The sequence below is a fragment of the Drosophila ananassae genome (assembly GCF_017639315.1).
Source record: "Drosophila ananassae strain 14024-0371.13 chromosome 4 unlocalized genomic scaffold, ASM1763931v2 tig00000078, whole genome shotgun sequence".
NCBI lineage: Eukaryota > Metazoa > Arthropoda > Insecta > Diptera > Drosophilidae > Drosophila > Drosophila ananassae.
The window spans coordinates 98,653-170,741 of record NW_025319044.1 but is presented as its reverse complement, the minus strand read 5'-3'; the positions used below and the strand labels follow the sequence as shown (position 1 = coordinate 170,741).

General features: G+C 35.2%; 4 protein-coding genes, 1 long non-coding RNA gene and 2 other non-coding genes across 7 annotated transcripts in view; 5 read left to right on the top strand and 2 right to left on the bottom strand.

Annotated features, from left to right (window-relative positions):
• Nucleotides 1–1,651, top strand: part of LOC123257984 (ATP synthase subunit beta) — a 1,656-nt gene extending 5 nt beyond the window's left edge. The window contains exon 1 of the mRNA XM_044717912.1: nt 1–1,651. This exon is cut by the window's left edge and continues 5 nt beyond it. Within this exon, the coding sequence (XP_044573847.1) occupies nt 224–1,651 (1,428 nt within the window). The 5' untranslated portion in view covers nt 1–223.
• A 2,673-nt stretch (nt 1,652–4,324) lies between these two features.
• On the bottom strand, nt 4,325–5,408 carry LOC123257985 (cytochrome b-like). The gene has a single exon (XM_044717913.1). The coding sequence runs from the start codon at nt 5,083–5,085 to the stop codon at nt 4,390–4,392; it is 696 nt and encodes a 231-aa protein (XP_044573848.1). The 5' UTR covers nt 5,086–5,408; the 3' UTR covers nt 4,325–4,389.
• Nucleotides 5,409–20,863: 15,455 nt separating this feature from the next.
• On the bottom strand, nt 20,864–25,189 carry LOC123257974 (beta sliding clamp-like). The gene is made up of 2 exons (XM_044717904.1): nt 23,246–25,189; nt 20,864–23,162 (listed from the first exon to the last, which is right to left on the bottom strand). The coding sequence occupies exon 2, from the start codon at nt 22,579–22,581 to the stop codon at nt 21,424–21,426; it is 1,158 nt and encodes a 385-aa protein (XP_044573839.1). The 5' UTR covers nt 22,582–23,162; nt 23,246–25,189; the 3' UTR covers nt 20,864–21,423.
• A 12,408-nt stretch (nt 25,190–37,597) lies between these two features.
• On the top strand, nt 37,598–40,303 carry LOC123257980 (uncharacterized zinc protease-like protein y4wB; the record flags this gene model as incomplete). Its single annotated transcript, XM_044717910.1, has 1 exon — nt 37,598–40,303. A coding segment is annotated over exon 1 (1,110 nt), but the record flags the coding sequence as incomplete, so codon positions are not given.
• Nucleotides 40,304–52,765: 12,462 nt separating this feature from the next.
• Nucleotides 52,766–52,839, top strand: Trnar-ccg. The gene has a single exon. It is a non-coding gene; the product is annotated as a tRNA-Arg (tRNA).
• A 12,288-nt stretch (nt 52,840–65,127) lies between these two features.
• Nucleotides 65,128–65,200, top strand: Trnam-cau. Its single transcript has one exon. It is a non-coding gene; the product is annotated as a tRNA-Met (tRNA).
• A 6,789-nt stretch (nt 65,201–71,989) lies between these two features.
• Nucleotides 71,990–72,089, top strand: part of LOC116655716 — a 667-nt gene continuing 567 nt past the window's right edge. The window contains exon 1 of the long non-coding RNA XR_004310766.2: nt 71,990–72,089. This exon is cut by the window's right edge and continues 297 nt beyond it. This is a non-coding gene — a long non-coding RNA (uncharacterized LOC116655716).

Here is a 72,089-nt window from a genome sequence, read left to right as displayed (position 1 = left end):
TTACCGGAGATCAGGATTTCAATAGTGTACAAACTCTTGCTGCTTATGCGCTTAGTTTAGTATTGTTTATTATTACTTGGCTATTAAATGCGTTTGCATTGTTTGTAATGAAGCGTAACTAGTAAGCGTTTTAATGTTGCAAAATTTCTATTAATAATATAAAATTTATTTTCTTTAGAAGTTCTTTTATGGAATTATAGTGTTAGGTGATAAAAATAAAGAGATGAATATAGGTAGAGCGATTAAGGTAACTCAAGCAGTTGTTGATATAAAATTTGAAGGTGAATTGCCTAAAATATTTAATGCTTTAAAAAGCAAACTAAAATATAAGGATAAGGAGCTGGTTTTAGAAGTTTCGCAGCATATAGGTGACAATATAGTTCGTTGTATTGCTATGGATAGCACAGATGGCATGTCAAGGGGGGATGAATTTGTTGATACAGGTGCACCAATATCGGTGCCAATTGGGCGTTCAACTTTAGGAAGGATTTTTAATGTTGTTGGAGAGCTTATAGATGAGTGTGGTCCACTGAAGGGAAAATATAACTTAGAGCCTATACACAGAGCACCTCCAAGTTTTACTGAACAGAGAATACAGGAAGAAGTTTTAGTTACGGGAATAAAAGTTATAGATCTTCTTGCACCTTATCTTAAAGGAGGAAAAATTGGCTTATTTGGTGGAGCCGGTGTTGGTAAAACAGTCCTAATAATGGAATTAATTAATAATATAGCAAAAGCTCATAAAGGATTTTCTGTGTTTGCCGGGGTAGGGGAGAGAACGCGTGAAGGTAACGATCTTTATCACGAGATGATCACTTCAAATGTAATAAATATAAATGAGCATGAAAAATCTCAAGCTGTTTTGGTTTATGGTCAGATGAATGAGCCTCCTGGAGCAAGGGCTAGAGTTGCTTTAACAGCACTTACTATGGCAGAGTATTTTCGTGACCGTGAAAACCAAGATGTTCTATTTTTTGTGGATAATATCTTTAGATTTACACAAGCTGGTTCTGAAATTTCTGCTTTACTTGGAAGAATACCGTCAGCTGTTGGTTATCAGCCAACCCTTGCAACTGATATGGGTGCAATGCAAGAAAGAATAGCTTCAACAACTTCTGGCTCTATTACTTCTGTGCAAGCTATATATGTTCCTGCGGACGATTTAACTGATCCAGCTCCAGCAACTACGTTCTCTCACCTTGATGCCACCACAGTGTTGTCAAGGCAAATAGCTGAAATGGGAATATACCCTGCTGTTGATCCACTTGATTCAACTTCTCAGTCTTTATCTGCTGAAATCATTGGTGAAGAACATTATAAGGTAGCTTCTGAGGTGAAACGTATATTGCAAACTTATAAATCACTGCAAGATATTATCGCAATACTTGGTATGGATGAGCTATCTGATGAAGATAAAATTATTGTTGATAGGGCTCGTAAGATTCAGAAATTTCTTTCTCAACCTTTTCACGTTGCAGAAATATTTACTGGCATGCCTGGTAAATTTGTTTCACTTTCTGATACTGTTTCCAGTTTTAAAGGGATTGTTGAAGGCAAATATGATCACTTACCAGAGGCCGCTTTTTATATGGTGGGGAATATAGATGAAGCAATAAAAAAGGCTGAATTAATACAAGCTGAAGCTAAGTAAAAGTTAAAGATTATGAATACTTTTAAAGTGCAATTTTTCTCTCCTGATGATCAAATTTCATTCAGTGGAGTGGTTTCTCTTTCAGTAACTGGGCTCGAAGGGGAGCTTATGATTTTAGCTCACCATGCTTCTTACTTAATTTATTTATTGCCTGGTATGATTACTGTTAAAATGAGTAACCAAACAGAAAAGAAGGTTGTAATTGATAGTGGCGTATTAGAAGTTGCAAGTAATAATTGTAGCATTATAACAAGTCAAATTCAGGTTTTTGATCGTGCAATTCATGATGAGAAATCTTTTAAAAATAAGAGAATTAGTATATATTTAAGTTATCTTGATGAGAAGTTTCTTTCTTAGTTATTTTAGGCAAAAAGTCAATTATCATTCAAGTGGCTATAAGATTTTTGCTCAGGGGGCTCTTTTTTGTCACCCCAGAAACCCCGGGGTGTCATCCCAGATACTGTCTCTGCTGTCAAACAAATTATCCAACAAAATTACAATTAAATGGTTGATTCTTTTTAAGAATACCAAAAAAGACATGCATTAATTTTCGCATTAACGCAAGAACTATGACTTTTGGACATTTGCCTTTACTTGCTAGACGCTGACAAAACTTTTGAAAATGATTATTATGGTTTTTGACTACTATAGCTGGCATATAAAGAGCTTTTCGAATACGCTCAGATCCTATTTTGCATATGCAACTTCTCTTACTTACTGACGATCCCGATTGATAATGTCCTGGCAGCAAAAGCTGTAAATTGTTTAGCATTGTCAAAGTTATCAACTGATGGCATTTCTGCGACAACAGCAACAGCAGTAAGATATCCTATACCTTTTATAGTCTTAAGGTTTTCCACCATATTTTTTAGATGTGGATAGTTATTTATATGCTCATTAATTTCTTTTTCGAGAACAATAATTTGCTCCTCTATTGCCAAAATTACTTTAGATATAGCTTCTTTGCAACTGGAATGCATATTTTTGTTTTCCAAGCGATTTGTCTGTTGCACCTTATCATCTTTTAGCGATTGCATGCAACGCCCTCAAATGCCTCATTTCAGGTGCAATGGGCTTCCAAAGAGCAGGTTTGTTGGCGATACAAAATCTAGCTATCATAGCTGCATCTGATTTATCTGTCTTATTTCTGAGCAGCTCACTTTTGCCAAAAGCTTTCTGGGTTTACTATACTGACATTATGTCCTAAATCGTGCATAAAAGTAGCCAAATCTTCTCCATACCAACTAGTTGCTTCAAGACATAAATGAGTAAGATTTGCTCCATGGCCATTGCACCAAACTACAAGTTTTGCAAAACCATCTTGATTATTTTGAAAGACTTTGTGTCGTTTTTTACTGTCCACTAACAAACAAACATCAAATTTCTTTTTTGAAATATCCACACCCAAAATAGCATTTACTTGCATAAAATTGCCTCCAAGACTATAAATAAACTGAGAGTTTAGACTAACCTTGTAATACGGGATATAATTCCAAAAGATACTGTTCAGTCTTTAACTCTATGGGAGGGAAGCAAAATCTGGCTTAATGGCATTAGTGTCGCATCAGCTTCACCCTCCCTGTGAGGTATTTTAGCTCTAATGCCTCACATCATAAAGATACAAGTGTCGGAGTACTTTAGGTGTATGATCCCAGAGTGTGATGGTATGGGACCATACACCTAATCAAATAAAAATTAAAGAAGGGTATCCGTTCAGCGGAGTGGCAGAATAAGGTAGACAAGGTGATCTAAAAAGATAATCATAGAGCAAAAGTGAAATAATATGGTAAACCTTTTAGAACTTTGCAAAAATTTACAGCAAAAAATAGAAAGGTTAGAAGCAAAAATAGAAAGATTGGAAAAAGAGAATGAAAGTTTAAAAGCAGAAAATAAGGCTTTAAAGATAGAAAATGCTGAGTTAAGAGAAAGACTCGGTTTAAGCTCAAAAAATTCATCAATACCAAGTTCCAAAGAGTTGTATAAAATAAAAAAGAATAAGCCGAAAAGCGAAAGGAATATTGGCGGTCAGGTTGGTCATAAAGGAAGTTTTCGCGCCAACATGGATGCAGATAAAGTAGTAAAGATAGAGTTGCCTAATACTTGCGAATGCGGAGGAGAAATTGCAATATGTGAAAAACCATATATTCATCAGAAAGTTGATCTTCCAGAAATCAAGCCTTATGTAGTGGAATATCAGTTAGAACATGGCCGTTGTCGGAGATGCGGAAAGAGAAGAAGTAGCAAGTTACCGGAAGGTGTTACGCCAGATACATTTGGTCCAAGGGTTAAGTCAATAATTGCAGCGTTCAGCGGATTCTACAAAAATTCAAAACGCGAAATAGCGAGTGTCGTAAATGATATCTTCAATTTGAACATAAGCGTCGGTAGCATATCAAATAGTGAACATAGAGTTGCTTCAAAATGCAAAAAAATGTATGAGCAGATCGAACAAGAGATAAGTAGGAGTAAAGTTCTACATATTGATGAAACGAGCCATTATAACAAAGGTAAACTCGCTTGGTGTTGGATGTTTGCAAGCAATACGGCAAGTTTTGTAAAATTTACAGAGTCAAGAGGAATGAAAGTTTTACAAAATAGTAAATTCTGCAATCGCAATAGCTTGGTAATAACTGACAGGTATGCAGCATACAATTATTTTGCCGATAAAAACAGGCAAATCTGTTGGGCACATTTATCAAGAGATTTTGAAAGATTAGCACATAGTTGGAATATTGAAGTTAAAGTTCTGGGTTGTTACTCTGGCTATGCGAGCCAAACCTATGCAGAGCTATCACATGAAGCATAGCTAAAGCAATAATAACAAAAGGCAGAAGATAATGCAGAGCGAAAAAACGGTTAAGGGTTGGGTTATCCACTGAAAAACCACCCCATAACCATATAACTATTTTATTGCCAATTAAAGGTATAGCAGAAAATAAGTTGGTTATAACTGTTGCACCCCAGAAACTCATTTGTCCCCAAGGCAATACATATCCCATAAAGGCAGTTGCCATCATTGCAAAAAATATAAATATTCCAATAAACCACACCATCTCTCTCGGTCTTTTATAAGATCCGTAATATAATCCACGCATTATATGAACATAGACTACCATAAAGAAGAGCGATGCTCCAACAGCGTGAGTGTAGCGTATTAACCACCCGTAATTCACATCTCGCATTATGCGCTCTACACTATTAAACGCATAATCAACATGCGGAGTGTAGTGCATAGCAAGAAATATACCTGTTATTATTTGTAAAATCAGCGCTATACCAGCCAAAGAGCCAAAGTTCCAAGCATAATTTAAGTTTTTTGGCACTTGGTAAGAAGCAGTGTGTCTTAGAAAAGAAAATATAGGCAATCTATATTCTATCCATCCTAATATGCCTTTTTCTTCTTTTATTGTTTCTTTTTTGTTATCTTCCTGCATAACTTAAACCTTTCTGAACACATGTCCATTGCTACTTTTATCTTATTTTTTTATTGTAGCAACTTATCCTTTACGCACAAATAAAAACTTTAAAGCAATATTAATTACCTCTTCAGCAACCTGTCACGTGCTGCGTTTAATTTTTGTGCAAAATATTCCGAGCCTCCTTTATCTGGGTGAACTAATTTCATTAAATTTTGATATGCTTTATTGATTTCATTTTGGTTCGCTCCAGAATCTATTCCTAGCACTTTAAATGCTCCATCTCTGAACATGTTACTACTACCAGACTAGTATGATTTTGTCTTGTAAATTTATTCAACAACCCTATTCTAACTATATAATGAAAAATTATCTACAAAGTGTTTATGAAGATGGTATGAAAATCCAACTATCTAAAGTCAACAAATATTTATTAGTTTTACTGATTACTGTCTCAGCATTTCTCATATCTGGGCAAGTATCCAGTTCAAGCAATATCGAGAATGATTTTCAAGATTTACAAGAAAAATTACCATTATTGAAAGATCAGGATTTGTTATTTTTAGATCCAGCTTCAGCTTTAAATTATGGTGATAGGGCAGGTAAAAAAGTGTTAATGGTTATAGTTCACCATACTGAAACATCAACACTAAAAGGTACAAAAGATACGCTGAATGCTAGAGGATTGTCAGTTCATTTTATTGTCGATAGGGATGGCAACATCACCTTAATGGTTCCATTAGAGAAAGAAGCATGGCATGCTGGTATTAGTTATGCAAGAGTTAAGGTAGATAGTAAGCTTGAAGAGTTACGGAAGCTTAACAACTATTCTGTAGGTATTGAAATTGTAAACACAGGACTTGAGCCTTTTCCGGAAGAGCAAATGAGATCTGTTAAAGAGCTGATTTTATACCTTATGGAGCGTTTTAAAATTAAAAGGGATATGATATTTAGTCATTCTGAAATAGGAACTATAGTGTATGATCCAGAGCTTGGCTATACAATGCGTAAACCAGATCCACACAAATTGTTTGATTGGGAGTTATTAGAGAAAAATGAAATTGGATTGCACATAAGTGACAGAATAAACCCTAAAGATGCTAAACACAAAATGGGCAAAACATTGTATAAAGCAGGTGATAGAAATGAAGGTATTTTGAAATTAAAACAAAGGCTGAACAGATTTTTCTATAAGATAGAACCTTGGAATGATAAGAAAGGTAATGTAATTTTTCCTGATAATAATGCTGATTACTCAGATGAGTTTGATGAGAATTTTGTATGGGTTATTTATCAGTTTTCAATACATAATTTACCAAGAGAAATTAGAAAAGATCTACCTCTTAAACTAGAACAAGCAGATATATTTCCTGAATTCTTTAGTGAATATAGTCATGGCATTTCTTCTAGTTATCTAACCTTTAGTGAAAAAATTAAATCGACTCTACAACCATGTTTAAGCAAAGTAGATTATGAGAATTTATTATCTTCTCTTGCACAATATGAGAATAACATTTCTCCTGATGCATCTACCACTTTAATGTACAAAATTAAGTTATACTATGATTCTTATTTAAGATATCGCATATGGTCTTCACTCTATAAACCATTTAAGCTTAATGCATTGGAAGAGTTAGAGATTTTAAAGAGTGGAGTGTTATCTTTAAAATCACTAGATAGCTCTAAAGCTGCAGAAGTTTCCAGTTTAATTGATAGCTTTAAAGTAGATATTTCTTTAGAATTTCAGGGTTTTGAAAAACAGTGGTTTCAGGAGTTTAAGAATGCTTGGAGACAAGAATTTATACCTTCCCTGGAAGAACAGATAACATGGACTGCACTACATGAAGCAATATTGGAGTATTTAGAAAAAGCAAAGGAAGAAATTCGTTAAACGAAAACTTTTTTTAAGATCACTTTTTTAACAATTTATCACGTGCCGCATTTAGCTTTTGCGCAAAATATTCCGAGCCTCCCTTATCTGGGTGAACTAATTTCATTAAATTTTGATATGCTTTATTGATTTCATTTTGACTTGCCTCAGGATTCAGCCCCAGTATCTTTAATGCTTCATCCTTGGACATGTTATCACCAGTGTAATTTTCAGTATAACTTCTACTGCTACTAAATTCGTTCAAAAACTTACTCAATATAGAGTTCATCATGAAACTCATATTATTTTTTTTTGTCAGGAAAAGAAAAAATATAACAACGCTAGGCAAGACAAATGTAATTACTATGAATACTAAAAAAAGAAAAAAGATGAATGACATGTATATTTTTTTATCATTTTATGATTAAATAGTAACAATTATAATTGTCATGGTAAATAACATGTTCATCCAGATTGAAGAAACACCAAACCCAAATACGCTAAAATTCCTTCCTGGATTTGAAATTTTAAACGAAGGAGAAACGACTGATTTTTCAAATGCAAATGAGATAAAAAATTCTAAACTAGCAGCAAATCTTTTTCAAATAGAACATGTGGTAAGAGTGTTTTTTGGTCATGATTTTATTTCAGTAACAAAATTGGGTGGAATTAATTGGGATACATTAAAAGTAGAAATTTTAACTACAATCATGGATCACTTTACTTCAGGTGGAAAAGCACTAGATAAAGAAGGAGTAAATGATAATAATATACCGGATGAAGAATTTTTTGATAAAAATGATATAGAAATTGTAAATAGAATAAAAGAATTAATGGAAAGTTATATCAAACCTGCAGTTGCTCAAGATGGTGGCGATATCAAATTTCGTGGCTATAAAGACGGGATAGTTTATGTTGAGTTACAAGGAGCTTGCTCTGGATGCCCAAGTGCTGCAATTACTTTAAAGCAAGGAGTGCAAAATATGCTGAGCTACCACATACCAGAGATTGCAGGTATAGAGACCACACTATGACTAATCAAACGGTTAGAGGAACAAAAGATTTCCTGTTTGATGAATGGTACAAGTTTAAACACATAGAGCAAACAGCAAGCAGAATCTCAAATCTATATGGCTTTTTGCCTGCTCAAACTCCGATATTTGAATACACGGAGGTTTTTACAAAAACCTTAGGTGATAGCTCAGATATCATCACTAAAGAGATGTATAGCTTCAATGATAAAGGGGGAAAGAGCATAACTTTACGTCCTGAGTTCACTGCAGCGATTGTCAGGCTACTCATTGAAAAAAAACTGCAAACACCGATAAAATTATTCTCAACAGGACCTGCATTTCGCTATGAAAGACCGCAAAAGGGAAGACAAAGGCAATTTCATCAGATAAATTTTGAGGTTTTTGGCATAGAAGATCCAAAAGCTGATATTGAATTGATATCACTCGTTCAGCACTTACTAACTGAATTTGGCATCAATAAAAATGTAAAGCTGGAAATCAACTCTTTAGGTGATGGTGAAACAATAACTAAGTATAGAGAAGCTTTGATCTTATACTTTACAAAGTATCAAAATGATCTATCAGAAGATAGCAAAAATAGGTTGATCAAAAACCCACTCAGAATACTGGATTCCAAGGATGAGAAAGATAAATCAATAATTTCTGATGCGCCTAAAATCAGCAATTATTATACGAAAGGGTCCTCAGATTTCTTTGAACAAATACTAAATGGATTAACAATTCTTGATATACCTTATACCGTAAACAATAAACTAGTTCGAGGTTTGGATTATTATTGCCACACAGTGTTTGAGTTTGTTACAGAGGATTTAGGTGCACAAGGGGCAGTTTTTGCCGGTGGAAGATACGATAATTTAGTATCTTCAGTAGGTGGAAAACACACTCCAGCAATAGGATTTGCAGGGGGTATTGAGCGCATAATGGAGTTAATCAATTATTCTCCGAAAGAAGAGCGACCTATTTACCTAATTCCAATCGGTAGAGAGGCTGAAAAACATGCTTTAACACTTGCGAATGAATTGCGCAGAAATGGTTTATATGTAATCTATGAATATAGCGGAACGCTCAGAACCCGAATGAAAAAAGCAAATCAAGCAAATGCTAAAGCTGCTTTAATCTTTGGCGATGAAGAATTGAGTAGTAAAACTTTAAAGATTAAAAACATGAATACAGGTGAAGAAAAAATAATTGCTCGCGATAACACAATAGAAAATATCTATTAGGAGCAATGCAAATGTTTTTCTCAGTCAGCTATAGAAGAAAATTCGTCTGCACAAGAATTTTTCATAGTATTCAATGTATCATAATCTGTAAAATCTAATTTTACCGGTGTAATAGTAATAAATCCTTCTTTTATTTTATTTATACTACCACTGCCTGAGTGCTCTCGAGACCAATTTAAGCTAAAAGAGCCATTCGAATTTTCAGTAAAAGTTAAATCCCCATCAATGTTATATTCACCTTGTTCAGCAAATTCTACTCCTTTTACTTTTTCCGTAGCAGGAAAATTTACACTCATCACTATGTTTTTAGGCCAACCAACCTTAACTAGCTTGGCAATAACCTTTGGTGCAAAAACCTTTGTATTGTGCCAGTCTCTTTGAAATTAATGCCTGGAGCGTTTTTAAGCAACTCAAAAGCGCCGCGCACTGAGTCATTACCTTTAACTTCTTCTGTGCCGATATTTAGCAAAGCAACTTCAGGATTGTCAATTTTTAATGCTATTTTTGCAAATATACTACCCATTAACGCAAATTGAAATAATGAGTCGGCATTACAATCAACATTTGCACCAAGGTCAAGCAAAGCGAAGCTTTTTGTCTTAGTGGGACAGATAGAGGCAATAGCAGGACGATAAATATTTGGTAATGTTCCTAAAACAAATCTGGAAATTGCCATCAACGCTCCGGTGTTGCCTGAAGATACCACTCCGAAAGCTTTACCTTCTTTCACTGCAACAATTGCAGCTTTCATACTTGAGTCTTTACGATGTCTCAGCGCAAAAGATGGCTTATCATTTGCAAGGACATTGTCAGAACAATGAGTAAATTCAGAATTGTTACTTACTTTTTTATATTTCAAAAGCAAAGGAGATACTTCTTCCTTATCTCCATAAATATGAAAAAAAACTTTAATGCCTGGGTCAACAAGGTTGTCTAAAAAAAAACCAGCACCATGAATTACGGAAAGAGGCGCAAAATCTCCCCCCTATCTTTGGAGCCATGCAAGCATTATACTTGTTTGCTTTGGAACCGATAGCTGAAACGATCAGTGATCGTCACTCTTATGGTTTTAGACCAAAAAGATCCTGCGCAGACGCTACTGTGGCTTGTCACTTGTTACTGGCAAGCCGTAACCAACTACAATGGATACTCGAAGGTGATATTAAAGGGTGTTTTGATAACATTAACCATGAATGGCTCATGAAGCATATTCCTATGGAGAAGAAAATTCTTCATAGCTGGTTAAAAGCTGGCTTCCTAGAATCAAAAACTCTGTATTCCACAACTGCAGGTACCCCACAAGGTAGTATCATCTCTCCAATACTAGCAAATCTAGCCCTAAATGGACTTGAAAAATCATTGGAAAGTCAATTTGGTAAACTTGGCAGTAAAAGAAGAAGCAAAATCAGAAGTGGAGTAAATGTAATCAGGTACGCAGATGACTTTATCATTTCAGGAATCACACGTGAAGTACTGGAAAATGAAGTAAAACCTCTAGTATCGTCCTTTCTTCAGGAGAGAGGTCTTATCCTTTCCGAAGAGAAAACAAAAATTACATCTATTACAACAGGGTTTGACTTTCTTGGTTGTAATGTACGCAGGTATAATAAGAAGTTAATTATAAAACCTTCAAAAGAAAGTATTAAGAAACTTCTTAATAAAGCACGTACATTGATAAAGGCAAACATAGCGAACACTCAGGCCGTACTAATCAAGTTGCTCAATTCCCTATTAAGGGGATGGGGAAATTACTACAGCCATGTGTGTGCGAAAAGAGCTTTTAACAAAATAGACCATGAAATTATGTGTGCTCTATGAAAATGGGCAAAGAAAAGACATCCTCGTAAAGGATTACGTTGGATAAAGAATCGTTACTTCAAGGTAATGAAACAACGCCAATGGGTCTTTGCTGCACCCATATGCAAGAACAAACCGAAAGAGATAAGGTATTTGGATTAGCTTCGAAGCTGTTACTCTGGCCATTTTAATAGGAATTGCTCTCAATCAATTGGTTCAAAATATCTTGATCCATAAAAAATTTGCCTTCCCCATGAGCAATAGGGAGATATAGTTCACTCAGACCCCGTAGCCAAACAGAATTACTCTGCGGATTAACTCTCACTCTAATCCAGCGGCATTGGTAATCGCCTATATCATTATGGATTAAAGCTAGATTAGAGAACTCTGGAATTAATTTTACTAATATCTGACAACCATTACATATTCCTATAATCAGCTTGTCCTGAGATAAAAACTCTTGAAACTCATCCAACAAGTTGTTTTTAATACGTAAAGCAAACGCATTACCAGCACCAGTGTCATCACCATAGGAAAAACCCCCTGGAATTGCAAGTATATTGCTTAATTTCAGTTCACCTGGATTATCTATGATATCGTTAATGTGAACGATTTTTACTTCAATATTACCAATACCAAGTTTTCTGCTGCATTCCATAAATGCAAATGCAGTTTCTTTTTCGCAATTTAAGCCATAACCAGATAGGACTGTGATTTTCATGAATTGCTAAAAATTAAAAAATTCGAATTTCCTTTTTACAAAATTTGCTACTAAATTTAACGCAAATAACACCAATAATAAAGCTATAATTGCGATAGCAGCAAGTTCAACAAATGCAATTTCAGGATTGCTTGACCATATGTATATTTGCACAGGTAGAACAGTCGCCGGATCGAAAAAGGACGTAGGTGTATCAGCAATAAATGCCACCATACCCATCATAAGTAAAGGAGAAGATTCACCTAAAATCCTTGCAATTGCAAGCACAGTACCATGTATTATTCTTGGTAACGCAATCGGTAAAGAGTGATCTAATATCACCTTGATGTGAGGTGCACCGAGCGCAAACGCTGCATCTTTTATCGTAATAGGAACATTCGCAAAGGCATTTTTTGTTGCAATTATAATATTAGGTAACATCATAAATGAAAGAGTCATTCCACCAACAAGTGGTGAAGAGCGTGGTAGCCCAAATATGCCAAGATAGAGAGTTAAGCCCACTACACCAAATATTATTGAAGGCACTGCAGCAAGATTATTTATGCTAATTTCTACAATATTAGTCATTAGCCTATTTTTAGGCATAAATTCGTAAAGACAGATGCCCGACATAATTCCTATTGGTAATGCTAATGCTAGGCACACTATAATTGTCATTAATGAACCGATAAACGCTCCTAAAATCCCTGCATTTTCAGGTTCACGAGAGTCAGATTTAAGGAATAAAGACTTATTAAAAAATTTTTTCACTCTCCTCTTTTCTTTTAGCCAATCAAGTAATTTAGCATAACGATCATTCAAATATTTATCTTTATTTATTGAATTAATTATACTTGACGCGGTAAACCAGATCTCATATTCACCACTATCTTTTACTTTCTTACGAAAAAATTTCTCTAGTTCTTTGTAAGAATTACGACTTAAAATTTCGTCACCGTCTTTAAAATCAGTTCCTCCAAACACCTTACGTAAAGAATCGTTGAGTAAGCCAATGGACTTATACCGCAAGTCACTAGGATTACTCGCCAAAGCAAGATCAGCATTTATTTCAACTGGCAATAAAATTTTCGTTACTGTTAAGGCACTGTAAGAGTTAACTAATATACTCAACAATATACACACAGGACAGCCAAGTGAGATAACTAGTGCCGTGAAAGAACAAAAGCGTAGCGCTCTGTTCTTTTTATTTTTCCTTTTTATACGAGCATGTACACGCCTTGACTGAAGTAATTTAAGGAATTTTTTCTTTATACTCATTTACTTTTCTTTACACGAGGATTTGAAAAAACTTTCCCCTTTTTTGTCATGCAAGTAGCTGACACTGGGATCCAGCAGGCTTTGCCTGCAAATAATTTTTACATTTTCCATGAAAGCACAAACCAAAAGGAGAATAATGAATGCTGGATCCCAGTGTCGGAGCATTGGGATGACACCACAGCGGGAGGCAAACACAATGTTCGTACAGTTGTGTGTCACGCACTGAGATGACAAGAGAGAGTTCTGAGATGACACAATTGACATCACTCCCTATTGTATCTACTTAGATTTCTTTTTAACATAAGTAGTACGCTCTTTGATCCTTGCAGCTTTTCCAAATAGTTTGCACAGATAATACAGTTTTGCTCTACGAACCTTTCCTTTTCTTGTCACTTGCACTGAAACCAGTGCAGGAGAATAAACAAAAAACTGAGACACTATACTTTCTCCATGGCTCACTTTTCTGACTGCAAAAGAAGAATGTAACCCGCGGTTCCTTTTTGATATACATACACCTTCAAATATCTGTATACGTTCACTTGTACCGTCAACTACTTTAAAAGTGACCTTCAAATCATCGCCAGGACGAAATTCTGGTATTTCTTTAGCTAACACTTGCATTTGCTGTTCGTTAAATTTTTTAAGTAAATTTGTCATTTATCTCTCCACTCAATAATTCAGGCCTACGCTTTTTTGTTATAACATGAGACTGCTTCTGCCTCCAATCACTTATCATTTGATTGGAACAACTAACAATATTGTTACTTAAAAGTGGTGCTTATCGCCCGGTGTTTAAGAAATTTTTTTGGGTTTTTGCAATAAATTTTGTACTTCTTGCCTGGCTTGGAGGACAAGAGGTAAAAGAGCCTTACATCACTATGAGTAGGCTATCTACTCTTTATTACTTTGCATACTTTGTGATAGTTTTACCACTGCTTAGTAAGTATGAAAAGCCAAAAGAACCACCAAAAACCTTAAGTGATTCTGTGCCGGAGATGAGGTGATGTCAATTCAAAGCAGATCTCTTACAAAATTCTCTGTCATCCCAGAGCTCTCTTCTGTCATCCCAGAGCCCTCTTTTGTCATCCCAGTGCTTGACACTGGGATCCAGAAAAAAAATAAATGGATTCCAGCATCATGTACACAATTGTATGAACGTTGTATACAACACACAGTGTCATTCCACTATCTTCCGTTGTCATCCCAGTGCTTGACACTGGGATCCAGGTATAAAAATACTTACAAATCATGCAATGGACAACAGATTCTAGGAGTGCATGATAACCATAATGTCAGTGATGAAATAAGCTGGATTCCAGTGTCAGCTACTTGCATGACATCAATTCGAAATTTACTAAAACAGTGGTTATGCATGGGATCTAATGTATTTGCAATCTTCTGCATGTTATTTCTATCTAGTCTTATATCTGCAGAAGAATTTAAATCATTACCAAATAAGAAAATAGACTGGAAATTTGATGGAATTGTCGGATCTTTCGATAGAGAGTCAATTCAGCGTGGCTATAAAGTGTATAAAGAAGTCTGTGCTGCTTGTCATTCAATGAATAGGGTAGCATTTCGTAATTTGCAAGATGTCGGTTTTTCTGAAGAAGATGTAAAACAAATAGCAGCTTCTTATCAAGTTAAAGATGGTCCGAATGATTTGGGTGAAATGTTTGACAGACCTGGAGTACCTTCGGATTATTTTATTGCGCCTTTTGATACAAAAGAAGCAGCTGCAGCAAGCAACAATGGTGCAGTCCCACCAGACTTATCATTAATTATTAAAGCAAGGCATGATGGTGCAAATTATGTCTATTCATTGTTAACAGGCTATCAAAACGGCGAACACGATGAAAATGATTTATATTTTAATTCGTATTTTCCAACAGGCAGATTAGCTATGGCGCCACCACTTTCTGAAGGAATGGTGGAATATGATGGTGCAAGGCAAGCCACAGTTGAAAATATGGCGTATGATGTGATAAATTTTTTACAATGGGCAGCAGAGCCAGAATTAGAGCGCCGGCATAAACTTGGATTAAAAGTAGTGGCGTATTTTATAATTTTAACAGTGTTTTTTGTATTAACTAACAACAAAGTTTGGAGCAAGCTCTATAAAAAGAAGTGATAGTCAATTTTGCCTCAAGCACAATGGTTGTCATCCAAGTAGCTAACACTGGTTCCTTTATGACGGTGTCATCCGAGTAGCTGACACTGGGATGGCTTTGTCGCATCGTACCTTATACGGTAATAATTTACGATAAATTCATGTAGCCATTTCGAATTTAGCCATACCAATGTCAGTAAATTTATTAAGCAAATAGCACTTAATGAGCAGTTCTTTTTCACGATTTATAGCTCTTTTCATAGAAGTCCGGATGTGATAAGGATAAGGAGGTTGAATGCCAGCAGCATATAGTTATGATTTAAGAAAAAAAGCAATGGAGGCGCTAGACGAAGGAGAAAGCAGAGAAGCAGTGGCAGCAAGATTTAAGATTGGACGAACTACTTTATGGGAGTGGCAGCACTGTGGGCTTGACCATAAATTATGTTAAGATAGAAAATGACTATTTTAGATAGAGCTTGATGTAATGCAGTGCGATACAAAATAACGGTAGAATATAATGGTAGTAGTTTCTCTGGTTGGCAAAAACAGCAACACTCTGCTAACTCAATCCAGGAGAAGATAGAAAATGCTATATTTAATTTTAGTGGTGAGAAAATTGCCTTGTACTGTGGTGGAAGGACCGATGCTGGGGTTCATGCTTTAGGACAAGTTGCTCATTTTGATATGGAAAAGGAATGTGAGCTTTATAGAATAAGAAACGCAATAAATTATCATTTAAAATCAATTCCTATAGTTTGTGACGAACACGGTGTAGTGGATACCGACTGGTAGCATACTCTGCCTACGGGAACGGCCTAGCTCAGGGAAGAGGCAAGGGGGTCGGTTACTTCCTAATCAGCATCACCGCCACACAATAAAAATTTGTAGACAGAGTTAGGAAAGGGGATACAGTCATCTGGAAGGATATGAAGTCGAGACAGGAAACCATGCTGTTTGAAGAACTAAGGTGGTGAGGTTCTTCTGCTTTGCCCGCCCTACCTGTAAAGAAACAACACCGAATTGCTGCTGCCCTTACCCATATTGAAATCGATCAGCTCAGGTGCCCATATAAATTCTAAATTTACTTCATTTCAAAATCAAACTTCAATACAAAATCATAATAGCTTCTTCTTCAGACTCATGCTTAACCTAAACCCTTACTCCTAATTGGTCCTAATCCTACAAAATGAGTTTACTCTAGCTTAATTAACAAATTGGAATATAATGTAAAAATGTGTGGATAAAGAATTATATGTATGAATGTGAAGTAGGAGTTAAGTTATAACGTCTACCCAATCATTTTGATACGGACTGACTATTCATATGTTGTCCTCTAGAGGCACTGTTACATGATCAAGTTTGTTACATGACAATGTTTACTCACGAAACCATCCCTCGAAGTCCGCAGGCCTGTAGACGAGAACGCTGGATGTTTTGGGGTGATCAGGTTAAATGCGAATTATATTATGGAGTTTTGATGTACATGTGCCTCTTATCAATGCTCTACAGAAAACAAAAGATGAGTCTATGTACGATCCAAAATGACTTACAAAACAAAAATAATGAAAATTAAATTCTACTCAATAATACACTAATCCTGGCACAGCTTGTCGCGCCTCTCTCCTGGTTGTTGTTGTTCTCGTTGAATCGTCACTATGGACGAGATGTCTGCCTCAGCGATCGTCGGCTAGCCCATCAGGTTAAATGCGGTCGGCTCAAACGAACATGCGGTTCTGCTCCGGAAAGTGAGGTTATGTCCTCCACGCTCCTGGGTTGGCCAGGTTCCAGCCCGCTCCTGATCTTCTGCGGCCCCAATCACGCACACGTCGCCGGTCACAGACCTCGCCGATCGCGGTTCGAGTCTGGACCGGGTTCGCGCACGTTTAGGGGCTGATCGAGGAAAGCTTTTCCTGGATCCCTGGCCGATGATCCACGCGGTGTCTCCGCCGTAGACCTCTGGGTCGAAACTCGATCGGTGGCTTGACGTAGGCTTTTGGCGAGCGCTACGTAAACGATCGGGGGGTTTCCTAACACTTCCTAGAACACCTTATATTATTACTCTACTTAGCGACATATTAGCCGGCTCACCTGGAGTCTTTTCGCCACAACCACAACACACGTGCAGCGGCGAACGGCTGGGCTCATCCACAGCCAACGTTCGGCTTCTGATCTCAGTCTCCTGGTGTACCGTGTTCGGTACTATCCCAGTTTCCACGTTGGCGATATTCACTATTTCTTTTGGTTGTAGACAACTTCTAACTTTGGCGTTTTGATTGCAAAAGAACCAGCCAAGCAAGCGGAAATTCAGTTGTCAAAATTGCCAGATGGATGGGGTTGCCAGATTGTTTGCCTTAACAGCTTTAAAGGGCTGTAACAGCGATCTGTTATCGACTTATTTTTATTCGACTACTAACTATCGTCTACTAACTATCGACTATGGTTTGTTTACCTTTAGAGTTTAACTTTTCTGTTTATTTTTCATAAAAATCATATTCGTACCCTCACACCACAGGTTTTATCGACCTGATAATAAAAGGAGATGAAAGCTGAAAAAGGGTACTTCACCAAAGGTCTTTTGCATGAAAACTCCTAACTCCTTTCCATTGATGTCTTCGAGCAGATATAACGACTGCCCTCTCTTCTCCTTTACTCTGGCCTTGATTCCCACCGGTGACAATTTTGCGTTGATATGCTTAGCCTGGTTGCTTAGAACGAAATTTCTCTTTTTACGGTTGACGCGCTCCGCCGCGTTGGATTGCGGAGAGTAAGCACCAGTGAAATTATGTTGGATTCCATGCTTGGATGTAAAGGCTGCGAAGTCCTGGCTTTTAAACTGAGTGCCATTATCGCTAACCAAAACCTCAGGAAGTCCAAAACATACAAAAATCTCATCTTCTAAATAATCCCTCACTACCTTGGACGTGAACTACTTTTAGCTCTGAGATTGTTGAAGAACTCTTCATGACAGTGGCAGTTCTGGTATTGGGGCGAGTTCTAGGAACGGCACCTGTTCGCGAGTTTAAATTGGATCCATTTTGACCCCTCGGAACTTCTAAGGTAGAGTCTTGTGATCCTCGCGTGCTGTTATTTAGCTGCGAAGATAAGCATGGTTGTCGACAATTTGGACACGTTTCATTTTGCAGTAACCAGGAAGTTACGCACGTTCGATGAAAGCGGTGTTGACAGGGGGTTTCGACAAAGTCTATCTCGGCGTTGGTATCATTGCATATGGAGCATTGCACCGACTCAATGGCCAATCTTGAACTATTTTCGGGACTACGCCGAACTGACATTGTTTCGTTTTCGACATACAACAACAACAACAAAATATAACGAAATTTGATAGATATTAAGTCTATTATTTCCACAATTTAATTTCGAAAACCTGAATTTTTATGGGATATCTTGGGTCTTATCCTTTGCTGTATCGATTTCATTTAGTACATTACAAGGGTTTCTGTCTGTATTTTCATATCTGTATTGAATCTAAAACAAACTGATGTGTTCATTGCGCTAAATGAAAGAGTATACTGCTGAAATACTCCAACCAATATAAATCTCAATTTCTTTTAGGCAACTTTTGACAATAATAGAGGCCAAAATTGAAGCCAAAATATTCAAAAATGAGGTATTGCTGAATGTTCCAACAACTACAAATCTCGAACTTATGATTATTTTGTGGTTTGGTGAGTTGATCAAGGGCTAAGAAGGAGTTATTGCTGAAACATTCCAGCCAATACAGTCTCGACTTCTTGTTCCTTAAATACATGTATAAACAAAGGGATATTTCAAGAGAAACATCTTTCCTAATCCTTAATTTGTTCCCTGGTCTGGTTCTGAGGATTTCCCAAAACACAGCAATCCTAGTGGAATCAAAAGAAGGGTTTTCTGAAACTAAAGAAACTTGTTTGGAAGGCTGACTGTTAGGATAGGTTGGAGGTTAGCTCGTGAGAGCAGGGGCTGCGATTTGGTGTTTTGTTTGTTGCTTAGCTAGATGTTTTGCTAGCCCCACGTTGGGCGCCATTTTATTCTGTGACGAACACGGTGTAGTGGATACCGACTGGTAGCATACTCTGCCTACGGGAACGGCCTAGCTCAGGGAAGAGGCAAGGGGGTCGGTTACTTCCTAATCAGCATCACCGCCACACAATAAAAATTTGTAGACAGAGTTAGGAAAGGGGATACAGTCATCTGGAAGGATATGAAGTCGAGACAGGAAACCATGCTGTTTGAAGAACTAAGGTGGTGAGGTTCTTCTGCTTTGCCCGCCCTACCTGTAAAGAAACAACACCGAATTGCTGCTGCCCTTACCCATATTGAAATCGATCAGCTCAGGTGCCCATATAAATTCTAAATTTACTTCATTTCAAAATCAAACTTCAATACAAAATCATAATAGCTTCTTCTTCAGACTCATGCTTAACCTAAACCCTTACTCCTAATTGGTCCTAATCCTACAAAATGAGTTTACTCTAGCTTAATTAACAAATTGGAATATAATGTAAAAATGTGTGGATAAAGAATTATATGTATGAATGTGAAGTAGGAGTTAAGTTATAACGTCTACCCAATCATTTTGATACGGACTGACTATTCATATGTTTTCCTCTAGAGGCACTGTTACATGATCAAGTTTGTTTCATGACAATGTTTACTCACGAAACCATCCCTCGAAGTCCGCAGGCCTGTAGACGAGAACGCTGGATGTTTTGGGGTGATCAGGTTAAATGCGAATTATATTATGGAGTTTTGATGTACATGTGCCTCTTATCAATGCTCTACAGAAAACAAAAGATGAGTCTATGTACGATCCAAAATGACTTACAAAACAAAAATAATGAAAATTAAATTCTACTCAATAATACACTAATCCTGGCACAGCTTGTCGCGCCTCTCTCCTGGTTGTTGTTGTTCTCGTTGAATCGTCACTATGGACGAGATGTCTGCCTCAGCGATCGTCGGCTAGCCCATCAGGTTAAATGCGGTCGGCTCAAACGAACATGCGGTTCTGCTCCGGAAAGTGAGGTTATGTCCTCCACGCTCCTGGGTTGGCCAGGTTCCAGCCCGCTCCTGATCTTCTGCGGCCCCAATCACGCACACGTCGCCGGTCACAGACCTCGCCGATCGCGGTTCGAGTCTGGACCGGGTTCGCGCACGTTTAGGGGCTGATCGAGGAAAGCTTTTCCTGGATCCCTGGCCGATGATCCACGCGGTGTCTCCGCCGTAGACCTCTGGGTCGAAACTCGATCGGTGGCTTGACGTAGGCTTTTGGCGAGCGCTACGTAAACGATCGGGGGGTTTCCTAACACTTCCTAGAACACCTTATATTATTACTCTACTTAGCGACATATTAGCCGGCTCACCTGGAGTCTTTTCGCCACAACCACAACACACGTGCAGCGGCGAACGGCTGGGCTCATCCACAGCCAACGTTCGGCTTCTGATCTCAGTCTCCTGGTGTACCGTGTTCGGTACTATCCCAGTTTCCACGTTGGCGATATTCACTATTTCTTTTGGTTGTAGACAACTTCTAACTTTGGCGTTTTGATTGCAAAAGAACCAGCCAAGCAAGCGGAAATTCAGTTGTCAAAATTGCCAGATGGATGGGGTTGCCAGATTGTTTGCCTTAACAGCTTTAAAGGGCTGTAACAGCGATCTGTTATCGACTTATTTTTATTCGACTACTAACTATCGTCTACTAACTATCGACTATGGTTTGTTTACCTTTAGAGTTTAACTTTTCTGTTTATTTTTCATAAAAATCATATTCGTACCCTCACAAGTTGTGCTTAATGCAGAAGTTGTAGATGATGCGTTTCACGCACGGTTTTCAGCAAAAAAAAGATATTACGAATACAGAATAGTTAATCGCTATGCTCCTGCCGCTCTGGAGACGGGTTATGTATGGCAAGTGTTTAGCCCACTTGATGTAAATATTATGCGTGAAGCTGCTAAACATCTACTTGGAAAACATGACCTTTCAAGTTTTCGTTCAAAAGATTGTCACGCCGCAAATCCGATAAGAACAATTGATGATATCGATATAGTACAAAACGGGAATCATATACACATCAAAATATCTGCTATTTCCTTTTTACATAACCAAGTGAGGATTATTGCGGGTACTTTAGTTGAATTTGGAAAAAATAGAACCAATCCGCAAGAAATGCTACATATATTAAGCCAATGCAAAAGAAGTGCTGCTGGGGTTACCGCGCCGCCTTTTGGCTTGTATTTGGTAAAGATAGATTACTAATTTAATAAAAAGTAACGTTCTTAGTGAAATAAGTGTCATACCGCCGCAGTATCTCCAGATCTCGCTAACAAGCAGCGAGATGACGAGTTTAAGTTCTCATTGGCATCACTACATATAATACACTTGAATCATCTTCATCAGTGATAATTGTAGCACTATTACCATCGGCTAAGCTAAACTTACATTTATTTTTTATGCAAGATAGAACATCAAGCAAATAACGCGAGTTGAACCCTATTTCTATAGGGGCTTCATTGTAGTCCACTTCTATGGATTCAGTTGCATCACTGCACTCTTGGGAGTTTGAATGCAGAGTTAGCAGCTTTTCTTGTAGTGAGAATTTAATAGATTTTACTTTATCAGATACAACAACGGAAACTCGATCTATAACATCTGAAAGTTTTTTACTTTCAATAATCATATGCTTATCTTGAGATGCTGGAATAACTGCTTTATAATTTGGAAAAGTCCCATCTATTAATTTTGATATTAGAATATATTCACCGCATGTAAGCTTGATTTTTCTGTCTGAGAGTTTTACTTTAATTTCATTACAATCGTCCAATATTTTTAACAGCTCCATAACAGTTTTACGTGGAATGATCACACCAAATTCGCCATTGATGTTCCCAGGCTTTGGCCTCTTTATACATGATAAACGATGGCCATCAGTTGCAACGCAGTACAGAAACTGCTCATCTGTATGTAGATATATTCCATTTAAATTATACCTTGTATCATCTAGTGATACAGCAAATTTTGTTTTAGTTAATAAGTCTATCAGGTCCGTATTTAGTAGAATAAAATCATGTTTATAATTGTCTTCTTCAAGAGCAGGAAAGCTGCTTGAAACTACATTCGGTAAAGAAAAGTTTGCATTTCCGCAAGACATCAATAATTTTCCTTGGTTGTTTACTTCAAAATTGACATCCAAATCAGCGGGTAACTTCTTCACTATGTCATGTAAAGTATGCGCTGAAATTTTTACTTCTCCTTCTGTTAATACGGTTGCAGCAAGTGAGGCAAACATTGAAATGTCAAGATCAGTTGCCATTAATTTTATGCTGCCGTGTTGTGCTTTGATATTTATACACGCCAAAACATCTATTGAATTACGCCTTTCAACCACTCCACTTACTCTGGATAATGTATTTAAAAGACTTGTGCGGCTCACGCTAAAACGCATCTGCTCGCACACAGAATTTTGCTTTTTGATTTCTGTATCTACACCTGCAACCTCTGACATTGCTAACTCTCAAAAATATATTTTAAATGATATCCACATCCCATATAAAGTAAAGTGCTATTTATATTTCCATTGAAAGAGTAGTCTAGTTTATACTATAGCTGGGTATTCTGTTACAATAATTTACTTTGTATGGCATAAATCATGCATTTTTTGATACGCTTTTTGAAAACCAAGTAGGGAATAAGTATCATCAATGGTCACTGTTTTTGTTTTTCCATTAACTACCATTGATAATCCCTGCTTCATTTTTAGAATGAGATCTTGATCTATTTTTGTATGCTCTGCCCACGCAAAACTTCCCTGTATTATGGGCAGTGTATATTTAATTTTTTTGTCGATATTGAGAGCTACAGGCTCCTTATCATACTGAAAACCAGAGGTAACGCTTACCTCATCTGCTTTTTTATCAACATAACTAACCATTACATACGGCTTGCGATTGGTTGTATAATATTCGCTTTTTTTTTTAGGATAGGATACAATATAACATACTTTCTCTCCATCTTCCAATGCAGTATACACGAGCCAATCTTTATATTTTTCCTTCAATTGTACATCACTAACCGATGCAAAAGCGCCTATCGAAAAAAATATTAGAAATATAAAAAAACTACGCATGCAAACAAAATTTCAAACTTTCAGATTGTATATATTGTTTTACCTTAGCCATCGCCTGCTCAGCCAACTGCCTTATTCTTTCTCTTGAAACACAATATTTTTTACTAAGTTCATCCAGAGTTTGAATGTTTTCAGACAAATATCTACTGATAAAAATGTCTCTTGCCCTTTCGTTGAGGCTCGCTAGTGCATTGTTTAAAATTGCTTCTTTTAATTCTTTTTCTTCATGATTCTGATAGGTTACTTCTTGACTAACCAAGTTACATGGGATCATATCTTGTAGCTCCCTTTTAGAGTCATCACCTATTTTTATGCAATCGTTTAGCGACTGATCCTTACAAGCCATACGGTAATTCATCTGCAGAACGTCTCCTTCGGATACAGAAAGCTCATTAGATATTGCTTTTATTTCTTCATTATTTAAGGTTTCCCTGTTTGTATACTGTAAAATTCTTTTTTTTATTTTACGTAAACTAAAAAACAATCTTCTTTGTGCTTGCGTTGTGCCTATTTTCACAAACGACCAAGATTTCAATATAAAGTCTTTTATTGAAGCTTCAATCCACCACACCGCATAAGTTGAAAAACGAAACCCTAAATCAGGATTAAACTTTTTCACTGCATGCATTAAACCCATATTTCCTTCCATGACCAGGTCCATCAACAATAGTCCATAATTTTTGAATTTCATTGCAATTTTCACTACCAAATTCAAATGGCTGGTAATCAATTTATGAGCAGAAGAAACATCCTTATATTGGTTCCAATTTTTTGCTAATCGTACCTCTTCCTCTTGAGACAGCATAGGAAATTTTTGCACCCTAGCAATATATTGCATGAGATTGGTTCTGCTATCGACACATAAGTTTGCCATTGAGGTCAACATAACAACTTAAATTAAAACTTCATGCATATAATATATTGATTTTCCAGCAAAAATTCAAGCTTTGATTTGAAAAAAGTACAAATTTTCCATCTAATTTCTTGGAGACAGTAGGCCGCAGTGTTAGCTAATTGGATAACATTATGTAACTTTAGATGATATTCTACCAGTACAATGGTAAACGTTATAGCTTAAACACATAGCAAATAGTGTTATTCCAGTGCCTTGACACTGGAATCCACATTTCTTTTTTCTAGATCCCAGTGTCATGCTACTTGAATGACAAGAAAAAACCCACTGGGATAACAAGACTGAGATAGACTAAAAATTAAACGCTACTCCAGCTTCTGCACCAACAGTGCTGTAAAGAACTTTGAGTTCCCCCTTGTCTTTGCTTGCTGCAGCAGTATCTTTATCAAAATGAGCACCAAAAGAACCGAAATAACGAGCTCCAGCATAAAGTTTGACTTCTGGAGTTACATCATAACTAACACCAGCTTTTACTTGACCAGCAAAACCAAATTTACTTTTTTGATCATTCACAGCGTCTTTCAAAGGAGTGCTAATATACGCTGCACCAACACCAACACCAACATATGGAGTGATAGGCATATCTTCAATTGCTATATCGTAATAAACGTTAACTAGCCCTGAAATTGCTGTTAAACTGTCTGCAACAGTATCTGGGTTAAATGCTGCACCTGTAACATCATTTTTGTTTAGCTGTGAATAAAGCCCTTCAACATCAACCCTGATGTCGTCCATTTTGTAACCAAATGCACCACCACCAGCTATAAAAGATGCTTTTAATGGATTATGAATGTCTGTGGCCTTTTTATATTCAATACCTTCAATTTTTGTGAAAAGAGGTAAAATTTCACCGTTGTATTGCAAACGAACGTAGTAGCTAGTTTCTTCATCACTTATTGGACCAACAGGATCTGAAAAAGCAGAGTTTGATAAACTTAGCAACGTTGCTAAAGCGGCTGCTGAAAAAAACTTTTTATAATGCATAATTGTCCTCGTAAAAAAAATTAAAATTCCACTTTAGCAGTCTAAGTAACAACTAAAGTTAAGTCAAGTGCTAACTTAATAACACAAAATATTCTACATTTTAACTAATTTTTAGGAGAAGACAAAGATTTTATTAATGAATAAATACGACTTTTGATTTTTTGGTATAGCTAACACAGGTAAGATTTACTATCGAAAGACCTCGTCATCTCGCTGCTTGTTAGCGGATGAGAAATCCACAACTGTACGAACATTGCAATTTGGGCCTACCAGGAGGGCAATGCCTCTTATCCAAGTACCATCTTCTTGTCATCCCAGTCTGGGATCCAGGAATTTTATTAAGTTGGTAAGCATAAAAGTAGCCGTTTTATGTTAAAACACAATGTTCTTGATGAGATTACGGCAAGGCTGGATTCCAGACTGGAATGACATCGTTTACTATGTGCCATATTGCAATGTTTGTACAGTTGTGGAATGAATCACGGTATGACGTAGGGCTATGCTAGTATAGGTACATTATATGAAGAAGTACTAGCGTTGGGAATATTAGAAAAAAAATACTTACACTAAAAGAAACTTCAGTAGTAAATTCAAAAAGGAAGTTTAAACCCAGATGGTAAACCCATCATACCTGCAAGATCAGAAGTTGCATTCGCCATATCTTCTTCTGCTTTTTTAACGGCATCATTAAACGCTGCTGTTACTAAATCCTCTACTATATCTTTTTCCTCATTTCTCATAAGTTCTAAGTCTATGTTCACCTTTTTAGCTTTATAGCTACCTATTTTTATGACTTCCACTAATACAGAAACTTTGCCACCACCAGAAATACCTTGAAACTCTTTTCCAACATATTTTTCTTGAGCTTCTGCAAGCTTTTTTTGCATCTCTTGCGCTTGTTTCATTATTTGACTAAAATCCACAACTTACTCCTTATTTTCTATATTAACTACTTTTGCACCTTTAAACGTGTCAAGGATATCCTTAACTGCAGGTGCATAATTTAAATTACTCACTTCCCTGTTTATATAACCTGTATCAACTGCAATAACCCACTCTTGCTGAGTCACCTGGTTTAAGTAATTTTTTAAATCATTGCAAAAATTACTATCCAACTTAGATACAGCTTTTAATTTTAAATATCCAGGTTTACAATCTATTAATTGTAGATTATTACACAGTTGTTTGTAAAGATAAATTTGGTTACTTCGCCTTAATAGTTGCAAAATCTTATCAAAATCGTAATTTTGTTGTTTATTTTCCACATGGATCCCAGTGTCACGCACTGGGATGACAGAGTGGGGTTGTTGTTTACTTTCCACATATTTTTTTGGATCCGAGTAGTCAGCTACTTGGATGACAGAGGGGGAAGGTGCAACAGGTCTGCCCTGTCTATTTCCTTGCTCTACATTCTGCGAAAGAACTTTTTTGATCACCTGTTCCGGAGAAGGCAGATCAGAAAGATAACAGAGGCTAATTAACATCATTTCAGCAGCAACATCGTTGCATGTTGAAGTTTTTATATCTTGAATACCTTTAAGCAACATCTTCCACAATCTCGAAAAAAATATTAAAGATCTCTTTATACTTAAATCTTTTATCCTATTCTTTTCATGCTCTGTAACTGCATTATCAATCTCTTTTGTAATCAAAAAACGGCATACTAACTGAATTGTTTGCAATAGACCTTCAAAAATACTAAGTGGGTTTGCTGTTTTTACCGCCTTGTCAAACACTGATAGAGCTTTCTGTAAATCACCTTCTAATATTGCCCCTAATAGATCGAATATAATATCTTTATCCACTAGGCCAAGTATGTCTGTCACATTTTTAGTGGATATTGCACCATCTTTGCTATATAGCACTGCTTGATTCATCAAAAACAAGGCGTTACGCATTGAATTTCCAGAGTGTCGTGCAATTAATTCTAATGCTCCCTTTTCAATGGAATAACTCTCTTTTTGTGCAACATCATTTAAACGTTCCACTATTTTAGCTACAGGAATGTTGTGTAAATCAAATCTTTGACAACGTGCAATAATAGTTATTGGTATCTTTTTTATTTCCGTAGTTGCTAAAATGAACTTTACACTAGATGGTGGCTCTTCTAGGGTTTTAAGTAATGCGTTAAATGCACTGCTAGATAGCATGTGTACTTCATCTATAATGTAGACTTTGAATTTAGAGCTTATAGGTGAATAGCAAATATCTCCCAGGATTACTTTAATATCGTCAATGCTAGTGTGACTTGCTGCATCGATTTCAATTACATCTGGATGGCTTGAATTTTTTATTGCTAGACAATTTTCACATGATCCGCAAGGTTCAAAAATTGGCCCCAGGGAACAATTCAAACATAAAGCTATTATCCTTGCAGTGGTGGTTTTACCAACTCCACTACTACCAGAGAGCAGTATAGATTGTGGGATTTTGTTTAAAATAAAAGCATTTTCTAATACACGCACTAATATATATTGACCTACTAGATCTTTGAAGCTACTAGGACGATGTTTTAATGCTATATTCATAGCCTCGGATAAAACAAATAATGAAATAGGTATGCAACCCAAAAAGGTTCTGATATGGCTGCTTCATTTCTGATCTGACCAAATTACAGAGTTTTTGCCTGCATACCTTATAAAATATTATACTTTTTTTTTTATTTAGCAAGGTATATCCTATATTAACCTTAATAATTTATATGTTAGATCTCTTGCAACATTACTTTGGAGTAAACAACTGTTACCCAAAATACTCTTCTTCTGTCATCCCAGTGCTTGACTACTTGGATCCAGAAAACTTAATTTTAAATGAATACATCAGGCTGTTGTATAATAAGAGCTGGATTCCAGTGTCAGCTACTTGCATGACACCACCTGCTACGCAAACTTCTGTGGACTACAAAGAAAGTTCGTACAGTTGTAGGTCAAGCCATAGGGTAACAAAAAAAGGATATTGGGATAATAAAAGAGGAACATTATGATTTTATATCATTTTCCTCTTTGTCCATTTTCACGAAAAGTTAGAGCTCTTCTCAAAGAAAAAAAGTTGGGCTGCGATTTAGTGTATGAAAATCCATGGGAAAAGCGGAATGAATTTATGGAGATCAATCCAACCGGGCAAGTACCAGTATTAATAGATAATAACTTTGTAATAGCGGATAGTAATGCCATTTGTGAATATATAGAAGAGACTTACAATAGCAATGTCAAATTATTTGGTTCATCCACTATTATTAAGTCTAAAATACGCGCTCTAATCAATTGGTTCGATAACAAATTTTACAATGAAGTTACTAAGTATATTATGAATGAAAAAGTAATTACTAACCGCAGCCCTGACTCTAGATTTCTTCATGCAGCTCAGCATAACCTGCCTTGCCATATGGAATACATCGAACACTTAATTAACAAGAACGTTTGGCTTGCAACTGATAAGTTCACTTTAGCTGATATTACTTTAGCATCGCATATTTCCGTAATGGATTATGTAAGTAGTTTTCCATGGGAAAAAAGTAAAATTTTAAAAGAATGGTACTCCATTGTTAAATCAAAGCCTTGTTTTCGTGAGATATTATTAGAGAGAGTTTCCGGTTTAATCCCTCCTAAACATTACGCTGACCTTGATTTTTAACTTATGTTAGCTTTAAAGCTACAGTCATTCCTTCATCAGTTGGAATCAATATAGAGAAATATTTTTTTTCATCTGATAATCTATTATTAAACTCCCTCATAGCATGCCATGATTTTTCTGATACTTCTTTTGGAGGCGATTCTAAAAATACTGTGTTAAACAATAGAGTGTTATCTGCAACGATTAGCCCATCTTGTTTAATGTATGACTCTGCCCAATCTAAATATTTAGGATAACCACCTTTATCAGCATCGATAAATATCATGTCAAATGGTGCTTTTGCTGATAATTCATTAAGTTTTTCCAATGCATTGCCTTCTATTAGAGTAATTTTATCACTCAGATTAAAAGCACTAAAATTTTTTTTTGCTATTCTTGAGTATTGAGGGTTATTTTCTATTGTATATATGTGACCATCTTCCAGTAGAGCTTTTGCCATGCAAATCGACGAATAACCGTATAACGTGCCAATCTCAACAATACTTTTGATTTTATGGATTTTTATAAATAAACTTAATAGCTTTCCTTCTTCAGGGCTAATCTGAATATGTTGCTTTTTTTCAAGAATACAATATTCTTCTATTGTTTTATATTCTTTTGCAAATAGATTTCTTATGTATGACAATTTTATACTAAAATTATTACGCATATATTATAAATTAGGGAGGCTTAATTCATACACAATTTATAAATATAATAATATAGTTTGAAATAATAAAAATATTTATTTTAAGTTATTATTTCATAGTATAAAATTTTAAGTGACAAGGATTATTATATATTGTACTATAGTTAACTAGTATAATAAGCAGTCGATTATTGTGCTGGAATTAAAGAGATTGTTTATGCGCATTTCTCTTTATTAAAATATAATTTTTATAATCAATTAGAGGGGGTTATATGTCTTATACTATTGCTAGCGAAGTTGAAACGTTAAACAAAAAATCTAACAAGAATGAAGGGGTTATGTTATTAAATAATCCAGCTTATCGTGAAAAGTATAAAGAACGTTTTGATGAAGCTCAGAGAAAAGTTATGGATATGGTTCAGTTTTATGATGGAACAATAGTATTAATAGAGAATAAAATTGCTATGTATTACTACGCTTGGCACAGTAAAAAAAGAGAATTTGAGCGTAAAAAACAACAAACAGTCGTAAAAAACAATGACTCAGCATAGAGTCTTTTATATGGTAAGCTACAGTGGTATTACTTCACTATAGCTTTTCCATATAATTTATCTATTACATCAGTGAGGTATTTCAGCTCTTTATACCCTTCATGTTTAACTTTATTATGCTCTATATATGACTTACCATCGTTAAGCTTGATGAAAAATATTGGGGTAGCTGTGATACCAAGTTTATTAATTGCCAGTGATTTATCATTTATGATGGGCATTAATTGGCAGGCTAAGGATTCTGAAGGTAACAGCATAGACTGTAGCATGACCGTAAAATTGGATTCTGGTGGTATACAGAGTGTTATTGGTGAGCCAAAATTTGGAGGAATAACGAGTTCAGAAGAAGTATTAAAGTTAGTTGGACAAAATAAAGAAGTTTTTATCAACGGAAAAACTCTGTATCAAGCTTTTACTGGCATATCCAAGAGTGTAGACGATCAGCAAGTACCAGCAGAGGAAATATTTACAAAAGATCTACATATATCACCACAGTCACCTACACCAAGCAGCAGTGGGTATTCCTCTCCTAGCACACCTTCTTCACGTAGAAGTTCTATATCCACCAGCAGTGAATTTAGTGATGAAGATGAAATATTTGAGGATGATATGTCTGGTGATGAAGAAGAGTATGAGCAAGAAGGATTAAAAGATGAAGTAGATGAAATTATAAACGAAATTGAGGAATTAAAGGAAGGAAAAGAAACATTTGCTCAACATTTTGCAGCGCAGGCAAAGCAGCTTGAGGATCTAAGATTAGAACGTGACTCCTTGAGAGATAAAGTCAATGAACAACAGCGAGCGATATTTGAAAGAGGTCAAAGAATAAAGGAACAAGAGGAAGAACTACAGGATAAAAATGATGTAATAAAGAACTTAAATGATCAGTTGAAAGATAAGGAAGGTGAAACAAATGAGGCAAATAAAGAATTACAGAGAAAATTGAAGCAAAGTGAAGCTAATTTAACTGTACTAAAGGAAAAGAATGCAAATTTGGAGAATGACCTGAAGAAAATAGTGGAAGGTTTAAACGATGATCATAAAAAGCAGTTGGCAGAACAGTTAATGGAAACAAAAAAGGAAAACAATACATTGGCTGAAACGGCGAACCAATTGTCTAAAGAATTAAATGAATTACAGAGAGAAAAGATACCGTCTTGTTAGTCAACAAAAAAGTCATAAAAATTCTCCAAATTGCATAATAAAATCAAAAAATACTTCCAACTGTGTAGCAGTATACAGATTATAGTTAGTGGATATGTTGATAAGTAAATTAGTTACATATAAAACAGCAGAAATTTACTTATCAACATATCCACTAACCAACAACATTCAATAAATTTGTGTAAGATGCCATTTTACATAAGATGAATTAGAAGCATTTTTTGATTTTAAAGTACTAAACCTTCAGTTAACCTTTTAGCCCTATAGTTCTTGATATGATCTGGATCAAAGGCCTTTTTTGAACTTAAAACACCAAAAACTATATGAAGTAACTTACGCATTGCAGCACCAACTATGGCCATAGCATGCTTGCCTTTCTCTTTTAATCTTTCGCAAGAAGCCATAATGATAGGATTATGCTTTTTAGCTGCTATAGCAGGAAAGTACATTGCTTTACGTAATGTTCGTGAACCGGTTTTACTTAATCTGGGCTTGGCATGTACGGATGAGCCTGATGTTATATTTTGTGGTATAGTTCCAGCATATGCTGCCAATTGCCTAGCATTTATAAAGGCTTTTATACCAGGAATTTCAGCTAAAATAGCTATTGCTGTTTCCTCTCCTATTCCTGGAATAGTTAATAGGAGTTGAAAATCTTCCAACAATTCTTTGTGTTGTTTTAATAGTTCGCGTATGGAGTTTTTTATTGTTTCTATTTTTTGCTCTATGTTCATTGCAAGGTCTTCCCAAGCATTTGCAACTTCTTTAGGCAGTCTCTCTTTCTTTTCTAAATGATTATTTGCTAATGTTAACTCATCCTTTAACGCATTTGAGCAACGATAAAGATGTTTTAATTTTTTCTTTTCAGGAGAAGGTGGTGTCCAACGAGAAGGTTCCTGTCTTTGACAATAATCTGCAATAATCTCTGCATCAGTCTGGTCATTCTTTTGTCGTGTAAGCTTACTTTTTGCATAAAATCTTATGCAAGCTGGGTTTACAACACTAACGAAATATCCAGCGTTGTGGAGGAACTCAGCCAAAGCTTCGCTATAACAACCAGTGGATTCCATGCAAGCTTTTACTTCTTCTACGTTATGTTTTTGTAGAAAGTTCAGTAGACCTTGAAACCCAGTATCATCATTTTTAAATTTCCTTTTCCTAGTTTCACGCTTTCCTTTTTTACTTATGAATGAGAGAGAAACATCAAAGCGTTCTTTTGAAACATCTATACCTAAAAAGTTGTTGATCATATATAACTCCATATACTACTATTAAAAATGAAAAGTAAGGCTTACCTTGTGAATACAGAATTAGAACCATTTAGGCCTTTCTACGATACCGTCCAGCCTCTACTTTTGAGAAGGGAACTCTTTTCTTTTCTACAGATTTTATATCTAAGGAATCTTCCAGAGTTCTTCCCTTCTCCACCTAATGCTTAAGCTTAAAAACACTAGATGCTTTTTTCAAGATACAAGGAAAATTGCAAGCAATTTATCTAAAATCCTAGAATTAACTACGACTCCAAAAACTTTTCTGCATCAAGCGCAGCCATGCATCCTGTTCCTGCTGCAACTACTGCTTGACGATATACCTTATCTTGAACATCACCTGCAGCAAACACTCCTGCCCTACTAGTTAAAGTTGTTCCAGGTTTTGTAATGATGTAACCCTGCTCATCCATTTCAACAAAGCCTTTAAAAATACCCGTATTTGGTGCATGCCCGATTGCAATGAACACTCCATCCACTTTTAATTCTTGGGTTTCTGCTGATTTAATCGCAATACCAGCAACCCTTTTTGGATTTTCTTCTCCAAGAATCTGCTCTACGGTATGGTTCCACATTACTTTTATTTTATCATTTTTAAAGAGCCTATCTTGCATTACTTTTTCCGCTCTTAATTTATCACGCCTGTGTATTAATATCACTTCTTTGGCAAATCGAGTTAAAAATATTGCTTCTTCAACAGCAGTGTTTCCACCACCAATCACAGCTACAACTTTATTCCTAAAAAATGCACCATCACAAGTTGCACAAGCTGAAACTCCGTAACCTTGAAATTCCTTTTCACTCTTGAGACCAAGCCACTTCGCTTGCGCACCAGATGCAATTATAATTGCATCTGAGTAGTAGTCATTAGTATTACCAGAAGATCTAAACCTATACTCATTAGAATCCTCAAGTTGTACAACGCTTTTTATCTCATCATCTATTATTTTTGCTCCAACCTTTTCTGCATGCAACCTCATTTGCTCCATTAGTTCTGGACCCTGTATTGAAACAAAACCAGGATAGTTTTCAACATCTGTAGTAATTGTAAGCTGACCACCAGGCTGCATTCCCGTTACTACAATTGGCTCTAAGTTTGCACGTGCTGCATATATAGCAGCAGCATAACCCGCTGCCCCAGATCCAATAATAAGAACTTTTGTACTAAATTTATAATTCTTCACTGTATGAGTTTAGATAATCAGCTACTCCTTCATCGCTTGCCTGCATTGCTGGCTTACCTTTTTTCCACCCTGCTGGACACACCTCACCATGCTCTTCATTATGTTTAATTGCATCAACGATTCTAACGAATTCATCGATATTACGCCCTAAAGGCAAATCATTTATCGATTGATGACGTACAATAAATTTATCATCAATAACGAAAGTTGCTCTCAGCGCAATTGAGTCATCATATAAGACCCCATAGTCTCTTGATATAGACTTTTTGATATCAGACACTAAAGTGTAGCTAATCTCTCCAATACCACCATCATTAACTGGAGTGTTTCGCCATTTATAATGTGAAAATTTTGAATCTACACTTATTCCTATCACTTCAACACCACGCTTTGCAAACTCATTTATTCTATTATTGAGCGATATCAATTCAGTTGGGCAAACAAAAGTAAAATCAAGTGGATAGAAAAAAAGGACAGCATACTTATTTTTTATGCGCTTACTCAGACAGAAATCATCAACAATTTCTCCGTCAGAGAGAACAGATGAAGCAGTAAAATCGATAGCAGATTTTGTTACAAGATTCATAATTAACCTATTCTTTTAAAATAACTTTAATTTTACATCTTGATAAACTTATATGCAAGTTTTCTTTGGTTTTAGTCCTATAAAAACTTCCTAAAATAGCTCTTCTTTTTTACCGATAAGATACAATCCAGGTTGAAATACTGAGTTGGTGAGTATAAAATTCTACGTCATGCCACCGCGAACCGTCATACCGCCACGGTATCTCAGCCGCTCACAAGTAGCGGGATGACGAGCCTATCGTCATGCCACCGCGAACCGTCATACCGCCACGAACCGTCATACCGCGATTCATTCGCGGTATCTCTAGATCCCGCTAACAAGTAGCGGGATGACGGTTGTCGTTTAGCTATAAATGTTAAAAAATTTACCAAACAAAAAAAAGGCAAAAGAAGCCCCGTGGTTGGCTAATTACTTACATTATACTTTCAAGTATGGCGTTTTTTTATTCTAAACGTTTAATAACCGCGATTCAGTTGCTTTTAAACCGCAACTAATCTAAATTATAAACGTTAAGAAATTTACTAAACAGAAAAAAAGGCAAAAGAAACCCTAGGGTAGCTAGTTATTCACTATCCATTTTTTAAGTTGGCGTTTTTTTATGTTTTAAATGCTTTATAAGCGCATTTTAGCTTATATTAGGTAAAAACCTAGAAGTTTTATAAAGACATAAGGTGCACATAGTGCAAAAAATTAAACATGAGACGCCAGATACGTGAGTTTTTTTGTCATTTAATCTGTACAGAGAAGATAAATAAATAGCTTCAGTTTCATGATAAGGGAGTTGGCGGAGTTTGTCAAGTAAGTTTTTCGCTTCTGCGGGCTACTTGAATAACGGCTACAATGTTCATACAGCTATGTACATAGCTGGAACCCAAAAAAAGAACCAAGTAGCCTTGGCTACTTGGATGACAAAAGGTAATACAAGAAATCTATTGGCTCTCGTATATCTTAGTGAAACTTAACAAGTTTATCTATAGTTTTAGTGATGATTCTTGGAGTATCCGGAGAAACTGCTGAGCTCAGCCTATTTAACCGCTCTATAGCGAACTCGCTATTCTCATTTGCTATGAAATCACATAAAATATTTTCTATATCCTTAGTAACACTTTCATGCTTTCTCAGAGGATGATTATGTGGATACCTACTGATGGTTTTGATACTGGAATACTCAACAAAAGCTTGATCCTTAAAAGCAAGTTGTCTCAATTTCTCTTTGAATTTTCCTTCTTCCTCTTTTGCTAAAAGGCGAGACTTTATCAGTGATTTTATAATCAAATTTATAGCTTGATGTATTTCAGAATGCACTATAACTTTAATGGTATTTTCTTCTACTATACAATCATAAATATTTTTTTCGCTCTGTAACGACTCTATTAATTTCTTGCTACTTTGTGAATTCAATTCCAAATTCTCCTCACTCATAGGAGTTATTATGAAGGTGTTCTTACTCACTCTGATGTTAAATTGTGGAGAGCCTTCAGAAAAGGAAAATGCTACATCCTTAAATTCAAGTGCATGATTGTATGCAGCAAAAAGGGTGTGTGCTATAACACTGCTGGGCACCTTCATTCCATGTTTACTCAGGTGGTTCAATACATTTTCAACCTCATGATATGTAAAGTCTGTATCTTTTAGCAATTCAACAACTTCTATGCCGTTGTGTTGTTTATACTCTATTCTCACTTCTTCTGTAAAAAGTGTTTTAGCTGCTATATGTTTATCAAGCACTGTGAAAATCTTGATGAAATTCTCTAAATCTTGTTTGTTAACTAATTCGATACTAATTAAGTTTCTGCTAATAATTGAAATATTTTTTGTCATTTTTTCCCACTAAAAAAACTCACTGAATGAATTGTATTTTTAATTCATTAAGAATTGTTTAAAGTGAGCATACTAGTTTTCATTTACGTATTACACGACAAAACAAGATAAAAAGTTACATAAAATCATCATGTGGTATAACACACTCTCCACATTCATCATTGCTGTTTGTGTAGGTTGTGACATCAGTGTGATTGTCATTATTATTTAGCATATCATCCAACTTTCCTTCTTTTTCAAGATCCATCAATTTGTCACACCCCCCAATGTGCTTATCGTTGATAAAAATCTGTGGAACTGTTCTAACGTTATACTTTGATTTTATGTCGTTAAATAGATCTGAGTTTTTGAGCACATCAATTTCTTCATACTTCACACCTTTTTTATCTAGTAAATCCTTTGCCCTTATGCAGTATGGACAGCCCTTCTTTACATATATCACAACATTTTTCACAATTTATCTCCGTAGCTTACTAAAATATAGTTATTATATATAAGAAACATGTAAAAACATCAAATTGTATGAAAATTATTTATAATTGTGAGCAAGGAATAGAAAATAATATAGCACTAACCTTCGGAAATTTCGATGGCATTCATTTAGGACACGAGTTTGCAATTTCTACTCTAAAGAAGGTAGCACAAGAAAGAGAATTACCCTCTGCAGTTTTGACTTTTGAGCCTCACCCATCAACTGTTTTATTTGGTAGAAACAATTTTAGGTTAATAGACCAAGAACAAAAAAAGGAACTAATCAGCAGCTATGGTATAGATTACTTATATATTATTAATTTTAATAGAGGTTTTTCTGAGGTTAGCTGCGATGACTTTATCAGTGAGATTTTAATAGATAAATATGGCGCTAAACACATAATTGTCGGAGAAAATTGCACTTTTGGTCATAAACGATTGGGTAATATATTAACTCTAGAGAAATATTCTGAAATATATGGATACTCTTTGACTAAATTAGAGCCATTAACAATTGACGGCAAAATTTGCTCTTCTTCTTCAATAAGGGAGTATGTACAAAGGGGCGAAATAGAAATTGCTAATAAATTGCTCGGCAGGCCTTATCAAGTTTCTGGTGTTGTGACAAAAGGTGCATGTAGAGGTAGAGAAATAGGATTTCCAACCATAAATATTCCTATAGAAGATTGCATGATAAAACCTAAGTTTGGCACATATTACGCTAGAGTGACTTTTCCTGATAGTAATCCAAATTGGTTATATGGAGTAGTCAATATTGGTATGAGACCTACATTTAAGGATCTGAAAAAGCCTATAATAGAAATGCACATATTCGATTTTGATGAAGACGTATATAGTCATAAAGTCAATATACAACTTTTAAAATTCATAAGGTCAGAAAAAAAATTCCATAGTATTGAGGAGTTAACAAAACAGATAAATTATGATATACTTAAAGTTTATAGGTTAAAGGCAAATTTATGAAAAAGTTATGCTTAGTTGTTATATTAATTATAGTATTGATTGACCAAACGAGCAAATTGTACATAAACTCATTGATTGATGAAGGAGAATCAATTGAGATCGCTAGTTTTATAAAACTAGTTGAAGTTTGGAATTCAGGTATTAGTTTTGGAATGTCAGCATTTCAGCATTTTCAATACTAATAATTGGTATACTTGCATATTTGATATACAAGTCTGACGATCAGTCAACTTACCTTGGTTTTTCTCTGATGATTGGTGGAGCAATCGGAAACGTAGTTGATAGGATCTATTGGGGAGCTGTATATGATTTCATATATTTTCATATTGATGATTGGTATTGGCCAGCCTTTAATTTAGCAGATTTATCTATAGTTTGTGGAATGTTTACATTGTTATATAAGTGGTATATATACGATATGCTTATTTCTAAACAAAATGAGGAATAAAATAATTGTTTTTATATTAGGTCGAAATAATGCTTCATAAGTTTTTTAGTTTTCTTATACTACCTGTACTTTTTTTTACTTACCCAATTTCTTCGAATGCTTTAAACATAGAGCACAACATAAAATATACTAAACTCAGTAACGGACTAGATGTTTATGTTGTTTCTAATCATCGGATTCCAGCCGTTTTACATGCAGTAATATACAAAGTTGGGGGAATGGATGATCCAATCGGCAAAGCAGGATTGGCTCACTACTTTGAACATTTAATGTTTGAAACTACAGGAAAGTTCACAGATATAGAAGCCACTATGAGTAGCATTGGGGCTCAATTTAACGCGTTTACCACTAAAGAATATACCTGTTATTATGAGTTGGTCCCCAAAAAAGATTTACCACTTGCAATGGAAGTTGAAGCAGATAGAATGGGCAGCTTTAATGTTACTCAAGACAAAATAGATAGAGAAAAAAACATTGTGTTGGAAGAAAGAAAAATGAGATTTGATAATCATCCTAACAACTTGTTATGGGAAGAAATGAATAGTGCATTTTACCGTACTGGCTATGGTAGGTCTGTTATCGGCTGGGAGAGCGATATCAAAACTTACAATTTGGATGACATAACGAGGTTTCATGATAACTATTATCACTCCGGCAATGCAATATTACTGATTGTGGGTGATGTGGAACTTGATGAAGTAGTGAAATTAGCAGAAGAAAAATATGGCGAAATTAAAGCTAAGCCTGTAATGAGAAATTACCCAAATCAGGATCCAGTGCATAATGCAGGTCTATCGGTGACCTTAGAGAGCACTGAAGTAAAAGAACCAGTTTTATATTTTCGTTATCGTGTACCCTTATTTGAGCATATAAATGAAGCTTCCGCTGCTCATTTAGCGGTTGAAATTTTAGGTAGCGGCAAATCCAGCAAACTGTATAATGATCTGGTTTTAGATGAAGATGTGGCAGTATCAGTGTTTGCTTATTATAATAGCCTAGCTTTTAGTGATGGCTACATTGATATTCAGGTCATTCCAAAAAGCGGAGTTAATTTAGATATTGTTGAAAGAGAGTTAGATAATGCTATTAATAACTTCATGTCTAAAGGAATAACGGATGAGGAGTTGCAAAGCTCGAAATATAGATACAAAGCAGCACAGTTTGATAATCTATCTGACTTAACTCATATAGCGATGTTCTATGTGCCACACCTTGCACTTGGTATTCCACTTGATGAAATAGATATTTCATATAGCAAAATAGATGATGTTAATTTAGAGGATGTAAATAACAAAATTCGTACTATCTTTTCTTCCAATAAGTTAATTGGTCGTTTATTACCAAAAGGAGATAACAATGAGAATAAGTAAATTTGTACTTCTGTTTTTTTTCTGCCTAAGCTTTAATTTACAAGCAAGTGGTAGCTTAAATATAGAGGAGGTCACTACCCGTAAAGGATTTAAGTTTTTATTTGTCGAAAACTGTGCTTTACCAAAAGTTTCACTGAATATATCATTTAAAGATGCAGGTTATGTGTATGAGAGTGCAGAAAAACAGGGGCTTGCTTGGTTTACTTCTCTTGTAATCCAAGAAGGGGCAGGAGAAAATGACGCTAAGGATTTTGCAAAAAAACTGAAGATCAAAGGAATAAATTTACTTTTTTACCCCGATTTAGAAAGTTTCGGAGTGTCATTAGAAACTTTGTCTGAAAATTTAGAAGAAAGTATTTCACTACTTAGCGATGCTATAATACGTCCTAAAGTTGACTCTGAAGGGTTGAATAGAGTTTTCGAGAAAGCCAAAGTTGATTTTAATAATCTTGAAAAAAATCCTTATTTTGTTGCTGGAAAAGAATTAGATACGTTATTGTTTAAAAAACATCCTTACTCAAAAAGTGTGTACGGTACTCTTGATACTATAATGAGCATTACTAGAGACGATGTTTTAACATACATAAAGCGTAATTTTGCTAAAGATAACATAGTTATCAGTGTTGCTGGTTGTACAAAAAAAGAAGAAATTATTACGCTATTAGATAAATATTTATCTAAATTGCCGTCAAAAAGATCAAAAGTGAGAAAAATACCTGTGAAAAATGATTTTGGTTCTGCAGAAAGTAAGAACATTTTTATGGATATACCACAAAGTGTGATACTTTTTGCTCAAAAAGGTATAGCTTATGAAGATCCAGACTACTATAATGCTCAAGTTTTGGTTAATGCGCTTGGTGGTATGGGGCTGAATTCAGTGCTGATGAAAGAGCTAAGGCAAAATCTTGGAATTACTTATGGTATTAGTGCCTCTATGGCTAGTTATACGCATGCAAATATTATAGCCGGAGGTTTAAGTACTGATAGCTCTACTGCCAGTCAATCCATATCTGCAATAAGAGATACATTGAGCAGGATAAAAAAGGAAGGAATTGATGAACAATTATTTAAAGATACAAAAATTAGTATGGTAAATAATTTTATCTTTTCCCTATCTAATAACGCAAACACAGCAGTGTTCTTGGCTAGTATGCAGGTACGTAATCGCGATATTAATCGTCTAAATAATTTTGTAAGTCTCATTAATGACGTAAAGCTAGAAAAAGTAAACGAGCTGGCAAGTTCTTTACTGGAACCCGAAAATTTATTTTTCGTTGAAGTTGGAAAAAACGCTCAGGGTCAATAATTAATACTTTCTGCTATTGATCTTACTGCTTCTACATAGCACTTATGCTCCTCAGCTAGAATGCGTTCTGAGAGGCTTTGAATATCATCAGCTGGTAACACTGGTACAACAACTTGAGCAATTATGGCTCCAGCATCAACTTCAGGAGTGACATAATGTACAGTACAACCTGTAATTTTTACACCTGCTTTTAGAGCTTGCTCTTGAGCGTTTAGGCCTTTAAAAGACGGAAGTAAAGAGGGATGAATATTTATCACCTTGTTATGCCATTTACTCAGAAAATCAGCTTTGAGAATTCTCATAAACCCTGCAAGGCAAATTAAATCAACCTTATGTTGAACAAGTATTTCGTGAATTTTACCAGCATCAAGCGGTTTATCTTTAACAATAAACGCTGAGATTCCTGCTTGCTCTGCTATTTTCAGACCAGCAGCTTCGCTATTATTTGTGATAACACATGCAACTTCTGCGGAAAAATTCTGATCTTGACATGCTTCTATTAAGGCCTGCATATTCGACCCCCTACCTGAAATTAGTATTCCGAGTTTTATCTTTTTCATTATAGCACAGTTAGTTTAGAATTTAGTTAATACTAACAAAACAGCTCAAAAGGAAAACTTATTTTATAGCAAAGAAGGCAGACTAAACTCTTTATATAAGTGGACCTCTAATTTTGGACCTCACTGGACAACACAAAATAACGAATAGCCCCATGTACCCAGCTAAAACTAGCTTTAATGCTTAGATATTGTGCTATTTTTGTATAATATACTACTATAAGTATATATTTTTGTAATCGCGTTATTATTTATTTAACAAAGTATTAGTATAATTTATTACACTGGATTAAATGGAGAAAGTTCAATGAGTAAATTACCGAACAATGCAAAAATAGGTAAATCTCAGGTTACTCAGTGGGAGGTAATAAAAAATTGTGAATATGCTGATAATTGCTTGTCAAAAATAGTAACTTTGTACGTTATTAGAATAACTCAGCTATCAGATTTTTATACGAGTGACGAACCTGAAATTAACACTGTTTTAGCAAGAATAAGCGTGACAAGTGAAAATGTATTTTTAAACAAGGCTACTACTATTGAAGTTATGGAAGGTATTTTTCCGTATAAATTCAACAGCAAGAAGAGAAATAACATATTAAGGTTAGAAGATTTGTATAATTATTTATGTTCTATTGTTAACAATAGCCTTCCAAAAGAAATGCTTGAAAGTCTTGTAAGGGAATATAAGGATGCTGTTAACTTATTTAAAGCAATTACTTAACTGAACGTAGTATTTTTAAGATTTTATTTTCTATTTCAGAAATGCCGCTTTCAAGATCTTTATCTATCAAATACATGGTAGAGAAATATGTTTTCTGCTTACTTTCAACATTGATAGTTAAAGTTCCGGGAGTGATTGTGACTGAATTGGCAAATAACGCAATGCTTTCGTCATTATGCCCTTTGCATTTTCTTAGGATAATAATCGGTTCAAGCTTAGATTTGAGTTGTAGCACCTTTTTTGTTACATAAACACTTGATAAAATGATTTGGTACATTAACCATGGTATATAACTTACTAACTTATAAAACGACAGTCTACTCGTACTATTTAAAATCTGGCTAAGAGCTCTTTCAGCGTTTATCAACCTTCTAAAGATAAACGATGTGAATATACAGGAAAACACTCCACAAAAAATAAAAAACGGCTCAAAATAACCAGACAATACAGTCCATAGAACAAATAAAATTATAAATGACAGAGAAAAAAACTTGATTTCCTTCCTAAAGTTGAGGTTTTTCATAGTCTGTAATATAACTTAAATGACTCTTTAAGGAAAGATAATAACGAATATTTAGGTTCTTGACTTCTATGTTAAAAGATATAACAACTAAGTTATATCTTTTAAGTGAGGAAGTTATGGAATATAATAAATTTATGGAAATATTAAAAAAAATAAATGACCTTTCAGATTTGAGCAAGGACAATATAGTTGAAAAAATAAAAGCTAAGTTACAAGAAGAAGATCCAGATTTATGTCAAGAGTGGGAAAAGAGTAAACCTGACAATGATAGTGGATCTGGCATAAATTACATATTTACTATATCTCGTGGTCAAAATTCTAAGGAAGTCAAATTGTTACATCTTGCTTCTTATTGGAACTGTGCAAATGTAGCAAAAGCTCTGATTGAAAACGGAGCAGATATTAATGCAGAACATGATAATAAAATTACTCCTTTACATATTGCTGCTCACTATGGCCACGAAGATGTAGTAACCATTCTAACTGGAAAAGGAGCAATTGTTGATGCAAAAAATGGTGATGGATGGACTTCTTTACATTTTGCTGTTGAAAAGAACCACAAAAATGTAGTAAACACTCTAATTGGAAAAGGAGCAAATGTTAATGCAGAAAATGATAAAGGATGGGCTCCTTTACATCTTGCTATTACAAATGGCCACAAAGAGATAGTACAAGTTCTATCAAAAGCAGAAGGAATCAACGTTGATGCAAAAAATAGTGATGGGTGGACTTCTTTACATCTTGCTGCTGCAAATGGCCGCAAAGATATAGTAGAAACTCTAATTGAAAAAGGAGCAGATGTTAATGCGAAAGACCATTATAAATGGACTCCTTTAACATTTGCTTCTCAAAAAGGCCATAAAGCGGTAAAAGAAGCTCTATTAAAGGCACAAGAGAACATCAAAGCTTTGCATTCAGCTGTTAAACATAATAATGAGGAGGAGGTGAAAAACCTATTAAATAAAGGAGTAAACGTTAATGCAAAAGATGATGATGGATGTACTCCTTTACATCTTGCAGCCAGAGAGGGCCATAAAGATGTAGTAGACATTCTAATCGCAAAAGGAGCAAAGGTTAATGCAGAAAATGATGATAGATGTACTGCTTTACATCTTGCTGCTGAAAATAACCACATAGAGGTAGTAAAAATTCTAGTTGAGAAAGCAGATGTTAATATAAAGGATGCTGATAGATGGACTCCTTTGCATGTTGCTGCTGAAAATGGCCACGAAGATATAGTAAAAACTCTAATCGCAAAAGGAGCAAAGGTTAATGCAAAAAATGGTGATAGACGTACTCCTTTACATCTTGCTGCTAAAAATGGCCACGAAGATGTAGTAAAAACTCTAATCGCAAAAGGAGCAGAGGTTAATGCAAAAAATGGTGATAGACGTACTCCTTTACATCTTGCTGCTAAAAATGGCAAAATAAAAGTGGTGGAAGTTCTGCTACACACTGAAGCAGACCCTTCATTAAAAGATGTTGATGGAAAAACGCCAAGAGACCTTACTAAATATCAAGGTATAATTCAGCTTTTAGAGGAAGCGGAAAAAAAGCAAACGTTAAAAAATGAGAATAAAAAAACGCCAAAGGATCTTACTGAAAATAAAGATGTAATGCAGCTTCCAGAGAAAAAGGAAGAAAAACAAATTGGAAAAAATGCAATTGTGAAAGAAAAAGAACAATCTGCAAAAAATGCAATTGTAAAAGGTGTTATTGTGTGTTTTGTAACTGCAGTGATAGTTGGTGTTGCACTTGCATTTGCTACTGCCCTATCTGTACCAGCAATAATTGGACTAGCTGCAGGATCTGCGCTCATAGTTGGTGCTGGTCAATATATAATGTCAAAGCCTAAAACTGAAATGAAAGAAGTAAAGGAACTTGTGCCTAGAGAGACAGAAAAAGCACTTACTTGATTTTTGTTATCCTGTTGCTATCAGACTAGCCTGGCACCTTATATTTATTGGGATAACTGTTTTATTATGAATTAAGTCAAAAACTCTGTAATATATTGAAGCTTAAAGATATCTTTAGATATGGAAGTTATTGCAGAAAATAGGAAAGCAAGGTTTGAATATTTCATCTTAGAAGAATTTGAAGCGGGTATGGTCTTATTAAGCAGTGAAGTTAAATCGCTAAGAGAAAGAAAAGTAAATATTTCCGACGCCTACGTTGTTGAAAAGAATAGCGAAGTATGGCTGCACAATATGCATATTGCAGAATATAAAGCTGCGAACCGAAAAAATCATAAACCAAAAAGGGAACGTAAATTACTCTTGCATAAAAAGGAGATAAATAAACTAATTGGTCAAATCAAGACTGCTGGGATAACTGTTGTGCCGCTTTCGGTCTATTTTAACGATAAAGGATTTGCAAAAACTAAAATTGCCATTGTAAAAGGAAAAAAACTCTACGATAAGAGAGCAACCATAAAACAGAGAGAATGGGATCGTGAAAAAAGTAGATTGTCTAAAAATAATTTATAGCAAAATATGTCTTTAAATCCAGTAATTTTCAGCATCGGTCCTGTTTCTATATATTGGTATTCCTTAGCCTACGTTTTGGGTATAGTGTTTGCATATTGGTATTTACATAGGCTAGATGACCAAAAAATATTTACTAAGAATTTTTACGATTCGTTATTAACAGCCACTATTGTAGGTATTATCCTTGGAGGTAGACTTGGCTACGTATTGATATATGATCCAGTTCTTTATATAAGCAACCCTATCGAGATATTGAAGACCTGGGAAGGAGGGATGTCATTTCATGGCGGTGCTATAGGAGTTTTGCTTGCAGTAATAATCTCCTGCAGAAGACATAACATTCCTATATTTTATGCACTGGACCTAGTTTCTTGCGGAGTTCCCATAGGTTTATTTTTAGGTCGCATAGGCAATTTTATAAACGGAGAGTTATTTGGCAGAGTTACAACTATGCCATGGGGTATGGTATTTCCAGAGAGTGGTGATAATTTGCTGCATCATCCAAGCCAGCTTTATGAGGCACTTTTTGAAGGACTGCTACTTTTTGCAGTTGCAAATTCACTGTTTTTCTTAACTAGAATAAGACTGTATCACGGTGCGTTAACTGGTATTGCAGTTATGTGGTATGGAATAGCACGTTTTTTCGTTGAGTTTTTTCGCGAACCAGACTATCAAATTGGCTATTTGTGGCTTGATTTAACTATGGGGCAGTTGCTTTCTATACCTATGGTTTTGCTAGGAATGCTTGTATATCTAGGCGCATTAAATTTAAAATTTAATACGAAATCTGTCACATAGAGAAAAGGTGAGTTCAATAGAAAAATGTAGCCAGAAGCCCCACATTATGCACAATTGTACGAATTTTCTGCGTTGCAGTAGAATGAATCGGTGGGCTTTGTTGCATCGCTAGCTATGATGGATTAAAGATAAAAAAGGTGGAGAATATCAGTAGCTTATTATTCTGGTATTTATAACAAGAACGGTCAGTGAATACCTAAATTTGAGTAAAAGAAATTTCACTACCACTCACTAATCTGGCTAAAATTCAAGAATTTCAATGCTTTAGCTATTTTCAATAGAATTAAATTTATTAATATAAATAACAAATTACTATTCTTAAATTTGATCAGATTGATTGCAAAAAAACAAGATTTTCAATAAGTTGCTTATAATCCTAATTATAGTTAGCCTTTCATAAGTAGCGATGCAACAAAGCCATCCCAGTGTCAGCTACTTTCATGACACCATTTGCTGTGCAGTTTACCTTCAAAAATGAATGTTCGTACAGCTATGGAATGAATCGCGGTATGACGTAGCTTCGCTATAGGCAATGAAGGAAATATTAACTATACTTCTTTTTACCATTGTTTATATTTCCTATTCACATATATTAATATTTTACTCACTTAAAGTAAGCTAACTACCGTTATTAATATTTTTGTAATAAAAATTGTATATGGTGCATGTAATCAAATTAAGAGGAAGATTGTGGAAATTACGCCATCAATAAAAAAAGAATTGAAGCAAAGTACTCTATATATTTGCCTAGAAAAATGCAAAAGTGCATTTTGGTTTATCTTTTGGTTTAGTGCGGGAATCAATTTATTAATGTTATTCCTACCACTTTATACCTCTCAAGTGCTTGATCGGGTGATATCGAGCGAAAGTGTATCAACACTAACTATGCTGACAATTATCACTTTATCTGCATTTGCATGTTCTGCAATGCTTGAAACTTGTCGATATTTAGCCATGGCAAAAATAGGTGATTGGATCGATAAAACTGCAACACCAGATCTGATAGTAAGGTCAATCAGGCTAACGTCAGTGCAGAGCTCAACTTCAAGTGGTGAAGCAATACGAGATCTCGGAGTGATAAAAAATTTCATTACAGGAAATGGTATATTCTCACTGTTTGATACTCCATGGTCGTTAATTTACCTTGTTGTGATTTTCATGATACATACCTCCACGGGGTTTATAGCTATTACTGGAATTATTATATTAGTCTCTATGGCAATATGGAATGAACTTGCCACTAAACGAATATTACAAGAAACCAACGAAGAAACTATACGGAATATCAATGCTATAGATGTTGCAACAAGAAATGCAGAAGTGGTTGAAGCTATGGGCATGTCAGAATTCATAGTCTCTGATTGGTGTAAACGAAATGATCAGAATCGAGCAATGCAAATTAAAGCACAAAATCGCTCTAATGTAATTACTGGAATCACTAAGTTTTTGCGCTCAACTCTGCAAATATCAGTAATTGGAACAGGTGCATTACTTGCAATCACAGCTCATAAGACTGCCGGTAGCATCATCGCTGCTTCAATTTTAATGGGTAGAGTATTAGCACCATTTGACGCTGCGGTTCATACTTGGAAGTTTTTAAATCAGGCTAGAATGTCATATGGAAGGCTACAAAGACTTATATTAACATCGCCAAAAAGAGAGCAAACGATGGCTCTACCAGAACCTGAAGGAAAATTGGAATTTGATAGAGTATTTTTTACTCCTTATGGAAGCAATAAGCCGACAGTAAAAGGAATATCATTCATTATAGATCCTGGAGATGTAGTTGGTGTTATTGGTGCAAGTGCTTCTGGTAAATCCACTATCGCAAAATTAACTGTTGGTGTATGGAAGCCAATATCTGGTGTAGTCAGACTAGATGGCGCTGATGTATATACTTGGAATCGAGAAAATTTTGGTAATTATGTTGGCTACTTACCTCAGGATATTGAGTTATTTAACACTAGTGTCAAAGCTAATATTGCTCGCATGAGGCCAGATCCAAATCCTGAAGAAATAATCAAAGCAGCAAAAATTGCAGGGATACATGAACTAATACTAAGCTTACCAAATGGATATGATACAATAATAGGAGGTCCTGGAGGGGTAACGCTCTCTGGCGGCCAAAAACAGCTTCTTGGACTTGCCAGAGCTTTTTACGGTCACACAAAACTTTTAGTACTTGATGAACCAAACGCTAACTTAGATAGCAATGGAGAGGCATGCTTAATTAATGCAATTGGCATTGCAAGAAAACAAAATACTACTACTGTTATCATCACTCACAAGCTACCGTTATTGTCCGTAGTTGATAAGGTGATCCTCATGTCAGATGGTGTCATTTACGCTATGGGACCAAAAGATGAGATTTTGAGCAAATTAGTTGCTCCATCATCAAGTACCACAGAAGATGAGCGCTCTTCAGCAAATGGTTAGTTTACTTACAATAAATTCTGTATCTGAAATAACAACTGTTCCAGAAAAATATATATTTCTTTACCATTAGAAATAATATTACAAGAATAGTAAATAGATTAATAACTATTATTAATTAAAGTCAATTGGCAGATATAGCTAAAGTGGCTTCAGTTTACCTACAATTTGAAAAATAACAAATTCGTCTTAATGAATTTTCTTAATTTGTTATCTAAATAACTTAATATTAGTAGTAATTTTATAAAAAAATTATAATATAAATAATGTTGCTGCGAAAATTTATAACAATATTTCCCTCTAACGTTTAATGAATTTCAATAAATTGCCTTTTTAATTCTAGATAAGTATATGCTTTGTTAATATGTTTAGTTCAAAATCCAAAAGTAAGTTTATGCTTTCTATTGGAGAAGAAGGCATAATGTTACTATATTTTAAAAATAATACTTTAAATAAAAGATACCGTCTTGTTAGTCAACAAAAAAGTCATAAAAATTCTCCAAATTGCATAATAAAATCAAAAAATACTTCCAACTGTGTAGCAGTATACAGATTATAGTTAGTGGATATGTTGATAAGTAAATTAGTTACATATAAAACAGCAGAAATTTACTTATCAACATATCCACTAACCAACAACATTCAATAAATTTGTGTAAGATGCCATTTTACATAAGATGAATTAGAAGCATTTTTTGATTTTAAAGTACTAAACCTTCAGTTAACCTTTTAGCCCTATAGTTCTTGATATGATCTGGATCAAAGGCCTTTTTTGAACTTAAAACACCAAAAACTATATGAAGTAACTTACGCATTGCAGCACCAACTATGGCCATAGCATGCTTGCCTTTCTCTTTTAATCTTTCGCAAGAAGCCATAATGATAGGATTATGCTTTTTAGCTGCTATAGCAGGAAAGTACATTGCTTTACGTAATGTTCGTGAACCGGTTTTGCTTAATCTGGGCTTGGCATGTACGGATGAGCCTGATGTTATATTTTGTGGTATAGTTCCAGCATATGCTGCCAATTGCCTAGCATTTATAAAGGCTTTTATACCAGGAATTTCAGCTAAAATAGCTATTGCTGTTTCCTCTCCTATTCCTGGAATAGTTAATAGGAGTTGAAAATCTTCCAACAATTCTTTGTGTTGTTTTAATAGTTCGCGTATGGAGTTTTTTATTGTTTCTATTTTTTGCTCTATGTTCATTGCAAGGTCTTCCCAAGCATTTGCAACTTCTTTAGGCAGTCTCTCTTTCTTTTCTAAATGATTATTTGCTAATGTTAACTCATCCTTTAACGCATTTGAGCAACGATAAAGATGTTTTAATTTTTTCTTTTCAGGAGAAGGTGGTGTCCAACGAGAAGGTTCCTGTCTTTGACAATAATCTGCAATAATCTCTGCATCAGTCTGGTCATTCTTTTGTCGTGTAAGCTTACTTTTTGCATAAAATCTTATGCAAGCTGGGTTTACAACACTAACGAAATATCCAGCGTTGTGGAGGAACTCAGCCAAAGCTTCGCTATAACAACCAGTGGATTCCATGCAAGCTTTTACTTCTTCTACGTTATGTTTTTGTAGAAAGTTCAGTAGACCTTGAAACCCAGTATCATCATTTTTAAATTTCCTTTTCCTAGTTTCACGCTTTCCTTTTTTACTTATGAATGAGAGAGAAACATCAAAGCGTTCTTTTGAAACATCTATACCTAAAAAGTTGTTGATCATATATAACTCCATATACTACTATTAAAAATGAAAAGTAAGGCTTACCTTGTGAATACAGAATTAGAACCATTTAGGCCTTTCTACGATACCGTCCAGCCTCTACTTTTGAGAAGGGAACTCTTTTCTTTTCTACAGATTTTATATCTAAGGAATCTTCCAGAGTTCTTCCCTTCTCCACCTAATGCTTAAGCTTAAAAACACTAGATGCTTTTTTCAAGATACAAGGTATTTTGTTAAGGGCAAAAACGATAAAGCAGTTTCCGATTTAATTTCATGTCTTTCGTCAGATAAAAAAGCACCTTTATACCTGGTGCTTAATCATGCAGATCAAAATTACTCGCTACAGTTTATTACAAGGGCAAACAAGATTAGTGCCTATCTATCAGCAAAAACAAAGATGGAGCATTTTTCTCGTAATAATGACATAAGTTCAGTTTTTTTGGTTGAGAAGCCAAACAAATTCAATCAAAACTGGTGCTATCTTCTTGTTTCATCAAAAGCAAAGCATTTAGTAGAATATTGGTTGAATGTGTTTATTGAGATAGGCTCCAACTTTAAGGGAATATTAATGTTTCCTATAGAAATAAGTAATATAACAAAAAAGATTCTACATAAAGATCCTAATAATTGGAAAATTATAGTTGCTGCAACTAAAACGGGAGGCTATAGACAAGTGGTTCTTAAAGAGAATAAAATGGTATTTACGCGCTTAACATCATTTACTAATGATAATTTACCAGGAATTATCGCTGGTGGAATATATCAGGAAGTGCAAGATACTATTCGATCCTTAACTAAGTTTGGGTTCGAAAAAAATAACCCTATCGACCTTTGCATCATAGTGTCAGAAGATATTAAAGCTAGTTTATCAGTCATAAATTTTTCAGAGAATAGCGTAAGCATATTAACTCCATATGAGTTAGGCAAGCTATTGGGAGCAGAGCTAGCCATAAGTGAAAAAGATAACTTTTGCGATACCATAATTTTGTTTCATAGCTTTAAGAATAAATTAGCAGCTATTTTTAATACAAAAGAAACTAAAGAATTTTATCTATTCAATTACCTTTATTTAAACTCTCCTCAAACTTTTCTATACTTTGCTTTGGTTTTAGTTGTAATTAATGCCCTTTGTTTGCTAAATTTATATTCAAACTTCAATGTCGCTGATAATTTATCCACAAAGAAGAGCACCTTAAATAACCAACTAATAAAACTTAGCCAAAGCTATAATGTAAAAAAAATAGATGAAATTTATGATTTTATTAATATCAATAATATTTTATCAAAAATAGAATATTCTCCTCTTACACAAGTTAAGTATGTAGAAAAGTTAAAAATACCAGGTATAGAGCTTCGATCATTTGAATGGAATTATAATGAGGCAAAAAGTTATATTACCACAACTTTAAAGTTTAATTTTCAATCCGGTAAAAATATTTCTCATCAATACGAGAAACTACGAAAAAATTTAAACGATAATTTTCGTACCTATGACATTAATATTTCTAGCTTACCTGCTGCTAAAGAGCAAAATCTATCTATTGATGTTGAAATAGGAGAGGCAATGTAGATTAATGACTATCTCTCAATTAAAAAGAAAAGCTACAATTCAGTTTATATCGTATTTGTTATTATCTGTTGGATTAATAGGGTTATTAACATATGTTGTTATCTATAACGAAAAGATTTATAATAAAAACCAAATTGAGATTGATAAAATACGTTTTATTAATTTACAGATTACTGAGATTCAAAAAAAGGAAGTCATTCTAAATAAAAATCTAGATTTATGGAAAAAAATTTCCTCTTCAAATTTACATAGTAGCAGATACATTGCAAATTTAAATTTCGAGCTTAGCAAGTTATATAAAAAGTACTATATATTAGAACCTGAAATATCAATTTCTATACCCGAAGAAGTTGAGCTCCACAACAAAAGTGAACGCACAAAAGTAATAAAAAGTGAAGTGGCCCTAAATTTAAGCTCAATCAGCGATAAGCATATTTTTTTATTTTTACAGTCTATTCCAAATCTGCCTGGTTATGTTATGATCAAATCTCTTATTTTAAACAAGCAGAGAAATATTGATGCTGCAACTATGAATCAGATTTTGAATGGTAATATGATAGAGATAGTGAGAGCTAATATAGTCTTTGATTGGTATACTATATTAAGTAGATAAGATAATGAATATAAAGCTGTTTTTTATTTTTACGCTACTCATTTCCAATGTTAATGCATATTGCAGTTGTGAAGATATTATAGAAAGCATAGGAATTTGTAAGAAGTATTCTTGCCGACAATATATTGGCAATGAAGATTTTATTGAGCATAAAATATTAGGATTAAATAGTGGAAATTTATGCGTATATATAGAAAAACAAGGTAATGATGAAATGGTTTGTCATCATTCTCAGTATGGAATGATGATAGAAAAAAGATATTTTGAAAGTATTCTTAAAGTTGGCAATCAAGAAATCGACGATTTTATTGATATAGCAAATTTGCGTGCAAAAGAGTGTTTCTTTATCAACAATCAAAAACTAAGCTATACAGATCGGGACGATATAATAAGAGAAGCAGTGGAAAGTGACTTTGACGTTTTGTCACAATATAGTAACGTAAAAAGCATTTTTTTTGATGAAGAGCCAGTTAATAAAATGGTTCATGAAATGGAAAAGTTCAATTTATGGTCTTCAAAAGCTGCGAAAGAGGAGAATTTCAACTGTAAGGTAGTGAGTTTAGACTCAATTTTATATCTTTCTCCCGATACATGGAAAATATGGGTAAATGGAAAACTGTTTATAAATACTAAGGATTTAAAAGTGCACTCAGTCACTGAAAATTATGTAACTTTTGTATGGACCGTAGATCAAAAAGCAATAAAAAAGCATGCGAATGATTCTCAAAATGTATATTTTGGATATGGGAGTATTATGTTTACGCTTTATCCAAAACAAAAATTTAACTTGGATGGCTTATCTATTAAATAACTTAAATATATATGCGCTTGTAGCTCAGTTGGATAGAGCGTTGCCCTCCGGAGGCAAAGGCCGTGGGTTCGAATCCCTCCAAGCGCACTTTTAATTAAATTTGACAATAGTATTTTCACATAAGATAATAAAAGGATTTATTTAGAGCATAATTATGTCTGGTGGTACCATAAACAAAGTCATACTAGTTGGTAATTTAGGAAAAGATCCTGAAATTAGGACTACACAAAATGGAAAAGAAATGGCAAGTTTTTCAATAGCCACATCTGAAAGTTGGACTGATAAATTTTCTGGTACGCGCTCTGAAAAGACAGAATGGCATAATATCGTAATTTTTAGTGAAGGATTAGTAAAAATCGTCAAAGATTTTGCACGCAAAGGCAGTAAAGTTTATGTTGAAGGTTCTTTGAGAACTAGAAAATGGACTGACCAAAACGGTGGTGAAAGATACACAACAGAGGTGGTTCTATATAATTTTAATAGCGCTCTTACTCTCTTGGATTCACGAAATAGTGCGCCAAATTCTGATTACAAGCCAAGTGAATACAAACAAGGTGAAACAGAACAAAAAGATAAACACGAAAGTTTTGACAACGATATAAAAGATGAACTACTCGATGATGAAATACCATTTTAACAATTTAAATTGAAATCTACATTTTTATGGACTGCTTGTGTTACTCCTTTTAATTGCAATGGAGATAGCATAGATTATAGCAGTTTGCAGCGTTTACTGACAATGCAAGTTAAAGCTGAAAATGGCGTAGTGTTGCTGGGTAGCACAGGTGAGAGCCTATCACTTACTGATTCTGAAAAGCGTACATTAGTTGAATTCGTATGTAAGCTAAAATTAAATACGAAAATTATAATTGGCGTACCAGGAGTGAATCTATATCAGACTCTTGAATGGCTTGATTTTTGCAAGGGTATGCCTATTCATGGCTATCTAATGACAACTCCCATTTATGCAAAGCCCGGAATTATGGGGCAGACTTTATGGTTTGAAAAGCTGCTTGAGAAAGCACATGTGCCGGCTATGTTTTACAATATTCCATCAAGAGCAGGAGTGAGTCTCTACGCTGAAACTATACGCAACTTATCCAGCGACGAAAAATTTTGGGCTATCAAAGATTCAAGTGGCACTGTTGATACTTTAGCTCAGTATAAGAAAGTTGCACCAAATATTGAGGTCTTTTGCGGAGATGATAATATGATATCCGATATGGCCGCTTATGGTGCGGCTGGCCTGGTTTCCGTTGCTTCCAATGTTTGGCCACGCATAGCGCATGAATATGTTAAGAAATGTCTGAACGACGAACTCTCTTCACTGTCATTCCAGCGCGTGACGCTGGAATCCAGAAGGAAACCTGTTCAAATGACAGAAAATGACATGAAAAGTTCAACAGATATCTGGCAACAGGCTTGCGAAGCGTTATTTACTGCCAGCAACCCAATACCCACTAAAGCACTTTTGCATGATATTGGGCTCATAGAACACAAAACTGTCCGCCTACCGCTCAGCACAGAAGACTTGCCTTCTGTTGAAAAATTGAGGCAAGTCAATAAAATGATTCTTGGATGGAAAGAATTGGCTACTCTCTAAATAGTCTTGCAACTTTGATTTAATATACAATCCAAGTTTCATTTGAACACTCCCAAACTTATCACTTTATGCCACTGGTCTTCATCTAAAATTTCTACACCTAATTCCACTGCCTTTTTATATTTGGATCCTGGTTTTTCTCCTGCAATTAGGTAGTCAGTTTTAGCAGAAAGATGTGAGCTGACCTTTGCTCCTAGAGTTTTGGCTCTTACTTTTGCCTCTCCTCTACTCATAGCAAGTAGCTTACCAGTAAACACTATAATTTTATTATTTAAAACAGAGTTACTAGAGTTGGAGCTCACAGGAAGAATTTGAAGACAAGCAGTAAGATCATTTAACATTTTGATGTTATGTTCCTTAGAAAAAAATGATTCCAAAGATTCAGCTACTTTTTTTCCTATGCCGTCTATACCTACTAGCTCAGTATTATCTGATGACAGTTCAATCATCGAATTATACCAATTATCATAAGAAACATAATAATCTGCAAGCAATTCTGCTGCAACTTGGCCAATAAATCTAATACCTAAAGAAAATATAAACCTATCTAGAGTTATTACCCTTCTGCTTTGTATAGCATTTAATAAATGAGCTATTGATTTCTTGCCCCAACCAGACTGTTCTTCCAGATTAAATTCATCCAATCTTTCTTCTAAAGTAAAAATATCGGGAATTTGTTTTATCAGACCAAGGTCGTAAAAAAACTCTATCTGCTTATCACCAAGGCCAACAATGTCAAATGCATCTTTCGATACAAAATGCTTTAGTTTTTCTATTATTTGAGCTTTACAGGCAAATTCCTCAGGACATCTTACTGCAGCCTCTCCCTCAACCTGACGTACTTTACTACCACATTCAGGGCATACTTCAGGAAACACAAATTCAGGTGTATTTGGAAGACGAGAATCTCTGCTTACTTCAACGATCTGGGGAATTACATCCCCTGCCCTTTTGATTGTTACAATATCTCCCTCTCTTATGTCTTTACGTTTTATCTCATCTTGGTTATGCAGACTTGCTCTACTAACTAGCACCCCACCAATATTAACTGGCACTAAATCTGCAACTGGAGTTAAAACTCCTGTTCTGCCCACCTGTATAAATATTTTATTTAACTTTGTTTTTGCATAAACCGCAGAAAACTTGTATGCAAGTGCTGAGCGCGGTGCTTTGTGAGTATTCCCTAGACGATTTTGTAGTACCAAATCATTTACTTTATAGACTATTCCATCAATATCATAATCCAAGTTATAGCGACAGTTATAGACTTCGTTATAGAACTTCAGCATTCCATCCAAACTACTCGTTAAGGACTGATGCTCATTTACGCAAAAACCAAGTGCCTCAAGCTTATTTAGTACCTCACTTTGACTTTTCTCTGCTCCACCAATCAAAGAATAAGCAAAATATCTAAGAGGTCTGCTTGCTGTAATGTTTGCATCCAATTGCTTTAGAGAACCAGCGGCTGCATTTCGAGGATTGGCAAATTCATCGTTTTCATTTAACTTTAAAAAGTCGCTGTTACTGATGTATATTTCACCTCTTACTTCTAGTCTTCCTTGCACACCTTGCAAAAACTTAGGAAAGCCTTTTATTGTTGCAACATTGTGAGTGACATCTTCCCCTACAAAACCATCACCTCGAGTTGCAGCTTTAACAAATCTTCCATCCTCATAAATTGCAGAAAACGACAACCCATCAATTTTTGGTTCACATAATATCTCTATTTTGTCCTCAATTAAAAACCTCTTTATTTTAGACAAAAATTTCTCTACACCTTGTTCATCATAAGCATTCTCAAGGGAAAGCATAGGTTCTTGATGTTCCACCTTAGAAAACCTCTCATCAGGTGGAGCACCAACACTTTCTTGTGTTGCATAAATTTCTGGCTCTATTTCAGCTAACTTTTTCTTCAGTTCATCATATTCAGCATCACTTATTTCTGGCTTATTTTTTTGATGATACAAAACATTATGATAATTTATTTGATCTTGCAGTTTTTCTCTCATCTTTTCTAAGTTAGTCATGATACCAATATAATGCTACATTAGCCTTTGTCGTCAAGCTGTGAATTTTCTTGAATTTATCATATGGTCTTAATCCATCAAATATCAAAGGTGCCACAATGCTATAGCCATACTTATTCTTCTCTCGCTCAATTGTATTAGCAGATCTCACTTGCTTTAGCCATATATTTATATAAAATTAAAATAAATTAGAGTAAACAATATTGCTGTTTAAATGCTAACAAGATTCGCTCCAAGCCCAACTGGCTACCTCCACGTAGGAAACGTACGAACTGCCTTGGTTTGTTGGATGTACACACGCAATCAAAATGGAAAATTTTTACTCCGTTTTGATGATACTGACCTTCAGCGTTCAGATGTCAAATATATAAATGATATCATACAAGATTTGAAATGGATTGGTATCAATTGGGATGCAAGTTTCAAGCAATCAGAGCGCTTTGAGCGTTACAATGAGGTGTTTTTGCAGTTAATAAAAGAAGGGCATATTTATGCATGCTATGAAACAAGAGAAGAGTTAGACATTAAACGAAAATTGCAGTTAAAACAAGGACTTCCCCCTGTATATGACAGAAGCGCGTTACTTCTAACTGAGCAAGAGAAAATTAGTTATGAGCAAGAAGGAAGAAGACCACATTTTAGATTTAAGTTGGATAGAAATGAGGTTGTTAAATGGAATGATGAAGTTAAAGATGAAATAAATATTGCAACCAGTAGCATAAGTGACCCTGTGGTAAAAAGAGAAGATGGAATTTACACATACATGTTACCTTCTGTTATTGATGATGTTGACTTTAATGTAACCCATGTTGTACGCGGGGAAGATCATGTAACTAATACCGCAGTTCAGCTCCAAATGATTAAAGCATTAAAAGCGAAAATCCCTACATTTGCTCACCTTTCTCTGCTACATTTTGATGATAGCAAGATATCCAAGCGAACCGGCGTGCTGAACATTAAATCTATAAAAGAAGATGAAATTGAACCGATGGCACTAGTTAGTTATTTAGTGAAGCTTGGAACATCCAATCCAATTGAAGCTTGCGCCTGTATGCAATCTTTGATTGATTCATTTAATATTAAAAAATTTAGCTCAGCATCTGTACAATTCAGCTTGAGTGAAATATATAAGCTAAATAGCAAAGTTCTGCAACAAATGCCATTTGAAATGGTGCAAGACCGTTTAAATCAAATTGGAGTGGACTCCTCAGAGTTTTGGTATTTTATAAGGAACAATATAGAAAGGTTTTCTGAGGTGGCCAAGTGGTGGAAAATATGCAAATCTGATATAGAGCCTGTGATTCTTGATAAGGAGCTTATAAAAATTGCGTTCAATGCATTGCCCCAAGGTGATTGTAATGAAAACACGTTGTCAGAATGGGTCAAAACTATTCGACAAACAGTGGATATAAAGGCAAAAAACCTATTTACGCAGTTGCGTTCAGCTTTAACAGGAACAGAAACAGGACCAGAGCTCGCTAAACTATTAATTTTTATCGGCAAAGAAAATATCATTGCAAGGTTAAAAGAAAAGTGAAAACTAAAGAATTATAGCTAATGCAATCCCTACGTCATACCGCGATTCATTCGCGGTATCTCAGCCGCTAACAAGAGATCCCGCTAACAAGCAGCGGGATGACGGTTGTCGTTTAGCCATAAACATTAAGAAATTTACCAAATGAAAAAAAAGGCAAAAGAAGCCCCGTGGTTATTATCCGCTTTAAAATATTGGCGTTTTTTATGTTTTAAACGCTTGACAAGCGAGATTCAGCCGCTTTTAATTGCAACTAACTTACGCTGCAAATGTTTAAGAAATTTACTAAGCAGAAAAAAAGACAAAGAATCCCCGAGTTAGCTAGTCTTTTACTATCTCTGTCGAGTATTGGCATTTTTTGATGTCTTGTAACGCTTTATAAGCGCGTTCAGCTTATTTAGATAAAAATCTAGATGTAGATGAAGTTTTGTAAAGACATACAGTATCTATATACTGCAAAAAATTGAACATAAGACGCCGATACATTAAGTAATCCTTACCTTTTAATCTGCAGATTGGCGAAAGCAAATACAATAGCTTCAATTTTATGATAAGGGGGCTGGCGGAGTTTGTCAAGGAAGTTTTTTGTATTTTAACCTTAGATTTGAGAAATCTTATAGGCTTTTGTTCTCATGAAAATTATGTTCTCATGAGTAAATTAATGTTATCCTTTTTTGTTGATCTAAAGTTTCTTATGTTCATACACTTACGTGTTCATAGTGTTTATTCGCTGCTTGAAAGCTCGGTTAAAATTGAGGAGCTGATCGGCCTTTGTTTGCGAAATAAAATGCCAGCGGTTGCAATTACTGATTCAGGTAATTTATTTGGTTCACTTGAGTTTGCAGAATATGCGGCAAGTAGGGGAATACAGCTAATAATAGGATGCAATATTATAGTTAAACATTCAGAACAAAATTTACCTATATTATTGCTTGCAAAAAATGAGCAAGGGTACACTAATTTAGTCACTTTGGTGAGTGAGTCTTTTAGAAAGCGCAAGAATAACAGCGATATTCCTTACGTTGATTTTGATGAGCTATTGAATTTAAGTACGGGTCTGATCGCTTTAACCGGTGGATGTTTGGCTCAACTATTGTTGGGGCAAGATAAAGAAACGGTTGAAAAACTGCTTTCAGCATTCAATGGTCATTTATATGTTGAATTGCAGCGTCATGGGCTGAGCAAGGAGCTAGAGCTTGAAGAAACTTTAATAGATTTTGCTTATCAGCGCAATATACCACTAGTTGCAACGAACGATGTATTTTTTCCAAATAGGTCTGACTATGAGGCTTATGATATATTAACGTGTATATCGGAGGGGAGTTATGCCCTGGAGAATAACAGAAAGAAGTTAACTACCGAGCATTACTTCAAATCTGTGGCAGAAATGGAGGAGCTGTTCAGTGACATTCCCGAAGCAATTCATAACACTTTAGTGATAGCTAAGCGGTGCTCTTACATGCCAAGAAGCAGGCAGCCTATTTTGCCTAAATTTCCTTGTCGAGAAAATAAAACTGAGAATGAAGAACTGAGGGAGCAGGCAGTTGCAGGATTAGAATTCCGTATTGCGAATGAGACAGACATAGACCTTAAACAATACTACGATCGGCTGAATTACGAACTGAGTGTGATAACTTCGATGAACTACGCTGGCTACTTTTTGATAGTTTCTGATTTCATTCGTTGGAGCAAAGCAAATGGCATTCCAGTTGGTCCAGGAAGAGGCTCTGGTGCTGGATCAATTGTTGCTTGGGGCTTACAGATTACAGACCTTGATCCAATAAAGTTTGGCCTAATATTTGAAAGATTTTTGAATCCTGATCGTATATCGATGCCTGACTTTGATATTGATTTTTGCCAGGAAAAAAGAGACCTGGTTATTGATTATGTTCAGAAAAAGTACGGTTATGTTGCTCAAATAATCACTTTTGGAAAATTGCAGGCAAGGGCAGTATTGCGTGATGTTGGGAGGGTATTACAAATGCCTTACTCTCAAGTGGATAAAATATCTAAAATGGTTCCATTTAATCCAGTAAATCCTGTAACTTTATCACAAGCGATAGAGTTTGATCAAAACCTGCAGAAAGAACGGGATAGTGATGAGGTAATTGCAAAGCTTCTTGATATATCTCTTAAGCTTGAAGGAATATATCGTCACGTTTCAACCCATGCTGCTGGAATTGTAATATGTGATCAAAAGTTGGAAAATTTTGTTCCTGTGTACTATGATCCAAATTCGGCTCTGCCAATCACTCAATACAGCATGAAATATGTGGAGAAAGCTGGGCTAATAAAATTTGATTTTCTTGGGCTTGGTACGCTAACGCTAATAGATCATGTATGTCGTTTAATTAATCGTGATAGACAAAAGATCGATATTTCTTCAGTTCCTTTAGATGACCAAAAAACCTATGAGATGCTCTCAAGCGGTGATTCAATTGGAGTGTTTCAGCTTGAAAGTTCGGGAATGAGAGAAGCTTTAATTAAACTAAAACCGGACTGCATTGAAGATATTATCGCTTTAATTTCCCTTTATCGTCCAGGACCTATGGATAACATTCCAACTTATGTTGCAAGAAAACACGGACTTGAAAAGCCAGATTATATTCATCCGTTACTTGAGGAAGTATTAAAAGAGACATTTGGGGTAATAATTTACCAAGAACAAGTGATGGAAATAGCCCGTATTCTTTCCGGGTATAGCTTAGCGGAAGCAGATCTGCTGAGACGTGCCATGGGTAAGAAAATCAAGGAAGAGATGGATAAACAACGTGAACTTTTCATCCAAGGGGCAACGAAGAATGGCGTTGATTATGACAGGGCAAGTTATATTTTTGACCTTGTTGCAAAATTTGCTGGTTATGGGTTCAATAAATCTCATGCTGCAGCATATGCGGTTATATCTTATCAAACGGCTTACCTTAAAGCTAATTATCCATTAGAATTTTTTACAGCACTAATGAATCTGAATATTGATGATAGAGATAAACTGAATTTATTTTATCATGCAGCAAAGTTTAGTGGCGTTACCGTTCTTTCACCTGATATAAACAAGTCTCAAGCTGAATTCTCAATAGAGGATGAACGCATACGTTATGGTATTGCTGCCTTGAGGAATGTTGGTTTTTCTATAGCGGAAGGAATAGTGAACGTACGTTCAAGCGCTTGTAAGGACATATGGGAATTCATTCAAAATTCAGGTCATATAATAAATAAGAGAGCGCTAGAAAGCCTGATTAAATCCGGAGCATTCGATAGCGTGCATAAGAACAGAAAGCAGCTATATGAGTCAATGGACACGCTGATTTACTTTGCAAATAAAAACAAACAGGATAGAGAATCAAGTCAAGCTGCTTTGTTTGGTAGTCTTGATGTCCTCAAACCGAAACTTGAGAATGTGGAAGATTTTGATGAAGAGGAAAAATTAGAACATGAGTTATTTTCACTAGGATTTTATTTAACTAATCATCCGCTTGAAAAATTTAGAACTCTTCTGGAAAAGTTAAATATTGGGTTTATCGGAGAAAATAGAACAGCAAAAACTGCTGGGGTAATATTAAATGCACGTATGAGAACTTCAGAGCGTGGAAGGTTTGTTATCCTCACACTTTCTGATCCCCATAACGTTTCTGAAATAGCATTCTATAATAATGAAATAATAGAAGAAAAAAGAGATTTATTTTCACCAGGAACATTTGTGATAATTGATCTTGAAGCTTCGGAAAATACGACAAGATTAGCAGGCAAGGATATATCTGAGTTTACAAAAAGAGTCACTTCTACAATAAAAGAATTAGTTCTCACCACTGAGTGCACGGATTCGCAAAAAGCCGCTATGGAATTAAACGCAATATTGAAAGATGAAGGCAGAACCAAAATAATGCTAAAACTTCTTCTCGAAAAACACAAAGTGAGCATCTTATTACCAGGTGCATACTCAATTGCTCCTCAAGTTATTTATGAAATATCTAACTTAAGCTGGATTAAAGGCGTAGAAATTAATACAAATAACTTGCTTATATAAAAAAGCTTTATATAATGAAATATTTAATCGGTATTAAAGGAAGATATAGTGAATCTTTATGAATTTACTTTTATAGCACAACAAGGATTATTACAGCAAGAAGTAGAGGAGATGGTCCAAGAGCTAGCTGTCTTGTTGAAAAACATTAAAACAGATGTTATGTTCCAGCAAATCAGGGATATTCTGAAAAAAGGAAATGACAAGCTTACAAAACAAGAGTTAGAAGTGCGTGCTGAGAACATTAAAGAAAGTCTAGTTGCTTACTCTGATTTCTTGGAAGATCTTACAAAAATTTTATGGGTTGAATTAGAAGAAGATCTTTCAAATTTGAAAGAAGTGAAGTCAAAAATCGATAAAGAGTTGAAAGATGACCTAAAAGATTTAGGAATAACGCAAGATTTTACAAAATTTCTAGGAGGCAGTACTAAAAGTGCGTTTATCCATAACGCAGTAAATGCTTTGAAGAGAAATATTTCAGAACATCTAATAAAGATTTTTCAAGATATTTTGAAAGATTTTAGAATAAACGGTCCAACTCAATCGAGCAAAGCATTGGAAATGCTTTTGAAAAACATTGAAGCATCAGGATTAATCAAGTATGAACATTGGGGTCTTTTGGATTTTGCATATCACACAAATAAAATGAAGAGCGGTCATTATTGTATAATGTGCATAAGTTCTACTGCAAGCATTCTGGATGAATTTGTGCGTAGAATGAAACTTAATGAGAACGTTATTCGCCACTTTCCTGTGCAGGTTGATAAAATTTTTGAAGGTAAATCTTATATGATGAATAAACAAATTGAGGAACAAAGCGCATAATGATGAAAAGACGAAATAGTTTTAATAATTCTTACGTATCTGTAAATAATAGGACTGGCTTTAGGCGTTCTAAAGTTTGCCCTCTTGCTGCGTCTAAAGATGAAGACATAGATTATAAGAATATAGATTTATTATCCAAGTTTACCTCTGACTATGGTAGGATATTACCTAGAAGATTAACAGGCGTATGTGCAAAAAAACAAAGGAAGTTACGCTTAGCGATCATAAGGGCACGTTTTTTAGCTCTTATTCCTTACTGTACTAAAAAAGTTTAGGTAATTTATGTTGATAATTTTAAAGGAAAATATAAGGACTTTAGGTAAGCTTGGTGAAGTTGTCAAAGTTAAACCAGGTTATGCACGTAATTTTCTTTTTCCACAAAGAAAAGCGGTGAAAGCTACCAAGGAAAATTTAACAAAGCTAGAGGAGCAACGTTTATTACTGGAAGAAGAGAATATAAAAAGATTAAATGTAGCAAAAGAGCTTGCGTTGTCACTACATGATAAGTTTGTGGTATTAATAAAGCAAGCTTCAGAGGATGGTAAAATTTTTGGTTCTGTAACAACACGTGAAATTGCGAAAATTTTACTACAAGAAGGACATGTGATAGATCACCGTAGTTTATCTTTTGGTGGAATAAGCATCAAAAACTTGGGTGAATACCAAGTAAACGTAGAATTACATAGTGAAGTAGTAGTACCAATTACTATATACGTCGTGAAATCCGAAACAGATGCAAATGAGCTAAGGCAAGTAAAATTGCAAAATCAGAAATCTGAGCAACAAGAGGCAGAGCAAGATGCGAATAAAGAAGCTGCTGATGGTGATGATAGCTGATCAAAGATGATCCCTTGTTATAGTCGTAAAGAAATGTCTGCCATGGCTAAGCTGGTGTCATCCCAGCGCTTCCCTCATGTCATCCCAGTGCGTGACACTGGGATCCAGTTTATTTCATCATGGACATTATTTTATGCTTCTAGAATCCGTTGTCCATTGAATAATTTGCAAATACTTTTATACCTGGATTCCAGTGTCACGCACTGGAATGACACCATTATTGGAATAAATCAAAAATGATTCCCCGCTATAGCAGAAAAGAAATGTCTTCCATTTGGGAGGAAAATAATAAATTTAATATATGGCTTAAAATAGAAAAATTAGCGTGTGAAGCTCAAGCAAAGTTAGGAGTGATTCCGAATAATATTGCTGAGAACCTCTCTGGTGCTATTGAATTTGATGTTGAATGTATCAACGAAATTGAATCCATTGTAAAACATGATGTTATAGCTTTTCTGACATATATTGCTAAAAAAGCGGGAGTTGATGTTCGTTATCTTCATTATGGAATGACAAGTTCTGATGTTTTGGATACATGCCTTGCGGTGCAACTGAAAGAGTCCTGTGATATTTTGCTCGAGAATCTAAAAAATTTACTTGCAGCATTGAAAAAAAAAGCTGAGGACTATAAAGATATTGTTTGTGTTGGACGCAGTCACGGAATGCATGCAGAACCAACAACTCTTGGAATAAAATTTGCCAGATTTTATGCTGAATTTAAACGCAATTATCAGAGATTAATTAGCGCGCAAAAAGAGATCTCAATTTGTAAAATATCAGGTGCAGTAGGCAATTTTGCAAATGTTGATCCGTTTGTTGAAGAATATGTAGCGAAAGAAATAGGACTCATACCTGAAATCATATCGTCTCAAGTCATTCCTCGTGATAGACATGCTATGTTCTTTTCAGTTTTGGGAGTGATTGCAAGCTCAATAGAAAATGTTGCTGTTGAAATTCGTCATTTGCAAAGAACTGAAATCGGCGAAATTTCTGAGCATTTTTCCACGGGGCAGAAGGGAAGCTCTGCTATGCCACACAAATGTAATCCTATTTTAAGTGAAAATCTGACTGGACTCTCACGTTTAATACGCAGTTATGTTTTTCCTGCGTTAGAAAATGTTGCATTGTGGCACGAACGTGATATATCACACTCGTCTGTGGAAAGATGCATTGCTCCTGATGCTTGTATAACAATGGATTTTGCTTTAGTGCGATTAACAGATTTGATAGATAAATTGGTGATCAATAAGGAAAACATTGAAAAGAACTTAAATTCTTCAAAAGGTTTAGTTTTCTCACAGCGTGTATTGCTTGAGTTAGTAAATAGTGGTTTGGCGAGGGAAGAGGCGTATAAAATTGTTCAGAGCAATGCAATGAAAGTGAAACAAAACAACAGTGATTTTCTGGCCGAATTGAAACAAGATAAACCCTTACTTAAGGTTATTAACTCGGAAAAACTTGAATCTTTGTTTGATTTGAAGTATTATACGAAACATATAGATCGTGTGTATAATAAGGTTTTTAATTAGGCTGAGTAGCTCAGTTGGTAGAGCAGGAGGATCATAATCTCTTGGTCGGGGGTTCAAGTCCCTCCTCAGCCACTCGAACTAAACTATGTTTAGCAAAGCAGTGCTACTGGTGAAACCCAGTGTCAGTTACTTGGAATGAGTTGTATATCCACTCAGGTGAGGAGACAATGGATAAGAGATTGTGAAAAGGGTTTAGCTTTTGGCCTATGATCTCTTTAAATGACAGAATTTCACTACAAAACTTAACTTTCTTCTATGCAGTTAGCTAAGTCAAGAAAGGTGAATCTATCTCTTGTTGTAAACGCAAGATCGACCACTTTACAATATTGTTCTTTATTCCAACTGAGGTGCTCTGGTAAGTGTGGAATTGATAGATCTTCAAATATTTTTTGCAGGTGTTTTGCAGGTAGTAAATTTTGCTTAATTAAACTGGAAATATTATGCCATTCTTTACAAATAATCTCTTGGATTTTTTGCTGCATAATTTGCTTCTGTTCAAAAGTTCTTACAAATTCGATATTATCAAAGCACTGAGTTATATGTTCTACATCTAAAGTGGTCGGTTTGATAATCGGGTTTTGTATTGATAATATCTTTTCCTGCAAATTAGCCATGGTAATCGTCGTAACAGCAATTTTTTCGCCATGTAGTAAGGAATGATCTCTTGTTACCATTTCCATTGCGTGAGCTATCATATGCTCTCCTTGGCTTGCAGAATAGCTGCCTTTTGATATTACCATTCCAAGTCCTGAAATTAGTAGAACTTCCATAAGTAATAGGACCACTTTTCTACTTCTTTTAGTAAGCGCCGTATACTCTCTTAGCAAAATTTGCTCCAAATCGCGAACAAGTGTAAAAGGTAATTCATTGTATTCTGTGCCAAGCAACAAATGAGATAGTAGCCAGTCAGCCTGAACTGTTGAACGACAAATGAAATCTGCAAATCCGCTTAATGTGAGACGCAGTGGTGCATTGACAAGTATGTCTATATCTATATATACTGCTCTTGGAAGATGTGCTTTGAACGATTTTTTATATCCATTTACTAATATTGAAGCATTTGCGGATGTATATCCATTCATGGAAGCGGCTGTTGGGAACGATATATAATCTTTTTTCTCGAGGTAGCTTGCATATTTGCAGATATCGTTAACGGTGCCGCTACCAAATGCAACTATTAAGTCACTGTCTTTTACTTTGTTTCTCACTAGATTTACGGTTTCAAGAGAGGCAGCTCTGCTTGGTGTCATTTCTCCACCCGGTGTCATTCCAGCGCGTGACACTGGAATGACAGGTGGGGCTGGAATAATTAAATGAGAAATTTTATTAAATACGTTTTTGTTTAAAAGTTTTGCTGTATTTTCATCTGCAACTAGAAAGATGTCATTTCCGTGTCGTGTGCATATTTCATAGATATCATCAGCAAGGTGGTAATCTGTTATTACTTCCCTTAGAAAAGTTTGTTCGGCTTGATGTAATATTTGTTTTAAATAGTGCATAGAGTGTTTACAATATAGCAATATAAGTATTTTAAGATTGACATGAAAATTGACCCTGTAGAGCTAACTAAGAAATTGATCTCTTTTGAGAGTATAACACCAAGGGACGGCGGGGCAATAGAGTATATAGCAACAATCTTCAAGAAGAGTGGCTTTGATTGTGAAATTTTAGAGTTTGGTGATAAAGTTAAAAATCTTTATGCGAAATATATAAATGGAGTACCAAATTTGTGCTTTGCTGGGCATGTTGATGTTGTACCACCGGGTCAGTTAAAAGATTGGGCATTTGGTCCATTTAATCCAGAAGTGAGGGATGGTATATTATATGGAAGAGGGGCGGCTGATATGAAAAGCGGAGTAGCTGCGTTTATTGCTGCTATGGTAAATTTGATTGCAGAGAAGTTTCAATTTAATGGTTCGATAAGTGCATTGATTACCAGTGCTGAAGAAAGCACGGAAGAATATGGAACAAAGGCAGTTTTGGAATGGATGAAAAGTAAGCAAAAAAAGGTGGATTTCTGTGTGGTTGCTGAACCAACCAGTAGTGAGAAATTAGGTGATACCATAAAAATAGGCAGAAGAGGTTCTGTAACATTTGAATTAATTTGCCATGGAAAACAAGGGCACGTTGCCTATCCAGACCTAGCAGATAATCCAATATATAAGGTAATATCGATATTGAGTAAGGTAAAAAATACTACTTTTGATCATGGTAATAAATATTTTCAGCCTTCACATTGCGAAGTTACTACTATCGATGTTGGAAATAATACTAGCAATCTAATACCTGGTTTAGCAACTACACGTTTTAACATTCGATATAACAATGAACAAACACCGGGTGGCTTATATAAGCTGATTGATGAAATATGCTCCAGTGTAACTAACGATTATAAACTTTCTGTGCATAGCAGCAGGGACGTTTTCCTCTCTACTCCCGATAGAAATACTGATATTATGCTTGATGCGATAAATAAAGTTACCAGTATTGATGCTGCGCTGAGCACAAGTGGTGGCACATCTGACGCTGCGTTTATCAAAGATGTTTGTCCAGTGATTGAATTTGGTATAATCAACAAAACCGCACATCAGATAAACGAATGCGTATTAGTAAACGATATACACAAGTTAACAGCTATATATAAGGAATTTATAGAAAATTATTTGTATCCGTTCAGGAGAGTGGTTTAAGAAACAATAGATAGGAGATTTTGGAAAGGATTGAGACCCCTTTGTTTCCAAGTTAAGTATAATGAAATTATCCGCTCAAGGAATGTATTTCCCCGCTTTGATTGTGTAAAATATGAGTTTTTGCGATAAACGACATAATGCCGAATTTGCCGTTCAGCGTGGTTATTTGTCAGCGGAATATTTTCTGGGTCATCTAAAAATTTCCACATCATTCTTTCAGATCTCAGAACATTTTTTGCAACTCGAGAGGCTCCAATTGCTTCAGGTAAACGAGATATCTCCTTCAAGTAATACTTTGTACGTTTTCTTAATTTTCTGGCACGTCTGACAAACCTCAAAACATCTATCTCACTTTTTAGTAAAGCTTTTTTTAGTGCAAATAATTCAGTGGCCACGTTTCTCAAGTAACAACCCAGAACTTTAACTTCAATATTCCAACTATGTGCTAATCTTTCAAAATCTCTTGATAAATGTGCCCAACAGATTTGCCTGTTTTTATCGGCAAAATAATTGTATGCTGCATACCTGTCAGTTATTACCAAGCTATTGCGATTGCAGAATTTACTATTTTGTAAAACTTTCATTCCTCTTGACTCTGTAAATTTTACAAAACTTGCCGTATTGCTTGCAAACATCCAACACCAAGCGAGTTTACCTTTGTTATAATGGCTCGTTTCATCAATATGTAGAACTTTACTCCTACTTATCTCTTGTTCGATCTGCTCATACATTTTTTTGCATTTTGAAGCAACTCTATGTTCACTATTTGATATGCTACCGACGCTTATGTTCAAATTGAAGATATCATTTACGACACTCGCTATTTCGCGTTTTGAATTTTTGTAGAATCCGCTGAACGCTGCAATTATTGACTTAACCCTTGGACCAAATGTATCTGGCGTAACACCTTCCGGTAACTTGCTACTTCTTCTCTTTCCGCATCTCCGACAACGGCCATGTTCTAACTGATATTCCACTACATAAGGCTTGATTTCTGGAAGATCAACTTTCTGATGAATATATGGTTTTTCACATATTGCAATTTCTCCTCCGCATTCGCAAGTATTAGGCAACTCTATCTTTACTACTTTATCTGCATCCATGTTGGCGCGAAAACTTCCTTTATGACCAACCTGACCGCCAATATTCCTTTCGCTTTTCGGCTTATTCTTTTTTATTTTATACAACTCTTTGGAACTTGGTATTGATGAATTTTTTGAGCTTAAACCGAGTCTTTCTCTTAACTCAGCATTTTCTATCTTTAAAGCCTTATTTTCTGCTTTTAAACTTTCATTCTCTTTTTCCAATCTTTCTATTTTTGCTTCTAACCTTTCTATTTTTTGCTGTAAATTTTTGCAAAGTTCTAAAAGGTTTACCATATTATTTCACTTTTGCTCTATGATTATCTTTTTAGATCACCTTGTCTACCTTATTCTGCCACTCCGCTGAACGGATACAATTATTTCAATCCCACTAATAAAATATTAAATCAGGTCAACGTGATTAGTAATATATCTAGTGGTCCATTGTTAGCTTAGATGTAATCAGATCTCTTGCATAACTGTTGTTTGAATAATAACTTGTATCATTCCAGCAAAATGTGTCAAGTAAGTTTTTTCGTTTCTATAGCTACTTGGATGACAAAAAAAGAAATACTAGACTTTATACCTTTTGCACTCAAATTCACATAAATCATGAATTATGCACGTTTCACACGAAGGTTTCTGTGCTTTGCAAACATATCTACCATGCAAAACTAGCCAATGATGAGCATAAAGCAGGTATTTTTTGGGAACCACATTTAAAAGAGATTGTTCTGTTTTAAACACATCTTTTTCTTTCACAAGCCCGATTCTATTGCTCACTCTAAAAACGTGAGTATCAACTGCCAATGTTGGAATGCCAAGCCCCGAATTTAAGAACACATTAGCGCTCTTTCTTCCCACTCCCGGCAAAGACACCAAATCATCGAAATCAGTAGGCACTTTGCTATTGTACCTCTCAATCAATATTTTGCTGAGCCCGATTATGTTTTTTGCTTTGGAATTATATAAACCAATACTGCTTATGCATTTTCTTAGCTCACTCTGCCCAAAACTCAGCATTTTTTCTGGCGTATCAGTGATACTAAATAGCTCCTTTGTAATTTTATTAACGCTTATATCAGTTGTTCGCGCTGATAGAACTATCGCAACTAATAACGTAAAATCATTGGTATAATTCAGCTCTATTTTTGGTGCAGGATTTGATTGTTGAAACTTTTCAAATATCAATTCTACTTTTTTTGAGTCCATGCATAGAGCTAAAAGCTTATACTACACTGGTTGCTGTGCAAATTCAATTCCTTTAGGCTTAGATAGTCCTTTAGCATTAACATCAGACATATCAGTTTTTACCTCATCAAAATTCCTCTCAGCAAATTCGCTTGCCACTTCCGCAAAACACTTTTTAACAAGAGGCATAACAATTGGCATTAACAGTTTTCGTGGATCATACCATCCTAACAGGTCAGTTTCCTTTTGTACCCTATCTCTTGGATCCTCTTCTAGTAAATCTTTTGTGTGCTTTTCAGCATATATTTCACAGCCTTTTGAGAAAACAGGAGCTAACATTTCAATTAATACTGCCAATAACAATAGTGAACCAAGTATGGTTCCACCAACAGTTAATCTATTAGCAATGAAATTTGTTGTAAGTAGATAAACAGAAAAAGCAGCTAAAGGATAGTTGATAAGAAGCTTACTACCTAGTGCGATATAGTTTATTTTACTCATGAATTCATCAGTAGAAATTTCTGAGTTGGCATATTTTTTCATATAATGACCTATTAATAAACGAGAGGCGTTACTAATAATGATATTAAGTGCTATGATCCACCATGAAAAATAGCAACCTATAGTAATTGTAGTTAACAGGCCTAAGGGTAGAACACTAAGAGTCCGAATAAATAGTAAGGCATTTTTACGCTCTATAAATTTCAATGCTAATGTCTTTTTATCTTCTTCAATTAGGCTTCTCTTTTTTCCTAGAGGAGTAACATAATTGAATAATTGTATGCTTGGCTTTGCTATATATTGATATAGCTCTTCCATTAATCCTGCACTCTTTACATTCTTCTCAAAATCATCTAAATTTGGATTTTGCAAAATCCTCTCTATTTTATCTTCAAGTTCAATGCGTTTTTCTAGGTCTTTTTCAAACGAATAGTCATTTCTTTTTAGTATAGAAATCAATCCATCAAAATCTTTACCTACAGCCTCTTCCTCACTTACTTTTAGCTTATTAAACAAATTTTTCCTATAGTGAAACTCTCTTGCTGTTAAACGCCCATCACTTTCAGCGCCAATACTGACTTTAACACAAGGATTTCCTGATTCCAAAGGTTCAATATATTTTTTTAGTTCTTGATAAGCTTTATAAATTTGATCAAATCTATTTTTATCTCCACCCTTGTCAGGATGATTTACAAGAATTAACTGCTTATGCTGTTTCTTCAAAATTGCGCTAAGCTCTTCATAATTCTTGTCTACAACTTGCTTAGCTTCTACTTCCAATACGTTGAACAGGTCAGCATTATCACAAAACTCCTGACCAGTTAACTTGAAATGTTGACCCATTACTACATCTCACATAAATAAATTATATCTCTAGTATAATCTATTTAAATGTTTTATGCAATCATAAGAATGTCAAACGATCATTAAGAGAAAAACCCCTCTTTCCCATCATACAAATACAACTTATCCATTCTTACTACGTCAAAGGTATTTTCTTCGAGTTTGATTAGTAGGTCGTTTACGTCACTATTTGTGATAGGTTTTTTTTCGCTATTCGCGATAAACCTACAGGTTATTTGGTCACTTGAAGACTTTGAACTTCCTGGCCAAATCGCAAGGCCTTTCGAATATATTGCTATAATCTGCGGATTACTTGATTCAAATAATCCTACTATTTGATCAACATTACTGGATTTGTCCCAAGCGAGAGTTATATCACTACCCACTAGCTTTTTAACTTTGTAATCTTGTTCGTAATTGTCTTGTACTTTATTTATTTTACTATCCAAATTTATTTTACTATCCGAACCACTGCCAATTGTAAGCTCAGCAGGTTTCTTTCCTAAATTATCTATAACAGCTTCTGCAAATTCTTTTGTACCAACTTTTGTAATGGTCACCTGTGCTGCCCATTCGAGTTTCAAAAAAATTAGATTAGAATAACGTCTAATCTTAACGAAACTCTCCACTTTTATCGATAGGTGTTAGCAATTT

What these genes read in the sequence shown, in the direction of transcription:
- LOC123257985 (XM_044717913.1), bottom strand. Translation starts at nt 5,085, where the DNA reads ATGCAGGAAGATAACAAAAAAGAAACAATAAAAGAAGAAAAAGGCATA.
- LOC123257974 (XM_044717904.1), bottom strand. Translation starts at nt 22,581, where the DNA reads ATGTCAGAGGTTGCAGGTGTAGATACAGAAATCAAAAAGCAAAATTCT.